General features: G+C 36.3%; 1 pseudogene; it reads right to left on the minus strand.

Moving 5' to 3' along the window:
- Positions 1-21054: 21054 nt before the first annotated feature.
- Positions 21055-21707, minus strand: LOC100611456 (translationally-controlled tumor protein-like; annotated as a pseudogene).
- Between the last annotated feature and the right edge of the window lie 50382 nt (positions 21708-72089).

Raw genomic sequence — 72089 nt, forward strand, 5'->3', positions numbered from 1 at the left:
ATGACACAAAAAGAGTTTCAGGGAATAACAACAGTAGCCTGCGTCAAACATCCCCACTCCTCAGCCCTGTTCTCTAAATATAACAATTTTAAATCGTTTAAGGTTTTTCTCCTAGTATCACTTCCACATTTAAAAGTAATATGCTTACACTATTTTCATTTCATAACTTTAGAAATTATATATACTTGTTTCCTTGTGATGGTATAGAAACATTTAACTCTATAACACCATTCAAATATTTTATTTTTCCATCTTCCAAATACAATTATAATTTTGAATAAAATTTGTGTTTATATTATTATGTCCATGTCAATATCATTAACTGCTAATCCAACCACTGTTATGTTATGAATTTCTTTTATACAACTTTTGAATTTTCATGCAACTAATAATTATCTTGTTTTCTCACTAATGAATTTTCACTAATTGTTCCAACAGGTATGTGAAATGCATATTAATATTATCTTCTAAAAAATCAAATGCATAGTTTAATGTGGCATTTCTATTTTTTCCCTGGAGACCGTTTTTCCTTCTTAAATTCTGCATTCTTCTACACTGTTCCACAATCATTTATCTCTGGGTATACTGAAGACCCATCATTCTAGCCGTACTTTCATTCACCTCCTATGTTGCACCTCAAGTTTTCTGAATCGCATGCCTATTCTGTTTTTAGTAACTATTTCCTCATTTTCATGGAGCAAATTTAACAGTAGATTTCTGTGAAAGGAAATGCAGACGGTAAAGTTTTGAGCCATTGCACATTTGAAAATCTCTTTACACTATTCTGAAACTTGAACTAGGGGAATGGTACTATCAGAATGTTAATGGCATTATTTAATTTTCTTCTGGTTTCTAGTATTACACTTGAGAACTTTGATGCTATTCTGCCTCTCGTTCCTTTTAGGATCATCTTTTTTTATATCCAGTGTTCCGAAATTTCACAATATTGAGATTTTGGTGTAGACCTTTTCCCAGTCCTTTTGTTAATACTCTGTTGGATATTTCCTTTACGTGACTAATGTCTTTTAAGTTTATGAAATATTTTCATTTTATTTATTTGGTAATTTTCAACCATTTTCTTAATTTTTAAAAAATGTGAGGTAATTCTACTAATAGGATATTATACTTCCTGTATTAATCTTTTAACTTAAAAGAATTTGATATTGCTCATTGTCCAATTTTTATTGTTTTTGTTTTCATTGGTATTTAAACTTCTAGGAAATATCCTTGACTTTTCTTCTAACATTTTTAACTTTTAGAATTGTGAGTTTATTTTTAAATTCCAGGAGCTCTATTTTTCCATGAGTTTTCTCCGTTTTGTAACAACCTGTTCTGATTTCAAAGACAAGTTCTTCAGCTTTTGGACTCTTGGACTTAAACCAGTGGTTTGTCCGGGGCTCTAGGGCCTTCTGCCACAGACTGAAGGCTGCACTATCTATCTGCTTTCCTACATTTTTTTTTTTATAATCTTTAAGTTCTAGGGTACATGTGCACAACGTGCAGGTTTGTTACATATGTATACGTGTGCCATGTTGGTGTGCTGCACCCATTAACTCGTCACGTACGTTAAGTATATCTCCTAATGTTATCCCTCCCCCCTCCCCCCACCCCACGAAAGGCCCCAGTATGTGATGTTCCCCTTCCTCTGTCCAAGTGTTCTCATTGTTCAATTCCCACCTATGAGTGTTTGGTTTTTTGCCCTTGCAATAGTTTGCTGAGAATGATGGTTTCCAGCTTCATCCATGTCCCTACAAAGGACATGAACTCATCCTTTTTTATGGCTGCATAGTATTCCATGGTGTATATGTGCCACATTTTCTTAATCCAGTCTATCATTGATGGACATTTGGCTTGGTTCCAAGTCTTTGCTGTTGTGAATAGTGTCACAGTAAACATACGTGTGCATGTGTCTTTATAGCAGCATGATTTATAAACCTTTGGGTATATACCCAATAATGAGATGGCTGGGTCAAATGGTATTTCTAGTTCTAGATCCTTGAGGAATTGCCACACTGTCTTCCACAATGGTTGAACTAGTGTACAGTCCCACCAACAGTGTAAAAGTGTTCCTATTTCTGCACATCCTCTCCAGCACCTGTTGTTTCCTGACTGTTTAATGATCACCATTCTAACTGGTGTGAGATGGTTTCTCATTGTGGTTTTGATTTGCATTTCTCTGATGGCCAGTGATGATGAGCATTTTTTCATGTGTCTGTTGGCTGTATAAATGTCTTCTTTTGAGAAGTGTCTTTCATATCCTTTGCCCACTTTTTGATGGGGTTGTTTGTTTTTTTCTTGTATATTTGTTTGAGTTCTCTGTAGATTCTGGATTTTAGCCTTTTGTCAGATGAGTAGATTGCAAAAATTTTCTCCCATTCTGTAGGTTGCCTGTTCACTCTGATGGTAGTTTCTTTTGCTGTGCAGAAGCTCTTTAGTTTAATTAGATCCAATTTGTCAATTTTGGCTTTTGTTGCCATTGCTTTTTGTGTTTTAGACATGAAGTCCTTGCCCATGCCTATGTCCTGAGGTTTTGGGACTCGGACTGGCTTCCTTGCTCTTCATCTTGTAGATGGCCTATTGTGGGACTTCACCTTGTGATTGTGTGAGTCAATACTCCTTAATAAACTCGCTTTCATATATACATCTATTCTATTAGTCCTGTCCCTCTAGAGAACCATGACTAGTACAGCTATTTAATGTCATTCTATGTAAAGAGGAATTAAAATCTTGAGTTATTAACATAAATATTAAAGCGCATCTTTATATTACAAAATGCCAATTTTAAGTGCAAATAGCATTTAAACCATATGTGAAATCACTAAAATTATACAATGTATATTTTTTAGCTCATACCTGCATACCCCAATAGTGAAAATGCTGCATAAACTGACTGAACTGTTTTTGTTTCAGTTTTTCCACATATGCACTTTCTACAGACACTCTCTACCCATGACTTACTGATTAGTAGGAAGCAATAAGTAAAAAATAATAGTACGTTGCTTTATCTTTTCCTTTCTTTCTTTCATAATTTTCAATGTATTTGGCTCACACAAAGAAGTAACAGGATCCTTTGGTTATTTTCTTTTCTCAGAATTCCATTATTTTTTCTGCATTTGGAGTAAGTTCTGGTTGACACCAAAATCCTGGCCTCTAGTGGTTATTAGCTCCCATGTTTACTTAGACACAGGTGTGACACACTTAGCTTACACTCACTTGGAGTCTTGCTGAAATGTCACACATCATGGATCCACTGGAATTTTGTACTCATAGATCAATCATTATAAATGCTATATGCAAATGAGGTGGCAGGGTAACAGTAGGGGAAATACGTATTGCATATCTCACGCACATGCTCCATTGTCCCACAGAGTTTCAGCTATAAAACCCAAGTTCACAGGTATAATTAAGAATATCCAGACAGCAGCAGCAGAAGCTTTACAGCAAATGTTTCGAGAACAAGACCGTGCAGTTGCATAAGTCACATACCCATGAAGCCTGTCCTGATTGCATGGGATCTTACACTTTTTGCTGTATTCTTTCTAACTTCAATTTAATGCCAGTTTAATTATTTTTATTATTGTTCATTTAAAAAAACATATTTCAGTCTATAGATTTTGAGTACAACGTTAGCTGTACCCTGTACATTTGGTGTCTAACGGTCACAATTTTTCTACCCTATAATTTTGATTTCCTGTTTAACCTAAGAGTTACTTAGCAGTATAACTTTTGGTTCTATAATGATATATCTTATTCTATAAATGTGTCTTTAGAAAATGTCACATAATTTATTCCCTTAAATAAAATTTAAATCCAAGTCTATTGTAGATTGAATTGTGTGCTCTAAAAATATATGTTCAAGTCTTAACTCCTAACATCTGTGATTGTAACCTTATTGGGAAATAAGGTCTTTCCATGTGTAATCAAATTAAGATGAGGTCATACTGAATTAGGACGGGTCCTCATCCAGTGATTGTTGTGTTATGAAATAAAGAAGAAGGAGATTTGGACACTGAGACACAGGAAGGAAGGGCATGGGAAGATGGAGGCAAAGACGGAATTTATGCTTCCACCAGCTGAGGAATGCCAAGGATTGCTAGCAACCACCAGAAGCTAGATGAGGCAAGGAAGGTATCTCCCGTAGGACCTTCAGAGGAAGTATGCCCTGAAAACAACTTGATGTCAGACTTCTAGCCTCTAGAACTAGGAAAGGATTGATTTCTGTTGTTTTAAGCAACCCTATTTTTGCTAATTTGTTATGGAAGCTCTAGGAAACTAACATAGATTTTGGTACCAAGAAATGGGATGCTGCTATGACAAATACTTAAAAAGGTAGAAATGGCTTTGGATTTGGGTAATGGGTAGAGACTGGAAAAAAATTGAGGTAGATGATAGAAATGCCTCTATATTTGTTGAAAATATGGAGGTTGAAATGCTTCTGGTAAGTTCTCAAATGGAAATGAGAAACATGCTATTAGACACTGGAAGAAAGGTAATCCTTGTTATAAAAAGTCGGAAAACATGACTGAATTGTCTTCTTCTGTTGGATGGAAAGTAAAACTTGTAATTGATAAACTTGAATATTTACCTGAGAAAATGTCCAAGTAGAAGGTGGAAGGAGGGGTCTGGTTTCTCCTTGCTGCTTGTGGTAAAATGTAAGAGGAAAGAGAAAATTGAGGAAAAAAGCAAGTAGAATTTGATGATTTAAACAATTTTCAGCCATTTATATTGCAAAAGCTGTTAAGACACGCTCTTTAGAGAACAACGGTGTGGTGGGATAACTTTCTACTGGAGAGATTAGGCGTGTGACACCTGGATCCAATTAACCACCTCTGCAGAAAGCCAAGAAAAGAAATAGGGTTATCCAGGAAAGATCTGTGGAAAATGCTCATGTCTAATGGCATGGGATCTTTTGACATACATGAAAGATGCACGTGGAATATTAGAATGTTATACCACTACATACACTGCCAGCTTGGACTGAAGGGAACAGAGATGGCATGAAATGAAGGAAGGCTGTGCAACCTCTGAAATACTGCATGAGGAAAACAGACCGATAAAGCTACTTGGCTGCAAACATCTCTCATCTTTCAAGAAAAGGGATGAATGACTCTGAGTGTGGTTTAGAGGTCAGTGGATCTTATTCCTCTCTGCTTAAGGGGATGGACACCCCATTCTCCGTGATGTGTTTATTTCACATAACATGCCTATATCAAAACTTCTCATGTACCCCATAAATATATGCACCTACTATGTACCCTCAAAAAATTTTTTAAATTAATAAAAAGAAACTTACTTAAAAAAAAGGTCATTGGGGACAATGGGGCATCTGTAGGCCCAGAGTCTGGAGTTTCAAACCACAGAGGATTATTCTCAGGTTGGGAAACTTATTGGAGTTTGCCTTACTCAGTTTTATATTTCATAGGACCCATAATCCCTTTATTCCTTTTGATTTCTCCCTTTTTTAGTGGGGAAATTTATCATATTTCTTTCCCACTATTGTATTTTGGAAGCAGTTAACTTGTTTACACAGCCCCACAGTAAAAGAGAAAATTTACCTCAGGATGGACCACACCAAGTGTATTACTAATACCTGATTTAGATGATTTAGAAAATTAGATTTAAGTCTTTCTGAGTTGATAATATTTAGATGAGATTTGGGACTTAGAGTTTATGCTGGAATGGTTTAAGGCATTAAAGAAAGATAAAAATGTGTGTGGGAGTTAAGGGTTGACTGCTATGTGTTGAATTTTGCCCCTCCCTAAAAGGGATATACTCAAAGTTCTATTTTCCAGTTTCTGTGAATGTGACCTTCTTTGGAAATAGGGTCTTTTGTAGATGTAATCCACTTATGATGAGGTCAAGCAGGCACTCATCCAGTGAATGGTATCTGTGTAAGATAATAGAGAGGAATATTGGACACTGAGACACAGAGGAGACACATGAGAAGGAAAGCAATGGGAAGATGGAGGGAGAGACTGGAGTTATACTACCACAAGCAAGGAATGCCAAGGATTGCCAGCAACCATCCAAAGCTGGAAGAGGCAATGAAGAAATCTTCCCTAGAGTTTTTAGAGGGAGGATGATTATGCCGATACCTTGATTTCAGATTCCTGGAATGGTGAAATAACACATTACTGTTGTTTTAAACTACCTAGTTTGTAGTACTTTGATATGACAGCCCTACGAAACTGATATAAAATCCAAACCTGAATTTTGTTGAATTTAAGACAGATTACAAATTCAGTCTTAATCAGGGCTAATACTCCCAAATCCATCCTGAGTTACAAAAGATGCCAGCAATATATCAAATGAGACATTTGTGAAGGCCCTTCTGGAGTTTGGCTGATGCTGCTGCTGCTGCTGCTTAATTGTTGAAATCTCTATTATTCCATGTATATTGGTGGCTTTCTTGATTCAGTGCACTTTTTAAAAACAGGGTCATTTTCCAAGTCTGAAAACCATGGCTTTAGATATCTTGCAATCTTTATAGTTGCCAATGATTCATAAAATCACAAACTTCCCAGTCCTCCTGAGTCTAGGAAAATCTTCACTCTTTCTAGCGCTTATCATGTCTTTTTTTCAGGCTTGTTCTCTCCCTCTCTCTTGCTGTCTCTGTCTCTCTCTTTCTCCTTCTCTTCCATCTCCTCCTCCTCTCCTTGCCCCCCACTACTACTACTTCTTCCTCCTCCTTCTTCTTCCTCCTTCTTCCTCCCCCTTCCTCCTCCTTTCTCCTCCTTCTTTCCTCCTCCTCCTCCTGCTCTTCTTCTTCTTCTTCTTCCTCTTCCTCTTCTTCTTCTTCTCTTTCTCATTCTCCCTAGTACCTCTTCCTAAAGGATATTTAGAAAATCTATAGGCTGGGCACAGTGGCTCACGCCTGTAATCCCAGCACTTTGGGAGGCTGAGGCGGGTGGATCACGACGTCAGGAGATTGAGACCATCCTGGCTAACACAGTGAAACTTGTCTCTACTAAAAATACAAAAAATTAGCCAGGCGTGGTGGCACGTGCCCAGCTACTTGGGAGGCTGAGGCAGGAGAATCACTTGCACCCTGGAGGCGGAGATTGCAGTGAGTCGACAGCCGAGATCATGCCACTGCACTCCAGCCTGGGCAACAGGGCAAGACTCCATTTCAAAAAAAAAAAAAAATCCATAATCTGTATTGTCTTTAAGCGACTTGTATTTTGGATACATCAAACATGTAAGAAAAGGGAGCCAAGGCCTTACTAACTAACTTCTTAAAATACAAGAAGGAAAAATCTACAGAGCAAGAATTCTTTCTTTCTTTTACTTTTTTAACAGCTACAAATATAAAACAGAGATTAACATAATAAATAATAGACTACCCTGTCATAGTTCCATTCATTTTTAAATTTTAAAATAATACCCCCACTTTCACAGTTTTATTGCACTGTAGTTGTTAAATAATATAACACATATGATTTTTTGCTTAATGAGAATTTATTTGTATTTCTCAACGTCTTTGTGTGTTTCCATGTCAGTGATGTGATTGACAGAAAAATGTTAACACACACTTTAATGGTTATAGAGCATATTTGAAGAAAAAGGGTCCACAAGCTTACCCAGACATTTACACAAGTAAGAAAATCCAACATTTTATGAAACAGAGCTAAAGGATTTTCATGTCCCTGAGTCACCATGAGAATTTAGAGCTGCAAATGATACAGTCACATCGAGTAGAATTTATTCCAAGTGCAAGAATCTTTTGCCTTAGCCCACTAACTTTCTAACTTGTTGGACTGTGTCCACTTTTGCTCCCTTCCAATTCATTTTCCATACTGGAGTTAGAGTTATCTTCTTAAAAGGAAAATATACTTATAGATCTTTTCCATTTTTTCCCATTACCCTTAGGATAAAGTCTGAAATCCTAAACATTGCTTACAAATACCTCAGCTTTCAAGATACTGCCTGCCTCTCCAGTTTCATTTCTTGCCAAAATTCCTCGAGAATTCTCTTATTTATTATACTGTAAACATCTTCCTTTGTGATGGAATACACAGTGTTTCTCTCTTTCAATATTTCACACTTGCTCATTCTTCTACTGGTGTTCTTTTCATAATCTACTATCTTGATAATTTTTACCTTTTTGCTTTTTGGGAAATTCTTCTGGATTCTTAGACTAGATTATATTATTTATATATTTAATTTCTGCCTATGCCTCTTAATTTCCCTCTTCCCCAATTTTACCTGTTATTAACAGCTTGCATTAGTGAGGTACATATGTCAAAACTGATGAGACAATATTGATAAATTATTATTAACTAAACTCCATAGGTTACATTAGGGTTTACTCTTTGAGTTGTACATTCTATAGGTTTTGATAAACATATGAGACATCATGTATTCACCATTATGGTATACAGAATAGTTTCACTATCCTAAAAGTCTCCTCTGTTCCACCTATTTATTCCTTCCTCCTTCCTTCCCTGCAAATGCCTGGTAACAACTGTTCTTTTTACTCTCTCTATAGTCTTGCGGTTTTCTGAGTATCATGTAGTTGAAATAATATAGTATATTTGCTTTTCAGGTTGGCTTATTTCCTTTCGTAATATCCATTAAATTTCCTCCATGTTTTTTTGTGGCTTGTTAGCTCTTGTCACTGAGTAATTATTTATTTTATGGATATACCACAGTTTATTTATCCATTCGACCATTGAAAGGCATCTTATTACTTCTAGGTTTTGGCAATTATGAATAAAGTGGCTATAAATATGCTAGTACAGAACTTTATGTGGACATGAGCTTTTCAACTCATTTGGATATATGCCAAGGAGCATGACTCATATGGTAAAGATATGTTTTCTTTTTAAAGAAACTTCCAAGCTGTCTTCCAAAATGACTTTACCATTTTGCATTCCCACCAGTAATAAATGCTACTTCATGTTGTTCCACATCATTGTCAGCATTTGGTGTTGCCAATGCATTTGATTGTAGCCATCGTAACAGGTATGTAATGATATCTCATTATTGTTTTAGTTTACAATTTACTAATGACTTATGATGCTTAGTGTTATTGTATATACTTATTTGCCATTTGTATATAGTCTTTGGTGACATGTCTGTTCAGATTTTGCCCATTTTAAAATTAGATATTTGTTTTCTTACTGTTAAATTTTAACTTATTTATATATTTTGTATAGCAGTCCTTTTTCAGTTATGTGTTTTACAAAGAATTTTTCCCAGTATGCAGGTAGTCTTTTCATTCTTTTTTTAAAATTATTTTTGAAACAGGGTCTCATTCTGTCCTCCAGGCTGGAATGCAGTGGTGTGATCTTGGCTCACTGCAGTCTCAACCTCCCAGGCTCAAGGGAATCCTCCCACCTCAGCCTCTCCAGTAACTGGGACTACAGGCACATGTCACCATGCCCAGCTAATTTTTTAAAATATATTATTTTTTAAATAGACACAAGGTCTCGCCATGTTGTCCAGGCTGGTCTCAAACTTCCAGACTCAAGCCATCTGCCCTCCTTGGCCTCCCAAAATGCTGAAATTACAGTAATAAGCCACCACGCTGGACCTAATTTTTAATTTTTGTGAGCACATAGTAGGTGTTGAACATACCTCAACATAATAAAAGCTATGTATGACAGACCTACAGCTATTATCATACTGAATTGGGAAAAACTGAAAGCCATTTCTGTAATATCTGGAACACAACAAGGATGCCACTTTCACCCACTATTATTCAACATAGCAGTGGAAGACCTAGCTAGGGAAATCAACAAGAGAAAAAAATAAAATACATCCAAATTGGAGTGGAAGAAGGCAAACTTTCTTTGTTTGCAGATGATATGATTTTATATTTGGAAAACCTAAAGACTATTAGAACTGATAAATTATTTTTATTATTTTAAGGTGGCTTTCACAGAGCAGAAGTTTGTAATTTTAACTGTAAGTTCAGCTTATCAATATTTTCTTTCATGGATCATGCTTTAGGTGTTATATCTAAAAGGTTATTGTCAAGATCACCTGGATTTTTTTCTGTGTTTTGTATTAGTCAGCTTTAGGTACCATGTAAAAATACCAAACACTGGTTGGCTTAAGCAAGAGAAATTTATTTTCTCACAGTCTGGAAGCTGGAAGTCTAAATTCAGGGTTCCAGCATGGTTGTGTTCCTTGTGATGGCTTTCTTCCTAGCTTGTAGATGCCACCTTCTTGCTGAGTCCTCACAAGACAGGGAAAGAGAGCAAGCTCTCTAGTGTCTCATCTTAGGACCCCATCATTATGTCCTCAATTAATTTTAATTACTTCCTTAACCCAAATATAGTCACATTGGATGTTAGGGCCATAACATATGAATTTTGGGAGAAACAGCTCATGTCATAACAATTATATACTAGAATTTTAAAAGTTTTTCATTTTACATTTAGGTTTATAATCCATTTGAGGTAATTTATTTAAAAAACTGTAAGGGCTGAAGGGGATGTGTCCTCTAGTTCTATGATTAGGTCTCAGTCTTTTAGTTAGCCTGTGCCACTGGGCTATGACCTTCACAAGTTCTTCTCAAAGATTTTACACCACTTAGGTGAAATAGGAAAGTTATTTGGGAACCTTCCTGTCCCACTTAAGAGGTGAAAAATACCCTGGACTTGGATATTTCCCTTCCCTTAGGTCAGTTAGAGTTCTGAACAATTCCAGTGAAATTGCTTAGTGTTTTTTTCTCCCTACCTTTGTTGACATGTAATTGACAAAAATTATATATATACACACACACACACACACACACAGTTTACAATGTGATTGATATACACATACATTATGAAATGACCACAATGAAATTAATTACACATTCATTACCACACATAGTTACTATTGTTTCGTGTGTGTGTGTGTATGCATAGTGTGATGGCAGATAAGACCTGCTCTCAGAGATAAGCAAGATGGCTGACTAGACACATCCAGGAGAAACATCTGCCTCCAAGGGACTGGGACATTGTGAAGACCTGCACACTCCTAGAAGATTTTCAGAGGGAAGGCATTGAGAGTGGATGGAGGGAAGACACAGATGCTGGGCTGAAGAGAAGGAAGCTGGGAATCCTACAAAGGGTTACCGCACACTGGGACTTAATCCTGGTCCCCAGAGACTCCTGTGTGAAGGGGTGAGTTAAACGGGTAAGGAGCAACCCACTCTCACCATGGCCTCTGGAATCCCAAGAGGAGGAGACCCCACAAGCACCATGGACACTTGAGTTGGCAGGGAGAGCTGCTTACAGAATTGGAACGGGCAGAACTCCAATCAATGTGGGGACCAGAGGGTTTGGTGTAGGAGGATCTATAGTGGAGCATGGCTGGGGATGCCCATGACCCTAGGCTCGGCTAACTCCCATAGGAGACCTTAGACATAGGGGAACTCTCAGACTTGAACTCTACAGGGTGGTGTTGCCGGTAAGATGGGCCCGGTCAGACCTGAGCACTCCTCAGTCGGCTGACCTCTCCAGGGTCCCCAGCGTGGCCACGCCTGCTTGGAGCACAGCCTCGGGTGTCAAGGGGTGATAACTCCTGGGGGCCCCACATCACAGCTCTTGCACTGGTGAACCACGCCTGACCAGCAGAGAGCTCCAGCAGAGCGTCCTCTGTAGGATACGCACCAGCCCACTCGTACCCTCCTCCAGCTACAGCTTTCCCAGTGCTGCTATGCCTGCGTGCACTCGCCCGGGGCCACCCACCATATCACTTTGCTGGTGCATGTGTGCGGGAACGGACCTTGGCTCCCCTTCTCCCCCAGCGTGTGTGTGCAGGTGGACCATGCTGTGCCACTGCTGCCAGCATGAGTGCACCCCATGCCCTCTCTCCCTGCCACACCACCATTGCCTTTGGAGCGTTGCTGGGAGGAAAGTCTGCCAGCCTCGTTCCCGCCTGCCCCTCTCCTGCGCCAGCCCTGCTGCCAGCACAAAATTAGCACAGGAACAGCTGCCCCAACTCCATCCTGATCAGCCACCGCCACCCACGTGAATGTGCACAGAGGACACACACAGTCCTGTACCCACCAGCACCGTTGCCTCCGTGCCAACAGCACGACAAGCACGAAGGCACACACAGTCTGTGGCAGGGGCACCTCGCCACCCTGAGCCATGCTGCCATCACCTGCAACAAATGCCCACACAGAGGCCAGCACCCTGGCACCCACTAGCACCCTGTCGCAGCCAAGAAGCATGGACCGCACTGTGCTGCCTCTGCTGCTGATCCTGGCATGCATAAATGAGGACGGAGCCCGCTGCCACTGCCCTTTGAAGAACTTTGGCTGGCACCACCCAAGTTGTGACCAGTGGTCCAGGAGCACCTCAGCCCCTCCAGTGCAGCAAATTCCTAATCTCCAGGAGCCAAATAACAAAGCCAGGGCCTGATACCTGCTCCTCAGAGTTATAGAACCCAGTCCAGGAGTCCTGAGCTGAGCCTTGGCCCCCTAAAATCTTCAGAAACAAAGCCAGTTGACTGAACCCACCTTATACTAAAATCAAACAGTCAAGGTCATCAAATACGATAAAAGAAAAAAAACCCAAAAGACAGCAACTTCAAAAATTGAAGGAATATCAGCCTGGAAAGAAAAGAAGAAACCAGCATATAACTCCAAAAGCCAGAGTATCTTCTTTCCTCTGAATTATCACACTACTTCTCCAGCAAGGGTTCTTAACCAGTTGGAGATGGATGAAATGAAAGGAATAAAAGTCAAAATATAGGTAGGAATGAAGATCATCAAGATTCATGAGAATGTTGGAACCCAATCCAAGGAAACTAAGAATCATAACAAAACAATATGGGAGCTGACAGACAAAATAGCCAGTATAGATAAGAACATAACTGACCTGATAGAGCCGAAACACACACTACAAGAGTTTCATAATGCAATTGCAAGTATTAGAAGCAGAACAAACCAAGCTGAGGAAAGGATATCAGAGCTTGAAGATGGGCTTTCTGAAATAAGACAGTCAGACAAGAATAATAATAATAATAATAATAATAAAGAATAAAAGGAATGAACAAAAACCTCTGAGAAATACAGGATTATATAGAGTCCAAATCTACAACTCATTGGTATCCATGAGAGAGATGACAGAAATGGAACCAACTTGGAAGACATATTTCAGGATATCATCCATGAGAACTTCCCCAACCTAGCTAGGGAGGCTGACATAAAAACAGATACGTAGACCGAAGAAACAGAACAGAGCCCAGAAATAAACCCATGCATATATGGTCAACTAATCTTCGACAATGGCACCAAGAAGACATAATGAGGAAAGGATAATCTCTTAAGTAAATGATGCTGTGAAAACTAGTTATCCATATGCAAAAAAATGAAATTGGTCCATTTTCTTACACATATACAAAATTAACTGAAAATGAATAAAAACTTAAATTTAAGATGTGAATCTGAAATAGTTTCTTTTGAGGGCAGGCCTTGGTAAGAACAGAATGCTCTAGGTGTATTACAAAATGGCTACCTATTATTTTTGCCCCTCCCTGCTGGAAGTGTGAGGATATTTTTCTCTGATCTTCACAGTGAGAACATGGTAGGGCTTCTGGAATTAAAACTCATGAAAATATGGGCCCCTTATTGTCAGACTGGGCCCCTTTACTGTTTTTAACCCTCACATTTGTCCACACGGTGCCTCCGGCATTTTATCAATTATGGTGTAAGATTTCCTGTCTTGGTTCTGGTTCCCATGGAGGTGTCTGCTCTTGGGCTTCTACTCCATTGAGTTGTGATTCTCATTATCTACCTGTCTGTTCCTCCAATTTGGGGAATAGCACTTTGCCTTGTGACCTCACTTCTAGGTTAGCTCTAAGAAGAATTGTTGATTTTGTTTGATAAGATTTTTTCTTGTTGTAGGATGGAAGTGATGAATTCCAAGCTCCTTACATGCCAAACTGAAAACTAAAGTCTCCATTGATTACTTTTTATTATGCGATTAATATGTAAACATATTTGTTATATTAAGCGTGAACATGTTACCAAATGGTAGTCTCCTTTGATAACCTCCCCTAAATCTTCATCCCCATGTTCACTTCAGAGATAAGCATATGGGTTTGGTCTATAACCTTTCAAATCATTGTCAATGCATTAATATATATATAACTGTACCCACGCAAAATATACAGGACTATTTACTGTCATTTTTGTTTATTTTTACCTTCTCTCTTCTTTTAATTAAACTTGTCAAAGTTTGTATTTTAATAGGTTTTTTTGAAATTACTAATTTTTTTTGTTCTATGGATGATATTTTTCTCTCCTTGTCTTCAGCTTCTATATGTATTAATTTTTCAGCTTGATACATGTTCATTTCTCTGTATTCTTTCTAGTTTTATATTCTAATACTTAATTCATTATTTTTAATATTCAAATACATTACTTTCTTAATAAAACATTCACTACATCAGACAGGTACTGTTTATATTGTTTACTTCTAAATACATTTTTAAAATTCTTCTTCAATTTATCTTTGATGAAAGAGTATTTTAGAAGTGCATTCTTTTAGCTTTTGTATAGAATTTGTGGATCACCTTTTTAAAAATGATTGCTAAATTTTTGAATTGTAGTGTGTGGATATGGTTGGTATGATGTGATTATTTCTAATTTGTCAGGACATCCATGTGAATTTCTGCAAGTGTTCCAACTATGTTTTTTACCTTACCTTCAAATCAAGAATATGTTTTATTTTAAATGTACTCATTCATGTGATTACTCAAATCCTCTATAAATTTATTTGATTTATTTAATTATTGGTTTCTAAGAAAGATCTGCTCATGTCTCTTACCATATTGCATACTTTTTCAAATTCACCTTGAGGGTAAATCAATATTTGCTTTCCTTTAGTAAAAATATTTTGAGAATGTAAATAAATGTTCATGACTTTTATATATTTTATTTGATTTTTCTTTACCAACACATAATATTAAACTTTGTTTCTCTTAATGCTTTCTATGATAAAAACTATTTTGTCTACATCTACTTTTATGTTTAACATTTACCTGGTACTTTAAAAAATTCATTTATTTTCCACATTTTTGTGTCATTTTAGTTAGGTGCCACACTTATGAAAAGCCATTCTTGAACTTTTTAGAAAACCAATTTGAAGATCTTCTTTGACTTTTAATAGATGAGATGAACCAATTAGCATTTATCTGAACACTGGCTTATTTGGCTTTATTTCTGCCATTGTATTTTGTGCTTCCCTTTAATAATTTTATTCCATATTTATGTTGGGTGATCAAATTTATTTATATTATTTATGCTTTAAGGAGGTTCTATTTTGGTGTATTTTGAGGATTTGTTTCAAGATTTGGAACTCCTCTTAGCAGTTCTTATAGTGCTGGCTTGGTAGTGGTGAATTCTCTCAGCATTTTTTTTTGTCTGGAAAAGACTGTATCTTTCTTTCGTTTATGAAGCTTAGTCTGGATAGAAAATTCTTGGCAGGTAATTGTTTTGTTTAAGGACGCTAAAAATAGGACCCCGATCCCTTCTAGCTTGTAGGGTTTCTGCCGAGAAATCTGTTAATCTGGTAGGTTTTACTTTATAGGTTACCTAATGCATTTGCTTCACAGCTCTTAAGATTCTTTCCTTCATCTTGACTTTGAATAACCTGATGACTATGTGCCTAGGTGATGATCTTTTTGCGATGAATTTCCTAGGTGTTCTTTGAGCTTCTTGTATTTTGATGTCTAAATCTCTAACAAGGCCAGGGAAGTTTTCTTCAGTTCTTCGCTCAAATATGTTTTCCAACCTTTTTGATTTCTCTTCTTCCTCAGGAACACCAATTATTCTCAAGTTTGAACATTTAACATAGTCCCAAACTTCTTGGAGGATTTGTTCATTTTTGAAAATTCTTTTTTCTTTGTCGTTGACAGATTTGGTTAATTCGAAAGCCTTGTCTTTGAGCTATGAAGTTCTTTGTTCTGTTTGTTCTATTTTGTTTCTTAGACTTTCCGGTGCATTTTGCATTTCGCTAAGTGCGTCCTTGATTTCCAGAAGTTGTAATTGTTTTTTTATTTATGCTTTCTATTTCACTGAAGAGTTTTCCTTTCATATCCTGTATCATGTTAACTTCACCTTTCTCTGGCCCCTCCTTGATTAGCTTAATAATTGACCACCTGAATTATTTTTCTGGCAATTCAGATATTTCATTTTGGTTTGGATCCATTGCCGGCGAGCTGGTATGATCTTTTGGGGGTGTTAACCTTGTTTTGTCATATTACCAGAATTGTTTTTCTAGTTTCTTTTCTTTTAAGTAGACTATGTCAGAAGGAAGATCTGGGATTTAAGGGCTGCCGTTCAGATTCTTTTATCCCACGGGGTGCTCCCTTGATGTGTGTTCTCCTTTTTCCCCTAGGAATGGGACTTTCTTGGAGCTGAACTGTAGTAATTGTTTTTGCTCTCTTGGGTCTAGCCACCCAGTGGAGCTACCGGGCTCCAGACCAGTACTGGGGAGTGTCTGCAAAGAGTCCTGTGATATGATCCATCTTCAGGTCTTGCAGCCGTGGATACCAGCACCTGCTCCAGTGGGGGTAGCAAGGGAGTGAAGTGGACTCTGTGAGGGTGCTTGGTTGTGTTTTTGTTTAGTGTGCTGGTTTTGTGTTGGTTGGCCTCCAGCCAGCAGATGGCACTTTCAAGAACACATCAGCTGCGGTCCTATAGGGAGGATGCAAGCTTGTCCAAGGGACACCTGGTTAAGTGTTCAGGTTTCTCAGGTGGTGGGCAGGGCCATAGAGCTCCCAAGAGATTATGACCTTCGTCTTCAGCTACCAGAGCAGTTAGAGAAAGACCACTGGGTGTGGGCAGGGGTGAGTGTGTCTGAACTCAGCCTCTTCTTGGGCGGGGTTCACTGCAGCTGCTGTGGGCATGGGAGTGTGGTTCCCAGTCCAGTGGAGTTATATTCCCAGGAGGATTATGGCTGCCTCTTCTGAGTCATACATGTCGCCATGGAAGTGGGGGAAAGCTCACAGTCACAGGCTTCACCCTACTCCCACACAGCCCACAGTCCCAAAGGCCTGTCTCACTCCCACCATGCCCCATCAACAGCACTAAGTCTATTTCCAGGCAGCCAGTGGCCAGGGCTGAGAACTTGCCCCAGACCATAAGCCTCCCAGTTGAGAAAGCAAACAGACTCAGAGTTTTTCGGCATCTCAGGGAGCCTGCAAGGGTTATCCAGGTCCTTCAAAGGGTCTGTGGATTCTCTCAGCTTTCCTGGTATGTTTTTGCTGTAGTTCTTGGGACAAAAGTCCACGATCTGAGTCTCCACATGCTGCTCTGTCAATCCAAGTGGGAGCTGCAAGCTAGTCCTGCCTCCTATCTGCCATCTTAATCTGTCTCTGAATCGTAAGCTTGAGAATAGTCTTTTATGACTTATGTCCTGATATTTGGATATGCTAGGGGTGGAAGTTGAGCTTCCAAGGCCCCAAGAAGCCCCAGGTTTTGCTGAGCGTAACCCATGCAATAGCTGTTATGCTTGGAGTTGTATACTATTGGCTCTACCAGGATGAAATTGCACACTGGTGACTTTACTGATTTGAGGCCTTGGAGGTGACTCTATCCTCATGGCTCCTCTAGACATTGCCCTGGTGGGGTCTCTCTGCAGTGACACAGCCCCAGTGGCCTGCGTTCCAAGGCCCTTTAAGGCATGCTTTGAAATGTAGGTGGAGGCAGTAATGTCCCCACAGCTCGTGCACTTTGTGCCCCCATGGAGATGGCACTGTACCAGTGCTGTCATGGTTTACCATGAGTGCCTTCTGCAGGGGCAGCATGAGCCACACCTGGCTTTCTCGAGCCACAGCTGGAATGGCCAAGGAGTGAGTGCTGTACTGGAATGAGAGGAACAGAGAGTTGAAATCATCCTGCTCCCAAGACCCTGACATTCTCAGCCTGTGATAGGTGGGGCAGTCCCAAAGATTCAGGGTTATTCTTTCATTGTCTTGATGAATAGTATCTGCTATCAATCTAATACTAATTTTCTTATCAAACTAATCTCCTTATTAAACAGTTGCTTAGCTATAGCCTTGGTAGGCTCTCCTGAACACACTTTTTAATTATATGGCCAGGCTGATAATTTTCTAAATTTTTATATTCTGCTTCTCTTTTGATTATAAAGTCTATCTTTAACTTTTTCTTCCTTCTCGCATTTTACTATAATCAGTTAAGAGAAGCCGCGCAGCACCCTCAACACTTTGCTTAGATATTTCTTCTGCCAAATACCCTAGTTCATCATTCTTAAATTCTACCTTACCCAAAAGTGGTAGGATAGCAACACAGTTCAGCCGAATTTTTTTTTTTCACTTCGTAACAAGGATGGCCTTTCCCACAGTTTCCAATAAGATATTCCTTATTTTCATCTAAGGCCTCATCAGAATGGCCTTTATTATCCATGTTTGTACCAACATTTTGTTCATAACCACTTTGATAATTTCTAAGATTGAGGCTTTTTGTATAGCTCTCCTCTTCTTATGAGCTTTCACCAGAATTGTCCTTAATTCTCCATGTATGGCAATACAAGCTTTTTCCAGCATTAATTTCACAACTGTTCCTGTCCCTATCCATTACCCACTTCCAAGGCTGCTTCCACATCTTTAGGTATTTGTTATAGCAGTGCCTCCACTTCTTAGGACCAATATCTGTCTTAGTGTCTTTGTGCTACTATAAGATAATAACACAAACTGGGTTATTTGTAAAACCATATGTCTATTTCTCACAGTTCTGGAGGCTAGGAAGTTCAAGATCAAGGTGCCAACAGGTTTGGTGTCTGGTGAGAGCCTGGTCTTTGCTTCCAAGATGGCATCTTATTGCTGCATCTTCCACTGGGGATGAACACTGTGTCCTTCCATGCTGAAAGGGGAGAAGAAAGTGAAACCACTCCCTCAAGTCCTTTTATAAGGGCCACAATCCATTCATAAGGGTGGAGCCTTCATGACTTAATCACTTTTCAATAGCTCCTGACTCTTAATACGATCACTTTAGGGGTCAGGTTTCAACATATGAATTTTGGGGCCACATACATTCAGAAAAACTTTTATAAAAGAAATACCAATTCTTCACAAACACTTAAAAAAACAAAGATAAAGGAACATTTCCCAGCTCATTCTATAAAGCCAGCATTGCCTTCGTATCAATCCAGATAATGAAATCAAAAGAAGATAAATCTATAGACCAATATCCCTTTTAAATATAGATGCAAAATCCTCAACAAAGTACTAACAAACTGAAACAAATAATATATGAAAAGAATTATTAAACACCATAGGCAAGTGGTATTTATCCCATAAATGCAAGATTTGCTCAACATCCACAAATAAATTAATAAAATATTCAGTATCATTATAATAAAGGAAGGAAAATTTGTTATCTCCATAGATGCAGAAAAGGCTTTTGAAAAGTTCAACATCCCTTAATGATTAAAAAACAAAACAAAACACCTTTAAACCTAGGAATGAGAAGGAGCTTCCTGTGCCTGATAACAGGCATCTGTAAAAGCACCCATTGCTACCATCATCATTATACTTGATAGTGGAAGTCTGGATCCTCTCCCTGTAATATCAGGAATAAGATGAATATTTTGGCTCTAACTACTTGTATTCATCATTGTACTGGAGGTGCCAGCCATGGCAATTAGGCAGGAAATGAATTGAAAGCATCCATATCAGAAAGGAAAAGGTAAAACTACCACTATTTAGCATTAATAAAATAGTTCATCAAGGTTGAAGGATACAAGACCAATATACAAAAATTCATTACATTTCTATACATTTGCAATGAACACCCAAAACTGTAGTTAAGAAAATCATTCCATTTACAATAGCAACAAAATAGATAAAATATCTAAGAATAAATTTAAACAACTTGTGGGTTCATTTTTTTAGTGGCATACTCTAGAAATTACAACATGTATTCTTAGTTTAGTAAACCTAATATAAATTAGAATTTTTCTACTTCCTGGACAATTAAAAAACTTTAGAATAGGTTAACTTCATTTAATACCCTTGCATTTTGTGTTGTCTTTGTCACATATCTTAATCATACATAACCTGCAAATATTTAATGTTCCACATGATATAATTATTATTTCCTTTAATGCTGGCCTGCTGATAATGAATTTCCTGGTTTTTACCTTAGAAAGTTATTATGTTGACATAATTTTAGAAATTGGCTGGGCATGGTGGCTCACACTTATAATCCCAGCACTTTGAGAGGCTGAGGAAGGAGGATTGCTTGAGCCCAGGAGTTTGAGACCAGCCTGGGCTACATAGTGAGACCCCATCTCTACAAAAAGTTTAGAAAGAGAAATTAGCTGAGCATGGTGGCTCACTCCTGTAGTCCCAGCTCCTCAGGAGGCTGAGGCAGGAGGATTGCTTGAGTCCAGGAGTTCCAGACTGCAGTGAGCCATGATCATACCACTGTACTCCAGACTGGGTGGCAGAGTGAGATTCTGTGTCCACAAAACAAAACAAAACAAAACAATTTGGTTTTAAAAATTACTATACATATGATAAAATGCAAAAAATTAAATGTACAGTTTGATGGGTTTTAACAAATACATACACCCATGTAACCACTACTAAATCAAGATGTGAAACATTTCTAGGACTCAAGAAAGTTATCTCATACCCCTTTGTAGCAATCACCCCAATCTTCCAGAGTAACCACCACTCTTTTTTTTTTCAGCTGAATTAGTCTCTTTTTATTCTCCTGATAATCTCTTCCAAAGTTAACTACTTCCATTGTAGGTGAGGAAATGTATAAGACTTCATTTCAAATGTTGGCACTGCCATAAGCATGGTCTTTCCTTTTACTGCAACTCAGAATTAAAACTTTAGATTCTTGGATTTTTTATATTCCAGTCCTAGAAGTAATTTCCACTGAAGAAGTTATCTGACGACAGTCTTATTTTTCTAGTAGTGCCTTATAACCCGGCTCTAGCTTCTCCAGGAACACTACAGATGTATTTAGCTTAAATATATATTAAACTAAAAGGTACTCTCTGAAATGAGTTTAAATGCATTTTATTTTTAGACAACCTACATGACATGTTTTTCCTAAAGACAATGCCTCCACTCCGAGTAAGTCACAGTCAAAGTAAATGAAGAGCTCAAGATGACATCAGTTCCATTTGTCATAAGTCCTGGTGTTATGTGGATGACAAAAAGCAGCTAGTTTTGATGACAGGTGATAAATTCAAAGTAATTGCCAAATTACTAGTTAATAATTTTTCATTTCCAAATCATCCTTAAAGAAAAGCATATGTAGGATCACAGTGTCCTCACGGTAGTCCAGTAGAGCAGCAACGCTGTCAAGATTCTTGTTTTCACCAATAAAGAACTGGTAGATTTTGAAATTGCAAGGATGTGCTTGATTTGTTCAGCAACCCCTTTCATGAAAGGTTTTACTCTTTCTGATCTCTGTTCTTCATGTTTGCCTTTGATTGATTTGATTTCATGTAATATGTTATGCATTTCTTACGGGCTTCTTTTGTGAAGCTTGTTTCCTGTAAGTGATAGTGCATGACATCAACACCAGTGATAACTGTGCTTTGGGTTTCTTCACCCTCGGGGACATCAGTAGAGGCGTTTCTACCAATGAGCGAGCCATCAATGTTATCCTCTGTCCTACTGACTATCTTCCCCTCCACCTCCAGGCACGGCCCTTTTGTGATCTCCTGGTTCTTGTAAATCTCACTGTGGCTGATGAGGTCTGGATAGATAATCATGATGGTGGCTGAAGAGAGACAATGGTGGTGCTAGGTTACCAGTGGCGTGGAGCTCAGAGCTAATGCAGAGCAGCTGGAGCAGTGCTGAGGTAAGTGGGAGAGCGGGGAGAAAAGTCCGGGTAACCATCATTTTGATGTGTATCACTGCAGCTAAATTTTGTCTTTTTTAGTCATTTATATGCACGGGAACATGCAGTTAGTAGTCTTTTGTGTCTGGCTTTCTTAACATAAAATATTTTTGTTATTCATCCATGTTGAATGTTCAAATAATTTGTAATTTTCGTTAATGTGTAGTCTTCCAGTGTATGAATGCATACAGTTCATACATTATCTTCTTAATGGGCATTTGTGTTAGTTTCAGATTTTAGCTACTGTGAATAGAGACGTATGCAATTTTTGTCTAAGTCTTTCTTTAGACATATGTTTTTATTTCTCTTGGAGAAACAACTAAGAGTGGAATTGCTGGGTGATAGGTTAGGTATTTGTTTAACTTATATGAGACTTGCTAGATCTGTTTTCCAAAGTGGTTTATACGTTTTACACTCACACCAGAAATGTATGTGACTTCAAGCTACATTGCATTTCACTCATACTTGGGATTGCCATTCATTTTAACTTTTGTTGTCCTTGTGTGAAGTGCTCTTTTGTGGTTTAATTTGCAATTCCCAGATGACAAGTGAGGCTGAGCCATTTTTATGTTTTAATTGGCCATCATTATCTATTCTGCTAGGTTTCTAATAAGATGTACTGTGGATTTTTAAATGAAGGATGTGTGTTTTTTTTGCTACTGAGTTGCAGTAATTCTTTATATATACTGGATGCAACTGCTTGGTCAGATTTATGTATTATAAATATCTCCAAGTCTATGGTCTGCCTTTTTGTTTTTATAATAATGCCTTCTGAAGAGCAAAATGTTTTAGCATTTATAGATATAGCATTTCAAGTTTTGCTTTTATGATTACTGCCTTTGTGTTCTGTTTAAGAAATCATTGCCTACTCCAAAATCATGATGGTATTGTCCTTTGCTTTCTTGTACAATGTTCATATTTTTAGTTTTTACATTTCTGTCCATGATCCCTCTCAATTTAATATTTGTGTATAGTGTGAAGCCTTGGGTTCAGTTTTTAAAAATAAAGCCAGCCAGATCACCTATCACCATTTCTTGAAAAAATACTCCTCTTTGCATTATTTTGGCATTATTCTCATTTCTGTTTAATGAACAGCTGCCAGTTTTATTATTACTATTTTTCTTTTCTTTTCTTTTTTAAAGATGGAGTCTCTCTCTGTCCCCCAGACTGGAGTGCAGTGGCACAATCTCAGCTCACTGCAACCTCCACCTCCCAGGTTCAAGCGATTCTCCTGCCTCAGCCTCCTGAGTAGCTGGGATTACAGGCATGTGCCACAATGCCAGGCTAATTTTTGTATTTTTAGTAGAGATGGGGTTGCACCATGTTGGCCAGGCTGGTCTCGACCTCCTGACCTCAAGTTATCCACCCACCTGGGTCTCCCAAAGTGCTAGGAATACAGGCATGTGTCACCGTGCCTGGCCGTATTATTACTATTTTTCTGATTGTGCCTTTTTATCCCTGATTGTTTTTGTTTTAGAAGTTTTACTGTGATCTTCTGAGATCTGAATTTCCTTGTACTTATTCTATTTTGGGTTCATAATACTCTTGAATTATGCTTTCTGTTTTTGGTTTATTGAGAAAGATTTTTGAGTATCATTTACTCAAATATTGCTTCCTCCGTATTATTTCTCACATAGCTTTGTAGGTTGCTAATTAAATATATGTCAGGAGGACATCCCCTGTTTCTCTAAAACTCTTTTCTAAATGTTCCACCTGCTTTTTTCCTCTTTGTCACTGCATACATTTTTTTCACCTATCAGTTTAATGGTCCTCACTTCAGCTGTGTTTAACATGCCATTTTCCACATCCATTGGGTTAACTTCAGTTGTATTCTTCTCTAATTCTATAGTTCTATGTGTTTTTATAAATTTAAAATGTATGCTCAATTTTGTCACATTTTTCTTATATTTTTGAACATGTTATATCAGTTATTTAATTAATATTATATTACAAAAACTCAAAATATAGAACAACTGCAAGTTTATTGCACAGAATGTTCTTATAACCTTCACATAAATCCATCAATAATTTACATTTGGCATTTGCTTTGGTGCTCTGTGTACGTGTGTGTGTGTGTGTGATTATTATTATTTATTTTGCTGAACCTTTTAAGAGTGCGTTGTGTGTATGACCCTCTATAGTGGATTGAATAGTGGATCTCCAAAATATATGTTCACCTAGAACCTCAGAATTATGACTTTATTTGGAGTTAGTTATTTGCAGATACAATTAAGATAAGGAGCTTGAAATGAGCCCTTAAAGTCAATGAAGGATGTGCTTATAAGAAACAGAAAAGGAGAAAATACAAAAACGCAGAAGGAAACCATATGCAGTGGAGGTAGAGACTGTAATTATGGTGCAACAAACCAAAAGACGCCAGGATACACCAGAAGCTGGAAGAGACAAGGAAGAAGTCTCCCATAGGGACACCAGGAGGATCATGGTCCTGCTGACATTTTGATTTCAGGCATCCGGCCTCCAAAACTGAGAGAATAAACTTGCATTGTTTTAAGCTGCCACCATATTTGTACAGTAGTCCTCCTTGCCTGTGGTTTCATTTTCTGTGGTGTCAGTTAGTTACCTCCTGCAGTCAATCATGGCTTGAAAATATTAGATGGGAAATTACAGAAATAACTCATAAGTTTTAAGTTGAATGTCATACTGAGTATTGTGATGAAATCTCGACATCCCACTATATGCTGCACTGGAATCATCCATTTGTCTAGTGTAACTATAGTGTATAAGCTGCCCACCTTTCAGTCATTTAATAGCCAACTCAGTTATCAGATTGACTGTGGCAATATTGCAGTGCTTGTTTTCAAGTAACCCTTATTTTACTTAACAATGCCCCCCAAATGCAAGGGTAGTGAGGCTGGCATATTATAACTGTTTAATTTTATTATTATAGTTGTTAATCTCTTACTGAGCCGAATTTATAAATTAAACTTTATTATAGGTATGTATATATAAGAGAAAACATTGTATATATAATATTTGATACTATCTGCGGTTTTGAGCATCCACTGGCTGTCTTGGAACATATACTTCATGGAGAAGAGGGGACTACTTTAATAATATCTTACAGCAGTCATAGTAAACTAATTCAACCCCAAAATATTTCACCATGTATATCCTGGAGCAAAGATATTCTTCAATATGTGTACAGTACAATTATCAAGTGAGAGCAGTTAACATTGTTATGGCACTATTATCTAATACACACTTCTTACCTAATTTCTCCATTTGCCTGACTAGTACTATTTGTAGAATTTAATTTATTCAATTCAGGATCTAATCCAGAATTAAACATTGCATTTACATGTCTTTAGGCTACTTGAATCTGAAATAGCACCTCAGTTTTTGTTTTTAAAACATTGATTTTTTTTAAGAATATAGGTCAGTTGTTTTGTAAATTGTCCCTCAATTCTTCTCTGATTGTATTCTCATTTGCAGTTTCAAAACGTGTTAGAAAAAATATTATATGAATGATGCTATTGTTTTCACTGAATCACATCAAGAAGCACATGATGTTAAGCTGTCTCATCATTGGTGGTGTTAACTTGGATCGCTTGATTAAGGTGATGCCTTTCATATTTATATACTACAAAGTTAGCCCTTTTTAATCAATAAGTAATCTATTCAGAGATAAATGAGAACTGCATAAATATCTTGGTAACAAACAAGTTTTACCCAATATTGTTTTCCTCCATTGATGATTCTTGCCTTAATCAATCAATTATTACCATGACAGTAGCAAAATAGTGATATTTTAATTATCATTTCTTGTACATGTATTAGTTTTACATAGTAAACAAAAGCGTTTCCTCCTCTCATTTTCTCTTTCTCTCCCTTCTTTCCATCCATTCTTCCTTCCTTTCTATTTCTGTCTCTGTGCCTCTCTGTCTCCTTTGCCCTTCTCATTGTCCGTTTTTATTTATATTTCTTAATGTGTGGATTCATAAACTATTCTTTTCAATTGCATTATAATCTGTTACTGTCATTTTTTATTGTACCAGATTTAGCCAGTATGAGCTAACAATTTCTAATTTTAATCCAACATTTTAAATCACATGGTCTTCTTCATCTTCTCTGTTTACATATTCGTATTTACTTCCTTTCACAATCATAATCTTGCCTCCCTCCCCCAAAGGAATATATTTTCTTCTATGGGACACCAAAGATAATAGATTTTAATTTAGTTTTAGAGTTTTCCAAAATGTTTGTTGATTTAATTTTATTTTTGATTATGTATTAATTGAACATGCTTCCAGTTTTCAAAATTATATGAAATGATATATACAGAGAATTGCCACTCAATCTTCTCTTCTTCCCATATTATTGTCACTTCTTGCCTGTGGTTAATCAATTTCACTGGATTCTGGTTATCCTTGCGTTTATTTTTTAAAATATGTAAGTTGTTATATGTTATTATATATGTTTTTCCCTTAAAATTTTTCCTGATAATCCATATCGGGCCATAGAGATCTCCTTTATTACTTCCTGCCATAGAGATCTCCTTTATTACTTCCTGCATAGTAATCCATTGTGTATATATATTAGGTTGGTGCAAAAGTCGTTGCAGTTTTTGCAATTACTTTTAATGGCAAAAACTGCAATGACTTTTGCACCAACATACATCGTTTAGCCTGGGAACTACTCACTCTGGGTCTCCTCTGCACTGAGGGCTGCACACATGCCGGGATGACCTGCCTGTGGAAAGGAGCTACAACTTCAGGTCTCCTGAGAGCTGTAGGTAGGTTAGTTTTGCATCGTTGATTTAAGCAATTTTCTATGTATGGGCGTTTACATGGTATCCAATAATTTGTTATATAACCCATAATATCCCAATGCATGAAGGCACAAATATGTATTTTCTTGCTGTTGGTGGTGTATGTTGGGGGTGAATTCCTAAAGTGATATTGTTTGGTCAAAAGTTAAATGTATATGTAGTTTTGGGTTACTATTGGTAACTTTCCTTCCATAGGATTTGTACCATTTTGCTTTCCCATTAGCAATGTGTAGGAATGCCTGTTTCCCTGTAGCCTCCCCAACAGCTTGTGTTATCAAGATTTTGGATATTTAACAAACTTGAAGGTGAGAAATTACATTTATTAATTTGTATCTTATTTTTATTAATGTTTAATAATTTATATGCTTCAGATTATTTTATATCTATCTGAGATTTATCTATTTAATATATCTGAGATTTATCTATTAATGATTCTTGCCCCATTTTCCATCAATTTTTGGTCTTTTCTTAATTTATTTTTCTTCTTTTCATAATGTGATTTTCCTTGATTATGTATTACAAATGTATTCTAGTTTGTCTTTTTATTGACACTGCTTACAGTTGGCATTGCTATTATTTTTGCTTTGGAAAGGTTTGCTAAATGAATTCATTTTTATTTTAGAGGAGTTAAAATTTTCAGTGTTTTCTTTTATTGTGTTGCAATTTTGGATCATTATTACAAAACATTGTTTTTTAGAGCCAGATTACAAATTACCCCACATTTTCTTCTAATGCATGTGATGGCAGCAGCGGCCATCTAGAGTAGCTGCTGCAAAGGTGCTAGCTGCAGTGGGGTATGCATGACTGGGACGGCTAACTCCGCAGAGCTGGCAGGAGCTGGGAACAGGCGGGAGCTCCACCCCCTTCCAAGTGGGTGGGGCATGAGCTTTGTGCTTCTGGGTGCAACTGCAGCTGCCCAGCCATGACTGCGGACCCAGGCATCCCTGTGGTCTTGGGGGCCCAGGAAGTCTCCCTGCCCCCGCAGGCTCAGAAGGGCCTCCTCCTGCTGCCTGGCCTCTCTCCACTCCCAGCATCCACTCTGATTTTGGAGGAGAGCTGTGGCTGAGCTCGGGCTCTGTCACGACCCGGCTGGGTGTGCGCACACTCAAGGCAGCACTGACATGCCAGCCCCTTGCCGCCTCGGCCCCACTCTGTAATTTGGGCACTGACAAACATGGGAGGGAGGTCAAGAGGGGGCTGAGGGCGGCTTTGTGTGAGCCTGCAGGCACCCCTTGGCACGAACAGCCTGGGCACCATGAATGGCAGCAGTAGGCAGACAGGCTCCTGGGCAGAAAGGGGCACGTCCCTGGTGAAACCCCACCTTCAAGCCAGGGAGGGCCTGAAGCCTGGGGGCTGGGCTGCCAGTTGCACAGACCAGAGTGAGAACTTATGGTGCTTTTTCTGGGCCCGCCCATGGCCACCCGTAGACCAATCAATCAGCACACTCTTCCTCCCCTGTGAAACCCATAAAAACCCTCAGAGTCACCCAGAATTGGACAGATGACAAGACAACCGGACTGCAGGGAGGAGCTACCCATTCAAGGTCTCCTCTCCAATGAGGGTTGCAGAGATGTTGGGGCAATTTGCCTGCAGATAGGAGCTACCCACTTGGGATCTCCTCTCTGCTGAGGACTACACACTTGATGGGATGACCTGCTTGTGGAGAAGAGCTACCCACTGTGGGTCTCCTCTCAGCTGAGGGTTGCACAGATGCCCGGACCACATGCCTGTGGAAAGGGGATACCCACTTTGGGTCTCCTGAGAGCTATACTGCCACTCAATAAAGCACTGCTTCACCTTGCTCACCCTCCAGTTGTCTGCATACCTCATTTTTCCTGGATATGGGACAAGAACTTGGGACCAGACAGACAAATGGCAGGACTAAAAGAGCTGTAACACAAACAGGGCTGTAACCCCCACCCCAACACCACTGGCCACATTGTGGGTGACGAGAAGGAAAGAAGTAGAGAAGAGCTGCAGTTCTTTGGGGATTACAAACCTAGGAGCTCCCTGAGCCAGGTCTGTGAAACCTTCTTTAGGGCTCTGCATTTCTGGGCATCTCCAATCTTCCAGGTGCCACCGCATTCCCCGGTTCCTGAGGCAGAAGCTACTTGTGATACACTTGGTCTAGCTACAGCCTTGCAGGGAGCTGGAGCCTGTGCCAGTGCCTGGAGCTGCCCACCCCACCACAGCCAGCGTGCCTGGCTGTGCGCGGTGGCCGGACCCCACTTTTGCTTATTCACACACCCCTCACTGCTCTGCGCTTGGCTCAACCTTGGCAGGCATGGGATCCGGGTGGTAGCAAAAGCCGAGTGCAGCCTATCAGGCTCAGCAGGCCCAAGCAAAACTTGGGCAAAGGTGCCACTGGCCATAGAGGTTGCTGGCTGGTGAAGCAACACCCTAAGGAACCTGGGAAACACGTATGGCTACATTTATATTTTACACTCAGAATTCTAATTCATTTGGATTTTTTTTTTCTGTGTAGAGGGAAAAGTGTGAATCCATTTTTATCATTATCTAAATGACTGTTCAGTTGTTCCAACATGCTTTGATAAAATGTCCATATTTGTCTCTGTGATTTGAAATGACTACCTTTATCGTGTAGTAAATTTTACTATGTTCTTGGCTGTTGTATTTTCTATTATATTCCACTGGTCTCACTGTTATTTCTTTACCAGTACCAGTATAACATGGATTCAATTGCAGAAACTTTATAGTATGTATGTTTTAAAATCTGGTGGCACTATTCCTTTCCTGTTGCTCTTATTTTTATGGGTTGTCCTACGTGTTCATGCATATTATTTTTCACATGAACAACTCCACAATAGTTGGAGAAAAAAAATCTTCCTGGTATTTTATTAGAGTTGCATTAAATTTATGCATAAACTAAGAGATAAGAGAGACATAACATCTTGTTGACATTGACACATCATAATCAAGAACAAGCAATGTCATTTCATTTTTGCACATCTTCCTTTTTGTCTTCCAGGAGATGCTAATCATTTTCCTTATATAGTTTTTTAAATCATCTTCCCTTAGTATTACATAGATTGTCATTATTTTAAAGGCTAATTCTGACAGCTTCATTATTTGGCTTCTTTGTAGGTATCTTTGTATTGTGCATATTTTTTCTTGATTTTAGATCATTTGATCTTGAGTCCTAGTATGTTGGTTAATTTTTTTACATTCAATGTAAGAAGTTACTATGTGTGATAAAATATAAAGAAAGATAACTTGAAGCTTTTGCATCTGACTTATAATCTAGGGAGAGATTCCTTTAATTCAGACACAGTTTGGGCTTATTAGAGGCTTAATTTCAGTCTTTCAGGTGGCTGGTCCATCTTTGATGCATTCCTACAATACTGTAGATTACACACCTGCAAAGTAGATTATTTTACCAAGGCCAAACATCTTGACTAGTCCTAAACTCCAATGTCTGTCTGTCTCCTTTGCTTCATAAGAAAGAATGCTGAAAGCTTTGCTCATATTCTTAGCTTTCTGGCCATCACTTGTGAACTTACAAATGCCTATGGAGGAATAATTAATAGTGCCAAATGTTGGACTCATTTCTTTGTGTTTCTCTTTTCTCTGGGATTTTGAGCCTTCAGATTCTAACTTTATTTATGACTTTCAGTTGCCTTCAAAAAGATTTTTTTCAAAACACCATTGCATTTTGAAATACGTGTAGTTTCACAGGATGTTACCAAAATAGTACAGAGAGGTACAGTATGCCCTTCACCCAATTTTCTGCAATATCTACATTTTACATAGTTAAATGACAAAGTCAAAATCAGGATATGAACGTTGGTAAAAGACGTGTGCATAGTTCTTATACCATTGTGTCCAGTGTGTATATGCATGAAATACCATTGCAATCAAAATACAGAGTTCCATATTTTAAAGAAACTACCTTATTTAGCTTTTCCATTGGTTCTTAGAAGTAAGGTTGATCTAATCCCAGCTGTATCATCATGGGCCAAAGCAGATCTTCTAAAATTAGCTTTATAATTTTTATTTTTTGTATTTTATATTAGGAAATTTTCTGACATTTTTCTAACTCTGAGATGATGTATATTGTGTAAAAGTTTAAGATGGAGTTTGAATAATTCTCTTTTGCTTCCCTATAGTGCCTAGTGGGGAGCCGGATAAGTAGTAGGAAGGAAAAACATAATTATTTAATGATATTTAACAGTAAGCTTCTTTCTGTAGTCATAGCTACAAAAAATGTCTTTATGGCACTGCATGTAAGCTGTAATCATCATTTCTAGTTTACCTACACAGCAGAAATGTAGTTTAACTTATTGTGTTGGTAGATTCAACCCAATGAATCATGATTGGCTTGTTCTTCAACAATTTTACATCTCCATATACACACACCTAAAGGGTTTCAAAATGTTTCTAAAACCACCAAATTTAAGTCACATTGTGGACTAAGCTCCTGTATCACTGTGAAAAAACTTAAATTTCATCATGTGAGCATTTACTGGTGAATACATATTAGTGGCTACTCAGCAGAGCAATGCTGCTTATTGAAACATACTTTAGGAAACACATGGTGTTATAAGTGCACATAATGGTTAAAATGTGAAAAGTAATATTTCAGGTGGAAAATGTTACCAATAGCCATGTGGTTAGTCCAGGGAACCAGTTTGTTAGAATTGTCTAGCTATAAGAATATTAGAGTTTAATTCCATGACTTTGTATAATGGAAGGGAAGATAGAAGGAGGGGGAAGGCAGAAAGAAATTAGAAAAAGCACAGGGTAAGAAAATCAGTTCAAAGGCGTATTATATAATGTACCAAGTCTTGGGCTTTCACATATTTTTAAATGGGATTATCAAATAAAGAGAAATCTGGACTTAGATAAGAAGAAGCTTTATTCAGAAGAAAGACTATTGCAATAGGAATAATACTCTGATGTTAGAAAGCTGCAAGTGTCCCAAAAGCAAATAATTAATAGAAAAGGATTTTATTTTATAGAGAGGGGTAAGCAATAATTATGGGGAAGTCAGGCAAATGAGAGGAAATAATCAGAGGGGTCTGACAGGGAGTGTGTTCTACTGTAGTCAACTGCTCTCGGGATAATCTGATTAAGGGAATATTTTCAGCCTTTTAGAGTTTTCTCAGGCTGAGAGCAAGCAGAGTTCAGGAGCCTGTAAGGAAAATAGAAGCCTGACTAAAGTTTGGTCAAGACAAAGCAGAAGGTAAGCAATTGAAAATTGTGGCCACCTGGTCAACAGCCAACAGTACACAAGGATGCTCTGTTACTAAAGGCTTTCTAGTGGACAATAAATGGCCTCTTGTTAGTTATGCTATGGAAGAAAGTTATTTATTTTTAATATAGTGATAATTTTACCTAGGTGACTTCAAAAATTTATTCTAACAACTTGAAGAACAATTTGTTTTATGATTCAGTAAGGGTTAGTATTTCTACAAAAAAAGACAGAGTTTGCCTTAATGTACATTCCTGGACAATAAGATTTGCTCCATCATCTAATCATTTTATATAGCACCTTTCAATAAAATTTAGTAAAATTCTTTAAAAGCAAGCTTTGCAACCATCATTTTATAGATTTTGTAAATGACTTATTCAGAATTAGGCATTTCAGAATATTTATTATTTCAGACTGAACAGAATTGCTGTCTGTAGGATATATACTTCTTCCCTAGGAATGCAATAATAATAGTGTGGAAAAGATGTGCAGTATTAACATTTAGATAGGTATCATGGGAAAAGTGAAGCTTAAAATTTACCCAGTGAAGAAAAAAAGAGAAAAGGTTTTGGTTAAATCTTATCAGACTCACCACTAGTCCATCAATTCAGTCAGCTTGGGAGTGATGTTACTTTTCAAGCTCTCATGAAAAGACTTCCTGATTTGTAAAGGAGGCAAATTTATTTATGTAAATTGACTATTTGGCAGTACTTCTGCTTCTTTTAGTGTTTAGTCTCACCTCTGATAAGACAGGTCTAATTTCATTTCCATTAAAATGCAATGAAAGCACATTTATGAATTTAATAATTTCTGCCTGAGTTTGATAGGAGCATTAAAGTTGTTAGCTATGGACTGTTGTTAATAAATATTGCTTTTTTAATTAAAGTAGACTAAGAGTTACTGGCCAATAATTTTTTTCTATAGATTATGAAAAAAAAAAAGAATTGGTAAAAGAAATAGCAATTTGCCCAAGGGTTTGTTTAATTGGACATTCCTGCTTATCTCATTGTCAAATTATTTTTAAACCTAAGCCTTTCTATATAATTTAAATGTTGCTTTACTTTGTTTTGCATAGCTTATTCATCTTCCTAAAAGGAACGTGAAGAAAATATGAATTTAGGCCTTGTAACACAGCTTGGAAAGAGAAAACTGACATTAAGAATTTTATTTTAATTTTTCTTTCAGAAGTCTTTCTTAAACACTTACTTTTTTTGCTCATAATTTTTTACACTTTTATATGAACTGCCTATGTAAATATCAATTTATATGAACTGCCTATGTAAATATCAATGTTTCTGATAACGTAGTATGCCTCCAGGGTCCATAGCCTTCCTGATGAAGTAGTATTTAGCTGAAGCTTTTTTGCATAATCTGCCTAGTAAACAAACAACTATTTGTTCTTTAACAAAAAAAAAAAGGAAAATATATGCGAAAATTAGAAAAAAAATAAAGAAATACAAAAGGATTTAAAGATTATGAGAATCACTGGTAACAGAACTGATTTTGATTTCCTGTTCCTGCCTAAATTAAGTTTCTGACTCATCGTTGTTCTGCAAAAAATGAATTTACCTTTTTTTATCACTTAAAATCACGATTAAATTGATAGATCAGATGAGATAAACAAGTTTTGTGGTATAAAGAGGTGTATCATTTGGAGCAAAATACTGAGAAAATTTATATACAAACCAGAAACAGTGGGTTGCATGAATTTAAAGTGCTAAAACAATATGTCTGCAACTTAGAGTTTCTTAGGCATAATTACTTAAAATATATAAATCCTGAATTTACAGTTTCTTAATTTCCTTGACAGAATACTGCCACACCTCTTAGTCAAGTCTAGCACATACCATATTTAATGGTCAACAATGAAGTGTGAATTGCATGTAACAAACCTGTACATGTACCCCTTGAATCCAAATTAGAATAAAATCGAGTTAAAAAAATACAATAAAAAATAATACAACTATTTACATAACATTTACATTTAATAGGTATTATAAGTAATTCTAGAGATGTTGTAAAGTAGTGTGTACAGGAGGATGTGGCTCAGTTATGTGAAATTAAATAATTCAGATTTAAAGTTGTTGGAATTTAAATTATTCTGAACCTTCAGAGGAATGTGGCAATGTAGCCTGAGTCACTTGGCATGCAGCTGCAACTTCTGTAAATAATTAGGAAGACCAAGTGGCCCAATCAAATCATTGTAACTGGTCTTGTATGGAAAATATAATCCTGCTAAACATTTCTGTCTCTGTATAACTAATAAATACCTTAACCTCTCTAACTTGTAACACTGACCTCATTCATTTGGAGTCTGTGTTTCCTGGGTGTCTGTCCTCAAGCTTTGCACTCAAATAAATAAGCTATATGCATAAAATGAAAAAAATAAAGGAATATGGATGCAAATGTAAAATATCATCTGGTATCAAACAATTCTGAATGCCTAAATATGACTGGAACTTCTTCCAGTTTAATTGAAATATTTTGGATCTATTAATAAATGTGTAAACTTGCTTCCCTTTTTTATTATTTGATTGATATATTCAACTTTAAGCTAAAGGGATATTCTAACCTATTTCTAAATACAATCTAAATTTACCATGCTTTTCAAAATTCCTATCAGTGTTATGTGCAGATCTTGGCAATATTTCGCATGTGGGATAGAAATCTATTTTTTTATCAAAATATATTTTTACTGTGATTACAGTCATGATATAAAATGAAATAAATTCAATAGCTAATAGAAAATATTTGAAACATACATGTGTATGTACGTTAACATTCATACCAAATTAAGAAAGAAGAAAACATTATTAATTTGATAAATGTATCAAAACCATAAACCCAGAAAAAAATTATACTTAATCGTAAATATTAATAATTTATCTAAAATCGGAAATAACACAGTGTTATTTTACTAGAAGATCTAACCATTGCATCAAGATAAGAAAGGAAGAGATATAAATATTGAAAAGATTGATACAAAACTGAGAATGCGAAGACTTTGAGGCAAGATGGCTGAATAGGAACAGCTCCGGTCTACAGCTCCCAGCGTGAGCGACGCAGAAGACAGGTGATTTCTGCATTTCCATCTGACGTACCGGGTTCATCTCACTAGGGAGTGCCAGACAGTGGGCACAGGACAGTGGGTGCAGCGCACCGTGCGCAAGCCGAAGCAGGGCAAGGCATTACCTCACGCGGGAAGCGCAAGGGGTCAGGGAGTTCCCTTTCCTAGTCAAAGAAAGGGGTGACAGATGGCACCTGGAAAATCAGGTCACTCCCACCCTAATACTGCGCTTTTCCGATGGCCTTAAAAAACGGCGCACCAGGAGAGTATATCCTGCACCTGGCTCAGAGGGTCCTACGCCCACGGAGTCTCGCTGATTGCTAGCACAGCAGTCTGAGATCAAACTGCAAGGTGGCAGTGAGGCTGGGGGATGGGCACCCGCCATTGCCCAGGCTTGCTTAGGTAAACAAAGCAGCCAGGAAGCTCGAACTGGGTGGAGCCCACCACAGCTCAAGGAGGCCTGCCTGCCTCTGTAGGCTCCACCTCTGGGGGCAGGGTACAGACAAACAAAAAGACAGCAGTAACCTCTGCAGACTTAAATGTCCCTAACTGACAGCTTTGAAGAGAGCAGTGGTTCTCCCAGCACGCAGCTGGAGATCTGAGAATGGGCAGACTGCCTCCTCAAGTGAGTCCCTGACCCCTGACCCCCAAGCAGCCTAACTAACTGGGAGGCACCCCCCAGTAGGGGCAGACTGACACATCACATGGCCGGGTACTCCTCTGAGACAAAACTTCCAGAGGAACGATCAGACAGCAGCATTCATGGTTCACAAAAATCCGCTATTCTGCAGCCACCGCTGCTGATACCCAGGCAAACAGGGTCTGTAGTGGACCTCCAGCAAACTCCAACAGACCTGCAGCTGAGGGTCCTGTCTGTTTGTTAGAAGGAAAACTAACAAACAGAAAGGACATCCACACCAAAAACCCATCTGTACATCACCATCATCAAAGACCAAAAGTAGATAAAACCACAAAGATGGGGAAAAAACAGAGCAGAAAAACTGGAAACTCTAAAAAGCAGAGCGCCTCTCCTCCTCCAAAGGAACATAGTTCCTCACCAGCAACAGAACAAAGCTAGACGGAGAATGACTTTAACGAGTTGAGAGAAGAAGGCTTCAGATGATGAAACTACTCCGAGCTACAGGAGGAAATTCAAACCAAAGGCAAAGAAGTTAAAAACTTCTTTGAAAAAAATTTAGGCGAATGTATAACTAGAATAACCAATACAGAGAAGTGCTTAAAGGAGCTGATGGAGCTGAAAGCCAAGGCTCGAGAACTACGTGAAGAATGCAGAAGCCTCAGTAGCCAATGCGATCAACTGGAAGAAAGGGTATCAGTGATGGAAGATGAATGAAATGAAGCGAGAAGGGAAGTTTAGAGAAAAAAGAATAAAAAGAAACGAACAAAGCCTCCAAGAAATATGGGACTATGTGAAAAGACCAAATCTACGTCTGAATGGTGTACCTGAAAGTGATGGGGAGAATGGAACCAAGTTGGAAAACACTCTGCAGGATATTATCCAGGAGAACTTCCCCAATCTAGCAAGGCAGGCCAACATTCAAATTCAGGAAATACACAGAACGCCACAAAGATGCACCTCAAGAAGAGCAACCCCAAGACACATAATTGTCAGATTCACCAAAGTTGAAATGAAGGAAAAAATGTTAAGGGCAGCCAGAGAGAAAGGTCGGTTTACCCACAAAGGGAAGCCCATCAGACTAACAGTGGATCTCTTGGCAGAAACTCTACAAGCCAGAAGAGAGTGGGGGCTGAAAGTCAACATTATTAAAGAAAAGAATTTTCAACCCAGAATTTCATATCCAGCCAAATTAAACTTCATAAGTGAAGGAGAAATAAAATGCTTTACAGACAAGCAAATGCTGAGAGATTTTCTCACCACCAGGCCTGCCCTAAAAGAGCTCCTGAAAGAAGCACTAAACATGGAAAGAAACAACTGGTACCAGCCACTGCAAAATTATGCCAAATTGTAAAGACCCTCAACAATATGAAGAAACTGCATCAACTAATGGGCAAAACAACCAGCTGACATCATAATGACAGGATCAAATTCACACATAACAATATTAACTTTAAATTTAAATGGATTAAATGCTCCAATTAAAAGTCACGGACTGGCAAATTGGATAAAGAGTCAAGACCCATCAGTGTGCTGTATTCAGGAAACCCATCTCACATACAGAGACACACATCAGCTCAAAATAAAAGGATGGAGGAAGATCTACCAAGCAAACGGAAAACAAAAAAAGGCAGGGGTTGCAATCCTAGTCTCTGATAAAACAGACTTTAAACCAACAAAGATCAAAAGAGACAAAGAAGGCCATTACATAATGGTAAAGGGATCAATTCAACAAGAAGAGCTAACTATCCTAAATATATATGCACCCAATACACGAGCACCCAGATTCATAAAGCAAGTCCTGAGTGACCTACAAAGAGACTTAGACTCCCATACAATAACAATGGGAGACTTTAACACCCCACTGTCAACATTAGACAGATCAACGAGACAGAAAGTTAACAAGGATACCCAGGAATTGAACTCAGCTCTGCACCAAGCAGACTTAATAGACATCTACAGAACTCTCCACCCCAAATCAACAGAATATACATTTTTTTCAGCACCACACCACACCTATTCCAAAATTGACCACATAGTTGGAAGTAAAGCTCTCCTCAGCAAATGTAAAAGAACAGAAATTATAACAAACTGTCTCTCAGACCACAGTGCAATCAAACTAGAACTCAGGATTAAGAAACTCACTGAAAACCACTCAACTACATGGAAACTGAACAACCTGCTCCTCAATGACTACTGGGTACATAACGAAATGAAGGCAGAAATAAAGATGTTCTTTGAAACCAACGAGAACAAAGACACAACATACCAGAATCTCTGGGACACATTCAAAGCAGTGTGTAGAGGGAAATTTATAGCACTAAATGCCCACAAAAGAAAGCAGGAAAGATCCAGAATTGTCACCCTAACATCACTATTAAAAGAACTAGAAAAGCCAGAGCAAACACATTCAAAAGCTAGCAGAAGGCAAGAAATAACTAAAATCAGAGCAGAACTGAAGGAAATAGAGACACAAAAAACCCTTCAAAAAATTAATGAATCCAGGAGCTGGTTTTTTGAAAGGATCAACAAAATTGATAGACTGCTAGCAAGACTAATAAAGAAGAAAAGAGAGAAGAATCAAATAGACGCAATAAAAAATGATAAAGGGGATATCACCACCGATCCCACAGAAATACAAACTACCATCAGAGAATAATATAAACACCTCTACGCAAATAAACTAGAAAATCTAGAAGACATGGATAAATTCCTGGACATATACACCCTCCCAAGACTAAACCAGGAAGAAGTTGACTCTCTGAATAGACCAATAACAGGCTCTGAAATTGTGGCAATAATCAATAGCTTACCAACCAAAAAGAGTCCAGGACCAGATGGATTCACAGCCGAATTCTACCAGAGGTACAAGGAGGAACTGGTACCATTCCTTCTGAAACTATTCCAATCAATAGAAAAGGAGGGAATCCTCCCTAACTCATTTTATGAGGCCAGCATCATCCTGATACCAAAGCTGGGCAGAGACACAACCAAAAAAGAGAATTTTAGACCAATATCCTTGATAAACATTGATGCAAAAATCCTCAATAAAATACTGGCAAACCGAATCCAGCAGAACATCAAAAAGCTTATCCACCATGATCAAGTGGGCTTCATCCCTGGGATGCAAGGCTGGTTCAATATACACAAATCAATGAATGTAATCCAGCATATAAACAGAACCAAAGACAAAAACCACATGATTATCTCAATAGATGCAGAAAAGGCCTTTGACAAAATTCAACAACACTTCATGCTAAAAACTCTCAATAAATTAGGCATTGATGGGACGTATCTCAAAATAATAAGAGCTATCTATGACAAACCCACAGCCAATATCATACTGAATGGGCAAAAACTAGAAGCATTCCCTTTGAAAACTGGTACAAGACAGGGATGCCCTCTCTCACCACTCCTATTCAACATAGTGTTGGAAGTTCTGGCCAGGGCAATTAGGCAGGAGAAGGAAATAAAGGGTATTCAATTAGGAAAAGAGGAAGTCAAATTGTCCCTGTTTGCAGATGACATGATTGTATATCTAGAATACCCCGTTGTCTCAGCCCAAAATCTCCTTAAGCTGATAAGCAACTTCAACAAAGTCTCAGGATACAGAATCAATGTACAAAAATCACAAGCATTCTTATACACCAATAACAGACAAACAGAGAGCCAAATCATGAGTGAACTCCCATTCACAATTTCTTCAAAGAGAATAAAATACCTAGGAATCCAACTTACAAGGGATGTGAAGGACCTCTTCAAGGAGAACTACAAACCACTGCTCAATGAAATAAAAGAGGATACAAACAAATGGAAGAACACTCCATGCTCATGGGTAGGAAGAATCAATATTGTGAAAATGGCCATACTGCCCAAGGTAATTTATAGATTCAGTGCCATCCCCATCAAGCTACCAATGACTTTCTTCACAGAATTGGAAAAAACTACTTTAAAGTTCATATGGAGCCAAAAAAGAGCCCGCATTGCCAAGTCAATCCTAAGCCAAAAGAACAAAGCTGGAGGCATCACGCTACCTGACTTCAAACTATACTACAAGTCTACAGTAACCAAAACAGCATGGTACTGGTACCAAAACAGAGATATAGATCAATGGAACAGAACAGAGCCCTCAGAAATAACGCCGCATATCTACAACTATCTGATCTTTGACAAACCTGACAAAAACAAGCAATGAGGAAAGGATTCCCTATTTAATAAATGGTGCTGGGAAAACTGGCTAGCCATATGTAGAAAGCTGAAACTGGATCCCTTCCTTACACCTTATACAAAAATCAATTCAAGATGGATTAAAGACTTAAACGTTAGACCTAAAACCATAAAAACCCTAGAAGAAAACCTAGGCATTACCATTCAAGACATAGGCATGGACAAGGACTTCATGTCTAAAACACCAAAAGCAATGGCAACAAAAGACAAAATTGACAAATGGGATCTAATTAAACTAAAGAGCTTCTGCACAGCAAAAGAAACTACCATCAGAGTGAACAGGCAACCTACAAAATGGGAGAAAATTTTCACAACCTACTCATCTGACAAAGGGCTAATATCCAGAATCTACAATGACCTCAAACAAATGTACAAGAAAAAAACAAACAACCCCGTCAAAAAGTGGGCAAAGGACATGAACAGACACTTCTCAAAAGAAGACATTTATGCAGCCAAAAAACACATGAAAAAATGCTCACCATCACTGGCCATCAGAGAAATGCAAATCAAAACCACAATGAGATACCATCTCACACCAGATAGAATGGCGATCATTAAAAAGTCAGGAAACGACAGGTGCTGGAGAGGATGTGGAGAAATAGGAACACTTTTACGCTGTTGGTGGGACTGTAAACTAGTTCAACCATTGTGGAAGTCAGTGTGGCAATTCCTCAGGGATCTAGAACTAGAAATACCATTTGACCCAGCCATCCCATTACTGGGTATATACCCAAAGGACTATAAATCATGCTGCTATAAAGACACATGCACACGTATGTTTATTGCGGCACTATTCACAATAGCAAAGACTTGGAACCAACCCAAATGTCCAACAATGATAGACTGGATTAAGAAAATGTGGCACATGTACACCATAGAATACTATGCAGCCATAAAAAATGATGAGTTCATGTCCTTTGTAGGGTCATGGATGAAATTGGAAATCATCATTCTCAGTAAACTATCGCAAGAACAAAAAACCAAACACTGCATATTCTCACTCATATGTGGGAATTGAACAATGAGAACACATGGACACAGGAAGGGGAACATCACACTCTGGGGACCGTTGTGGGGTTGGGGGAGGGGGGAGGGATAGCATTAGGAGATATACCTAATGCTAAATGATGAGTTAATGGGTGCAGTACACCAGCATGGCACATGTATACATATGTAACCTTCACATTGTGCACATGTACCCTAAAACTTAAAGTATAATAATAAATAATTAAAAAAAAGACAAAAAAAATGGATTACCCCTCCTAAAGTATATATCAAATATTGAGTCACAGTTACACCTGCTTTGGGTATAATTTGAAAGAAAATTAAAAACTTCATTTCCCATTTAAAAAAAAAAAGACTTTGAGGCCATTGTGATGAAATAAATGTATTTTACATGGGTGAAGAGCATGAATTTGGGGGGCCGGAGGTAGAATGTTGTGGTTTGAATGTGTCCCCCAAAAAGCATGTGTTGGAAACTTAATCATCTGTGCAACACTGTTGGGAGGTTGGGCCTAATGAAAAGTCATTAGGCAATGAATGTAGAGTGAATGGATTACAGCCATTATCACAAGTGTGAGTTTATTATCTCAGTTTTGGGTTGACTATAAAAGGGGGAGTTCACCTTGTTTTACTTTCTCTCTCTCTCTCACGCTCTCATTTCCTTCTAACTTCCACGCAAGAAGGTCCTCATTAGATGCTGGCACCTTGATCTTGAACTACCCAGCCTCCAGAACTGTGAGAAATAAATTTGTTCTTTATAACTAAAAAAAAAAAAAGAAAACTGAGAATGCTTTCCAATGATTTGATTGATCTGATGATAAAAATTTGCTATCATATTAGAAAGAATTTGCCAATGCAATCTGTAATACCTAAATAATATATTTTACTGAGAAAAATAAAGACGTATATCAAAACGTATTCAAGAACTATAATTTCATTTTGGAGTAAACTTAAACAAATTTGGGAAAACGCTACAAAGAAAGTTGTGAAATTTATTGACAGATTTAAACTACGTTCTGAAGACCATTTTCCTTTCAATCTAAAAGTTCACGAGTTTATTCAAGTTCTGAAAATTTATTTATATTATTCAATAATTTTGTCGTTTTCATTTTCTTTCTTCACTCTTCTTTAATTCCTGATAAACATTGTGCTTATAGAATTGAACCCCTATGTTACTTATTGTTGCTTTCATATTTTTCCTCTTTTTTTCCTCTCAAGGTAAATATATGTATTTCTTCAGTGTTATTTTCTAGCCATTCTACTGATTTACTTTTGTATGACGATTATGCTTTATTGTCTGGTGCTTTTAAATAACAATTTCATTTTCTTTTCTTTTCTTTTTTTTGAGACAGAGTTTCGCTCTGTCACCCAGGCTGGAGTGCAGTGGCACCATCTCGGCTCACTGCAACCTCTGCCTCTCGGGTTCAACCAATTCTCCTGCCTCAACCTCTTTAGCTGAGATTACAGGTGCCCGCCCCCAGGCCCCACTAGTTTTTGTATTTTTAGTAGAGATGGGGTTTCACCATGTAGGCCAGGCTGGTCTTGAACTCCTGACCTCAAGTGATCTGCCCGCCTCGGCCTCCCAAAGTGCTGGGATTACGGGCATAAGCCACCACGCCCGGCCACAATTTCACTTTCTAATTAAGGTTTTTATTTTGAGATAATTTTAGATTCCCATGGCAATTGTAAGAAATAAGAGAAATACCATGCACCTCTTATCAAATTATGCCAATGATAAAATCTTACAAAACTATAATATAAATTATAACTGAGATGTTGAAATTAATACAGTGAAGGTACAGAACATTTCCATCACCACAAAGATCCCTCATGTTATCCCTATTGAGTCATACTCACTTTCTTCCCACTCCACTTTTTCCCTAACCCCTGGTAACCATTAATCTGTTCTCCATGTCTACAATTTTATAATTTCAAGAATTTCATACAAGTGGAATTATACAGCTCCATGAAAGATATCTGAGTTGTTTCTAATTTGCGGCTACTATTATAAACACTTACGTACCAGTGTTTGTGTAAATATTTTTTCCCTCTGGTATAAATGCCTCTGGTATAAATGGAGGAAAATAGCTGAATTTTATTGTACTTGAATGCTTAATTTTTTGAGAAATGATCAAACTGTTTTCTAGAATGGCTGTACCATTTTATGTTCCCACCAGCAATATATTATGTTCTCATATTCCTCTGAGAATATTAATTATGTTATTTAAAATTTCTCTTTTCTAAACTATATTTATTCTGGGCTCAATATTCTGTTGTTTCAAAACTTACTGTTTTATTCTGCTGTTTTCTATCTTATGTGTTAAATCATGGTTGCTTCTTTTATACTTCAGAAGGAAATATTTGATTGATTATTGTTGATGTGTTAGAATTGATTTTCTCTGTAATTGTGTAGTCAGAGTTTTTTGATAAACTGCTTACCAGATGAGGAAGACTAAATGGAAGCTTTGTTTCTGAGGATGAAGCTAGACATTTAGAATGACAAGCTTTATTTTATAATGACTATATGAAGACTTAAAATATTAGGCCTGAGATCCCCAAAGGCCAGACTGGGGAATGCTTCACTTCAGATATCAAACTCAATATATGAAAGCATAACTCTACCCATGGAGATAATCATTGCAATTTTGGTGCATATCTCTGTATCTGTGTCGGTGACTGTGTGCCTGTGTTTTGATTATGTGGCAGAAGGCAGGAAAATGGTCTTCCCATCTCTCTGCGTACAGGGGAGGATAGGATAAGGGTGGAAACTGGGCCAGTTTTTCCATAGTCATTAAAATTAACACTCTCATAACCTCACTTCTCACCATATTACTGTGTGGTGGAGTTGGACAGAATGAGATGATAGTGAAAACTAGCACAGTTTTTAGATAGAAAGTCATTCATATTAGCTCCTCCATAGTCCCGTATTCGTGCTGACTTCAGAAATAGATATTCTCTGGGGTTTTCCCATGTGGATCAGCTCCTACTTCTACTCTAGGTAACACAGTCACCATGAACAGAGCAGGGTAAGAAAGAAACCAGCCCCATGCTGTGTGCTTTCGATGTTCCCATATCACAAACACACAAATAAATAGTTAAATTTATATAGCAACTTCTGTCACTTTGCTTCTGGCAACCCTAATCAAGATCTCTTGTGGCTAACATTTAGCTCCAAGGAAAACACTTTTCCACCTATATTATCCTATGCTCAAACATGTCCAAATGCCAAAGAGTTTTGTGTACTGAAGACAGACACTGCTACAGGGGGTGAGAAACATTTGAGTGCATTATGTAACAGGAAACATAAATTAACTTCTTTTTCCTCAAATAGTGTAAATTCAATAGATTCTTGCTTAAGGAAGTATTATTTCTCTGTAGCGTCACACATGCCTTTTCTTGCTTCTCTTTGTACTTCAAATCTTGTTTCGGGAAAGACAAACAAATCTACATGGTTTTGTAACCATTGCACAATGCAGATGAGAAAAATGTTGCTATATTAACCGTTTTTATTCCTTTTAAATTTGTGTATTTGTAGATGTGGCAAGCATTGTATTATGCTAGTTCTTTGCATTGGCAATTGGATGCACGTTAAAGGGTACAATTGCAAGTAGTTTTATATTTATAATATTATTTCATAAAATTTGTTTAAATTGTCAAAATATTCTAAAAATGTTAGCTTTGTTTAAATTTTTAACAAAAATTTTAATATTTATTAATATTTGTATTTGTCCTTTTAATTTTATAATTTTTAATATTATAGAAGAGAATAACTTTTGAAAGCATATATAAAATAACTTTTAATATAGTTTATTAATTTAATTTTATGAACATAAGTTCAAGATTTGCCCATTTTGAGAATGATTGTGTTTTATATTTTAATCTTTTGTAGCACACTATCAATAGCACAAGTCTTATGTGAATATATTAATTTTAACAACATGGAAGACGACAGGAAAATTAATATGGTAGGAATATTCATAAATTAAGAAATGAGTATATCTATATTTTATTATTCATCCAAATATCACTGACTAACCAATAGTAAGCCAAGAAGCATACATTAGTAATTAAATTTATTTTTAATATTTTCCAAAATTTAGTCATATAAAGACATAATTCAACCATGCTTTTAAACTTTTTTCAAGGTAGAACAATATATATGATGTTTTATATGACAAATTGTTAGCCCAGTGTGGAACTCTTATACTCTTGCCAGGCCCCAAAATTGTTAAGGGTGTGTCCAGGCTCCCGTTTGATTTCTGGTTCCAAAAATGTATTCAAATCTATTTGCTCTTTTTTTCTTCCTTAGTCTTTGTAGTACAAGTATTCACCTTGATATTTTCAGACATGGCTTATAAAAATAATTCTGCCCAGTCTTCAGTAAAATACTTATACCTCAAAATAAATGTTTTATAACCTTTGTTGAATTTTTGCCTGATCTTCAATTTCTTTATGATCTTCGGGACCAATGTGTCCTCTGTGTTAAACCTAGGGCTTAGGTTAAAGTAACAAAGCCATATTATTGAGGGATAGAAGCCAGAAGTAGAGATATCTGCTAAGGTATGGCAGGATGAGAAGTAGCCTGCCTGAGATATCAAGAAAGAATTAGCACAGTCAGGTAAGTGGTGAGTCTTTTTGTCAAAAGAATTTGATTGAGAGCTTGTCAAGGAGATGATTAATGAGAAAGAAATTTAAATGCTAGCTATAGTCATATTGGATAAAAACCAAGATGATGTATTGCCATAAAAAAACTCAAATTCCCAGTAAAGAACTCTCCAGTATTTATAGGAACCCATGAAATTAGTCCTTTTGAACCTGGGTACTGTTTTGACATGCCATTCAGAATAACAAGAGGGGGACTTGATACAGGAGGATATAATAACGCTTTTTACCTAATCGATGGAGCAATAACGTTATACCAACCAACAAACCTCCAAAACATAAACAAGCAAACAAGGCAAAACCCTACTTTATAAGACTTAACAGCATATAAGAAAAATGTCTCCTCTTATATTTGTATTTCATCTCTAGCTCCTCATAAACACTGAAGAGTAAAAGAGGATAGATAACTTGTATTTTATTTAAGCTCATCTGTGGAATGTTCTGCTAACCTGATTCAAATGCCAACATTACCAGCCAGTAATTCTCATTTCTCTTTGGTGTAGGCAACTCATGGGAAAGGTCCTCTTTAAGCCTTCTTAGCATTTGGGTTATGCTGATGTCACCATAGTTTTTGCTTTTTCTCTAATGGACTACAAGCTTCATGAAGGCCTGGACCATATCCACTTTGTTTTTTGTTTGTCATTATTTTCCCATATGTATATTTGCATAATTTTGAATGAATGAATGGTTATAAGGTCACTGACTATGTAGAATTGTAGCCCACAGCTATTTTAATAATTAATAAATATATTTAAAGGGACAGATAATTTAATGTTCAAAAGCATTTGTTAGAGCAACTTTATTTTGGGAGACTATTATAGGCACAGTGTTCTAGTAACAAACAATACGTAAGAACAGTGAAAAAATAAAGAAGATTTAACATCTGTAAGAACAGTAAAAAATATAGAAGATTTTAATATCTGTTAAGAGATGAAAAAACCATTCAATCCCAGTCACTGTAAGAAATGAAAAGCATATTTTTCATGATTTTTATTTACTAAATAAAACCACTTCTTAATTTGCTCTGAGTTTCTGAATCTTCAACTGCTGTAATTTGATTTAGGATCCAAAATTTTAATAGCAAAAGTGGTTCATCTGCACAGACATGTTTAGAGAATCACAGAGAAGGATCAGACACTTTGAAGTCATAGCATCCTTTTACACTTAATTGTACACTAGGGTGTACTAATCAACAACTTTTTCTCCTTCTTAAAGAACAAAGAAACTGACAGAAACAGCTCTCTATGATTAGTTCACAATTACCTTATTTCTCAGAAGGTTTTTAAAAAACAGAGAAAAACATACATTTCTAAAACACAGATGGCAAAAAAGAGAAATCTGTAGAAGTATAGAATAAGGACTTGGCATTTATTCCTGTCTTCCAAAGCATGATTTCAGGAAAAGCCAAGCAAATCATTGAAGGTCTCTTCAGGAGGCCATTATATTTTAAATAATAGATTAGGGCTAAGACTCACTGCTTTTAAGAATCATGAGATTCTCAAAATATTTTTTAAATGGGTGTGTATATCTAGTGAGAGATAATGTTAACATTATCCAGAGACCAGGCTGTACCAGCCAAGGTAGAGCATAGGGCTAGCAGGTCACTTCCAAGAGATAGGAGATTAATGATGGTTAATAACTGCAAGTTTTGATGGTGGAGTGAAAAGGCCAAGGTATCTGAAAAACACAATCAAGGCTGGGGTTCTGGGTTTTGGGTTGACTTTTAGAAACTAAAGTGGCAATGGGCAAAAGATTTAGAAGTAAATTAATTATGTATACAGAGGTTGTGTATGTATGTGTAAAACAGAGAGGGGGGTTGGAAGAAGGAATAGGATGGGGTGTGTGTGGCTGATACGTTTGGCTCTGTGTCCCCACCCAAATATCATCTTGAATTGTATTCCCATAATTCCCCCGTGTTGTGGGAGGGACTTGGTGGGAGATAATTTGAATCATGGGGACAGTTTCCCCCCTACTGTCCTCGTGGTAGTAAGTCTCATGAGGTCTGATGGTTTTATCAGGAGTTTCCACTTTTGCATCTTCCTCATTTTCTCTTGCCACCACCATGTAAGTAGTGCCTTTTCCCTCCAGCCATAATTCTGAGGCCTCCCCAGCCATGTGGAACTGTAAGTCCAATTAAACCTCTTTTTCTTCCCAGTCTTGGGTATGTCTTTATCAGCAGCATGAAAATGGACTAATACAGTGGCATTAGTCACAGAATATTGAGTTTGCAGCTAAGCAGAAATTCAGTTAAAATAAATCATAAGTGGTATCAGAATTCACAGTTGTTACCTGGGTGAGTATAGAGTTAAGATAGGAATTTTGGTTAAAATTGGGCATAAAGGAATATGTGGGAGCAGCTTTAGATCAAATGCCTCAAAGACCAAGGAAGGAGGCATGTTTCGTGGTCCTTAAATATCCACAAAGTGAATTCTTTCCAACCAGAACAGAGACCATACTGTACTTCACATTTTGGATAAAATAAGGTGACTGACAAAGGATTAAGGCTGCACATGAGACTTTTAAAGGAGGCTGGATATTATTCCTATAATCACACTGGAAATAACCTAATACTCTAAGTCATGAATTTTCCTGACAATTTTGGGATAATTGTTTTCATCACATAAAATACTTTTTTTTCTCATTTCTTAACAAAATTTATCAGAGAATTCATTTAATTATATATATGTATATATTTTTTCTTTAAAGTTTGATTAAACAACTTTTTAACAATAACCCATTGTTGTGAACCTTGATAGATCTTTGTGACTTTTTGGAATACTGGCATTATGACATGTAGTAAAGTTACTTATCATCAATTTGGTCTGTGAAAAACTGTTGTATGAGCTTCATTAGGACAGAAATTTGTTTCGCTATTATAATGAAAACTATGTTTATAAAAAGAAAAAATATCCATGTTTTAAAACATTTATAAAAATTTAGATAATATAATAACCACCAATAATTTCATCATCATTATAAACAACTATTTAAATGATAATTAAATTATTGCAGTCTCCTGTGTATATCTCCTATTTTATGTATCCTATTTCTTTCATTTCATAACATATCTTGAACACCTAAGAGTGGTATATAAGAAGAAGTAATGAGTTAAATCCTTAATGAAATACATATATAAATGTACAGCAATATATATAATCTATCATATATGTATATTTCAAATATATATATCTATGTGTAAACAGTAGTGTGATTATGTTTTTATAACTTCCCACAGAAAAGTCAAAAACAAAGGTGGAAACAACATTTATAGTGTAATTAGGGAAAGATCACAATCCCAAACCACAGATTCTGAAAACTTAAGATCAAGTTGAAGGACAATCCCATCATCTGTCACATATTTCTTCTAAATTACTTCCATGTAGAATTTTGGAAAAGTAAAAGCAATTTGAGTTGTCAGTGATCCTTAACTTTCGTGGATGATACCTTGGGTGGCAGAAATCAGAGAAAATAAAAGAGAACATCACTTTGAGGCCTACAAATGCACAAATGCAAAAAACAAAACAAAACAACAACAACGAAAAACCTGTGTGTCTAAATGAGCATTATTTTTTAACTACTCAGTGTTTATTCAAGAGAAATGACTTGGAAGCAAAACTAGGCAGGTAAGAGAATAGAAGGAGATACCTGAATTTTTCCTTTACAGCTGCTGAGCAATAGCAACAATAGCAAGTCAATCATAAAGCATCCAAGTGGCCTACTTGTGTTTCAGTGGTATTGAACGGATTCTAAAATTAAAAGAAAAAATTTTGCTTTTTCCCATTTTGGTTTACATTTATTGAATGTAGAATCAAAATATATCACTACAGAATGCTGTCGAAAACATAAAGGATGAAGTGTATGGAAGTTATAGACAATGTAGTTGTTCATAACTACACAGAGGAAAAACTAATCAGAAGAAGTTAGATATGAAAACCAAGAAGAACCAAAGCCCAAACAGTGGGATAATTGATATTTCTGATCGAACCAAAAGTTAAACAGGAAAAATATATGCATGTTATGGACTGAATAATTGTGTGTTGCCCAAATTAGTAAGCTGAAATCCTAACCTCCAATGTGATAGTATTAGGAAGTGGGGACTTTGATAGGTAATTAGGTCATGAGAGTGGAGCCCTCATACATGAAATAGTTCCCTTATAAGAATAAACACAAAATAGATTATTTCTTTCTCTGCCGTGTAAAGATATAAGAAGACAGTTATCCGTAAGCCAGTAAGAGTGCTCTAACCAGACGAGATGCCTGCCAGAATCTTGATTTTGGAATTTCCAGCCTCCAGAACTATGAGAAATAAATGTTTGTAGTTTAAGCCACCAAGTCTCTGGTAATCTGTTATAGCAGCTGAAACTGACAAGACAATGCATGTTTAATTTTATGATTGAATAAAACTTTCCTGAAATCAAGAGAATCTTCAGTCTGTAGACTGAAATGTCTCACCGTATATCAGAAAAGAATTAAACAAGAATGATCACTGTAAGTCTGAATTTGTTGGATGATGAGTATAAATAATTCCACAAACATCCAAAGAAGAGAAGAAAATAATTTACTAAGAGAAATAAGTCGATTTCAAGATTATCTTTAGCCACATTTGATGATGATATCAAAGGAAAATAGAAAAATGTCAACAGATGGGAAAACTTGATGACTCAAGAATTGTCTGCCCATTCAGAACGTGGTTCACTTGTAAAGTACAAAAAGGAGTACTTAAATATGTAAGAATAGCAATTACAATAATCACAAATATTTATTAAAAATGTCGCTTTTTAAGTGGAGCCTTAAAAATGTCCTTGAAAATGTGCTTTACCTACTAAAAATTGAATTAAAATGCATTTCAGTAATGGAGAAGTCCTGGTGAGAAAACAGTGGTGCAAAAATTTTATTCACAATGACAGAGAACAAAATGTGGTAATGATGGTTTCAAAGCACAACTTTGTAATTAAATGTAATTGAAATAAATTTTGAAAACAGCTCACAAGCGTATAGATAATAATGGCATAATAGTATTCAGAAAATTAGAATACTATAAGCATATTTCACTTTGGTAACCAATATATGAGTGAAAGGTGTATAAACATCACGACAGACATTGAAAAGACTTGATGAAATTCAACACCCATTCTGATATAAGGTTTATAGATATTTCTACTGGCTAATGCTCATTTCCTTAACACTGTTTTCTAAACAAAATCTAGCATCCATACATAACGAAAAGACCACAGAGACATTTTCAATAAAATAAAAGAAAAAAACAAAGATTTGTTTTTCCTCTACCTTTAACATCGTTTTGTGTATTCAAATATACAAGATAAAAATATAAGAAGTTTGAGAAGCAGACAGACAAGTTATTTTTACATAAGAATTATCCAAAAAGCCATGTTATAAACTAGTGGAAACAGTAAGCAATAACAGTTAGATGGTGATTATAAAATTAGTATAGTATAGAATTAATAGATTCCTTATAATGCATCAAGCACAATTAAAGTTTCAAAGTCTATTGCCCATGTTTATATTATGGTATTAATCTTCTAAAACATATATATGTGCATATGTATATGAACACAAATATGTATTTAGATAAATCTTATAGAAGTGATCTCTTTCATTTTTGACTACATAAAAGTAAAACATTATTTTCAGTTGGAACCAAATAATTTCTGGTATTGCTGTAATTATTGGAAAGTCTTCTGTATGCCAGAGTTATTGAAAGATTTCACTTGAATTCTATTTAAATATTTCCTGGTTTTATTTTAATTTTTTATTTATTAATAACATTTAAAATGTGTGCTAATGTATGATGTGAATGAGGGATTTAGATTTCTTTTACAAGTGACTCTCCAGTTAGTTTACTTAATCTACTAAATAATTGTTATTTTATCCACTGACTTGAAATCATGCCTTCATCATAGACTAAAATAAGTACAAAATAAGTTTAAGCTTATGCAGTTCTTCAATACAACAGAAGAAAAGGAAATATTACCTAACTTATTTTTTGAGGCTAGTGAAATCTTAATACTATAGAAGTGAAAACCATAGGCCACTCTCACTCTAGTGAAAACATTCTAAGTGAAATATTAATAAAATGAACCTGAGTGTTTAAAAACATATTGTATCATTATCAACTTGGGGTCACTATAAGAATACAATATTTATTCGAGATGAATTCTTCTATTAAAATAATTAAATACATTTGCAGATTAATGGAGAAAAAGCATGTGCTCACCTAAAAATGCAGAAAAATTTACAATTATTAATAATTCAGTATACATTCATGCAAAAACTATTGACAAACTAGGAATATAAAAGAATAAAAATGATAATAGGTATTTCCGTACTCAATTCTGAAATGTTAAAAACATTCTCTGAAATCAGAGATAATTAAACTGAGAGCCCTAGCCAACAAAATAAGAAAAAGAAACAACGTATATTAGTATTACAAAGGAAACAATACTTATTTGCAGATGATAAGATTGTCTATAGTGAAAACCCAAATGAATTTACAAATAATATTATATTTAATGAAAAATATAATCAGTTTCTTAAATTCAAGATCTATATAAAAAAGTCAATTGCATGTCTCTATAGGCATACCTTGAAGATATTGCAGGTCCTGTTCCAGACCACAATATTTAAGTGAATATCACAATAAAGTAAATCACAGAAACTTTTGGTTTCCCAGTGCATATAAAAGTTACGTTTACACTATCCTGTAGTCTATAGCATTGTAGTATGTTTACACTATCTTATAGTCTGCAATAGCATTGTGTCTAAAAAATACCTTAATACCTTAATTAAAAGACACTTTATTTCTAAAAAAATGCTGACACAGAGATACCAAGTAAGCACATGCTGTTGGAAAAAATGGTGCTGATAGATTTGCTCCATGCAACGTTGCCACAAACCTTCAAGTTGTAAAAACTGCAAGATCTGCAAAGTGCACTAGAGCGAAGCACAATAAAATGAGGTATGCCTGCATATCTGTAACCTCTTTAATGTAACCTCTTTGGAAAACTGCCAATATTCACTGGAGCTAAAGAGATATGAGTGTGTGTGATGGTTGATACTGAGTGTCAACTTGATTGGATTAAAAGATGCAAAGTATTGTTCCTAGGTGTGTCTGTAAGGGTGTTGCCAAGGAAGATTAACATTTGATTCAGTGGACTGGGAAAAGCAGACCTACCCTTAATCTTGGTGGGCACAATCTAATCAGCTGCCAGTGCAGCCAGAATAAAAAGCAGGAAAAAGAAGGTGAAAACACTAGACTGGCTTCACTTCCGGGCCTGCATCTTTCTCCCATGCTGGATGCTTCCTGCCCTCAAACATCAGACTCTAAGTTCTGCAGCCTTGGGAATCAGCTTTCTTGCTCCCCGGCTTGCAGATGGTCTATTATGGGACCTTGTGATCATGTGAGTTAATACTCCTTAATAAACTCTCCTTCATATATACATCTATCTTATTAGTTATGTCCCTCTAGGGAACCCTGATTAATACAGTGTGTGTGTATACATATCATATAAATACATATATTTTACACACACACACACACACACACACGCTTGATTGTTGAAAAACACAGCATGGGTTTGAACTGTGTAGGTCCACTTATACATGGATTTTCTCCTGCTGCTGCCACCCCTGAGGCAGGAGGACCAACCATTCTTCCTCCTCAGCCTACTCAATGTGAAGGCAATGAGGATAAAGACATTTATGATGATTCACTTCTATCTAATGAATAGAAAATATATTGTCCTTATAGTTTTCTTCTTTACTTTTTTCTTTTTATTTTCTTAATAACAATTTTTCTCTCTAGGGTACTTATTGAAAAATCACACTATATAAAATATATAAAATTTGTGTTAATTTACTTTATGTTACCAGTAAGGCTCCCAGTCAACAGTACACAATTAATAGTTAAGTTTGAGCGGAGTCAATAGTTTTACACAGATTTTTGACAGTGCAAGGGATCAGAGCCTCTAACATCTGCATTGTTTAAGGGTCGAATGTATGAGTGTGTATCTGATACACACGCACTCCATATACATGTTTGTGTGTATGCGTGTGTGTGTATCTTTTCTATGACCCAGCAATACCCCACTTAAAAATCTATGCAACAGAAATGCGTACATATATCCACCAAAGGACATGTATAAGAAAGTTCATAGTCTAAAACTAGAAACAATTCAAATATTTATCAACAAAATGGATAAAGTATATTCACACAATTAAATACTATACAACAATGATGATGAACAAGTATTCTATGCAAAAATGAATACATTCACAAACATGATGTTGAGCAAGGAAGCCAGGTGTAAAGAGTACATAGTTTTTACTCTATTTATGTAAAATTTAAAATAAAATAGGCAGAATAATCTTTTATCATAAGAGTCATAATCACAGTTACTTTTGGGGAAAGTTACGGGTAATGAATGAAAGAGGCCCAGACAATTAATTCTTAGATTCAAAGTCCTGATTTAATTCAGTAGTCCTGTTCATTTTGTGAATATTTATCCAGTTATACACTTAAGATTTATGCATTTATCTGTATATGTATATGTTTATTGTTTATATGTTTACTTATAAACATGTATATAAATATGTGTATTTATATATTATTCATGTTTAAGTGAAACTTAAAATATAATTATATAATTAATTTATTAATTAAATAAATTATATAATAATTTAATTATATTTTAATTAAAGAGTTTCACTTAAACATTGCTATGGTTTGAATATGTCTCTTCCAAAATTCAGGTGTTACCAATGTGATAATGCTAAAATGTGGAGCCCTTAAGAGGTGATTAAGCCATGAAAACTTTCTTTGAATGGGATTAAGGACTTAGAGTCTTCTGGCAGCTTTAACCTCACTTGACCTTCAGCCTTCCACCATGTAAAGACACAGCATTCTTCCCTTCTGGAATATGCAGCAACAAGGTGCCATATTGGAAGCAGAGAGTAGCTCTCACAAGACAACCAAATCTGTGGGTGTCTTGACCTTGAACATCCCAGCCTCCAGAACTATGACAAATAAATTTCTGTTCTTTATATACTGTACAGTCTGTGGTATTCTGCTACAGCAACACAAAATTGAGTAGAACAGAAATAGTTCAAATGTATTTTTAAAATTGAATGAATTACTTAAGAATATGTTTGGTTTTGCATCTTTTTGAGCACAATGTTGTCACATGTGTATGTAAAAATGCAGTTTGTAATTCCTCATAATCTTCTTTCATGTGTCAATATAAAAGATGTATTTATTTTCCTTTTGATAGACATTTAAATTGATGCTATGACAGCTCTTGTTAATTTTTACTGGTGAATTTAAAAATGGGTTAATTGGAATGTCATTTCAGGTTCTCCAGTCAGCAGACACTGAAATGACTACATGACTAAGAGATTTTTGTGGGGGTAATAAGGGTGCCTGTTGAAAGCAAAGGGGAGAAAGCAGAATTGGGCAGGAAAAGCCTTCAGACTTCCAGGTATATCTATGAAAGTCTAGGCCAACCCAGTGGGGAGATTTGAAGCTGGGATTTACCATTTGAGAGACCCTGTGTTGGGCAGAAATAGTTAAGGTGCTGTAAATGGAAGTTGTCAGCTACTGCACTCCTTGCAACTGAAATGCAAGTTATTTTGAAGTGCAAGTGATAAAGTGTACCCATATGGCTGCCAAAATGTGCCAGCAGGATAATCAAAAAAATTTTTATTTTTTTTTATTTTTTTATTTTTTTGAGACGGAGTCTCACTCTGTGGCCCAAGCTGGAGTGCAGTGGTGTGATCTCGGCTCACTGGAAGCTCCGCCTCCCAGGTTCACACCATTCTCCCGCCTCAGCCTCCCTGAGTAGCTGGGGACTACAGGTGCATGCCATCACACCTGGCTAATTTTTTTCTGTATTTTTAGTAGAGGCGGGGTTTCACCGTGTTAACCAGGATCATCTGGGTCTCCTGACCTCGTGATCCACCCGCCTTGGCCTCCAAAAGTGCTGGGATTAAAGGCTTAAACCACTGTGCCTGGCCTTAGGATAATCAAATTTTTAATTTTATAAGGTAATACTAATTACTTTCTAAATTAGTTGTACCAATTTATGTACTTACAAGCAGAATGTAAGATTTTCCACTGGCCCACACCTTTTCCAATATTATAGAAATTTAGACTTCCTAAGTTTAGAAACATGTACAAAACTTTTTATATTATTGTGTTAATAATAGCAAAAATCTAAACATAACCTAAATGTCTATCAACAATAAAATGAATAAGTTGCAGTTATGATCATACAATAGGCTCTTATGCAGCTCCACCTATCAATTTAGATAAACCTCAGAAAACATAATGTGTGAAAGAAGCAAGTCACAAAAATGTATACAGTATGATTCCAATGTTATAAAGGTCATAAAAAGACAAAATGAAACAATATTTTGTTTAGGAACGCATACATAGGTGTTAAAGCTAAAATGAAAAGAAAATGAATGATTAATTTTACATTCAGAATGTATCTGTTGAGAAGGAAAGAACACATAGGGTATTTATGGAGATAAATATATTCTATTCATATTACTTAGATTGAGTGTTTGCTTCATGATTGTATATGGGCTCATATGTTCATTTGTACATATTCTTCCAAACAATTGTTTAAATAATGTTGTATCTCACAACTGAAAATATTTTCAACAAAAGAAAAAGTGGTCCATACTCGCTGCTTCCTAAATATTAATGTAGCAGGAAATAGTTCACATTAAGAACTAGTGTTTCCAAAGATTACAAAAGGCTTGGAAGGACTTGGATAGCAGATTTTATGAGCACACAAGCCCTAAGATTCAAGCAGGCCTTTCAGGCAGTGCTTCCCTAAATTTTATTTGTTTACAGATCACATAGAGATTTTGTTAAAATGTAGATTCAGCGACTCTGCCTCCTCTCACCCTCCATCCTCCACCTTCTGGTAGCCCCCAGTGTCTGTTGTTCCCCTTTTTGTGTCCACCTCTTCTTGTCATTTATTTCCCACTTTAAGTGAGAACATGCAGTATTTGGTTTTCTGTTACTGCATTAGTTTGCTAAAGATAATGGCCTCCTATTGGGTACTAGGCTTAGTACCTGAGTGATAAAATAATCTGTACATCAAACCCCCAGGACATGAGTTTCCCTATATAACAAACAAACCTGCACGTGTATCCCTGAACCTAAAATAAAAGTTTAAAAAAATGTAGATTCTGATTCAGCAGGTCTGAGGTGAAGCCTGAGACATTTCATTTCTAGCATGCTCCCAGGTGATGCAGATGGATCCTAGTTTTTGAACCACATTTTGTGTTGCAGTGATTTAGAGCACTTGCTATAGAAACAGTACACAGGTGGGTTGAAGAGCGAAATCAATGTTTATCCTTTACTAAGGAAATCACAATGGTAATCGAGATGAAAGGACAGAAATAAAAACAAATCAATTAGGAATTCGAATAAACTACAATAATGACAGAATTAAAGGAACGTGCTTTAATCCACTGGGAAACATTTAGGGAAACATTTATAGTAGTTCCTTGAAGCAAGTTGTCAAAGGGAGGCAGAAAGCAATCTAATCTGGGCATTTGGAGAGTTGGTTAGTTTCCTTAATGTTAAATCTCTTTGGGTTTTTCCCCAAGCCCTGCAATACTAATATCTGTGAGCTCACCAATGAAAAACATGATTGGAGGGGCATTTTAATAGCAATATGCTCATTGGAAAAGATTATTCAAATAAAAGGAAAAGAAGCCTGTCTGAAATAAAGAGTTTACCATACAAAATAAGTTTGAAAGAAAAAAAATCAACATATGTACAAAAATTAACAAACAAAATATCTGAAAAACACTATTAAAATTATTAGTGAGGCCTTCTCCTATGCCACTATAAAACATAAAACAATAAACTTCAGTTGATATTCTAATCATCTCAGATTTCGAATTCGTGAGGACTGCATTAATACAATTTAAGCAGTGACGTGCTAGTAAATGCTTAACAATCAGGTCTCCCAAGAAAAGTAGATAGATGATGGTAGATAGATAGGTAGATAAGTAGATAGATAGATAGATAGATAGATAGATAAGGTAGATGATAGAGAAATAAATGTTAGAGTGATAAACAGAAATTTAGATATAGAAATATAGATATGTAAACATTATGAATGTTACATGTAAACATTTATTATGAATGCTACTAAAGATTTATAAAGGATGTATAATACATAATTTAAAAATAATCAGGTGTACATTACTCTGTATTGTAAATTCCTTTTATTAAATTCATTTTCCAGCAATGCTTTTTTTTTTTTTAATTTTTGCTAGATCCTTGTATTTATTGCCCTATTTTGGTTGCAAGTGACTAACGAGTATAGCTCTGGCATGAATGTTGATGGATGTTTCAGTTTCACTTTATTAAAGAAAAATAACAAAAATATTTTGGAGTTCACTTATTTGTTGATTGTTTTGCTGAATCAAATAATAGTTTTAGAAATCTAGAAGAATATTCCTCATATTTGTGCTATTCATCCAAAAATAAGCTACAAGCACAACACATTCCTAAGTTTAATCTGCATTATTAACTTTTCTCCTTCACTTTCTTAAATCTAAACAATTAGCAAGTTCTGATCTATAGTGTTTCTGGTTTCCATGATGCAGGTACTCCTACCATGACCAAATCTCAGCTAACAGTGTGATGTCATTAATAAGGGAGTTGGGAAAAGATTTGTATTATGTAGAATTTTCACTCTACAGACAAAATAGAAATAAAAGATTTCAGGGCCTAGATGATAATAAAAGGTAGTACAATAATTAAAAAGCGATGTTTTGAGTATTTAACTTTTCAAACATTACATATATTTTGCTATAACTACATAAAATACATATAAAAACAATGAAATGTAATTTGACAAAATAATGGTAGTTATATTAGCATGGCATTTTTTCTTCCTTTTTAAGTTTTCTGTAATATGGTTTGTTGCCTTTTTAAAAATAAACTTAGAATTTTATAACAATTTTAGATTTACCAAAAAATTGTGAAGATAATAAAGAAAACTGCTACATACCCAACACCAAGTTTCCCTTATCATTATTTTACATTAGTATACAATAGATAAACCAATATTGATGCAATGTTATTAACTAAAATCTATACTATATTTATGTTTTATTAGTATGTATCTTATGTCCTTTTTCTACCTATAGATCTTCATTTGTGAGGGGTCTGGTTTTATGTTTTGCACACATTTTATTTTTTTTTAATTGTTCAGTTTCAAGAGTCTTTTGTATAATTTGGATGCCAGTTAATCAGGTATGTGTTTTATAAATATATTCTCCATGTTTGTGGCTAATCTTTTCATTTTCTTAATAGGTCTTTTGAAGAGCAGAAATTTTAGATTTTAATAAAATCCAAATTTGCAATGTTTTTGTTTTTCATGGCTCATGTTGTATCTAAAAATTCATCAATAAATGCAACGTAATTGAGAATTTTTATATATTTTCTTGTGCAAATTTTATAATTTTGCATTTTATTTTAGGTCAATAATTTATGTGAGTTAATCTTAGTAAAATTAACGATAATTTATGTGTCTAAATTCATTATTTTGCATATAGATGACCAGTCTTCCTAGCACCATTATTAAAAGGAGTATCTTTTCTTCATTGTCTTCCCTTCATTGTCAAAGATCAAGTAACTGTAGGTGTGTGCGTTGATTTCTAGGCTCTCTGTGCTATTCCACTGATCAAGTTGTTTATTATTTTGCCAATAACACACTGTCTTGATTATTGTCTTAACTTATGGTAAGTCTTGAAATTAGATAAGTTTAGTCTTCCAACTTTGCTTCTCTTTAATAGTGTCATCTATTCTAGGAATTTTGCCTTTCCATATAAACTTTAGAGTCAATTTGCTAATATTTACAAAATAGTTTTCTGGAATTTTGAATGTGAATTCATTGAACCTATAAATCAAGTTAGGGATAATTGGCATTTTAGTAATTACTGAAATAGAGATGTTGAAGTCTCCAACAATATTGAGAATTTGTGTATTTCTGCTTTTAATACTGTCATTTTTTGTCTCACTTACTTTGTGTCTTTCAATTCTTTATAATTTATTATTCTTATATTTAAGCCCTTTTGGTGTGGTGGTAAGTTGTGAGGGGAGGGAAGTCTTCTGTAATCTGATTAAATCTGTCTCTTATGGGCCTGTGTATCTGGGCTGTAACTTTCACAAGTAATTTCTCCACTGATACTGGTCTTTTTCCTAATAGCTACCCTGGAAAGCTAGAGAGGGCTGAAGTAGTAGAATATCTATTCCTCACCTGGGATAAGGTTCTGGTGTAGACTTTTCCCCTGATTGTAGGCATTTGTTATGGACAAAGCTCTGGGAGTATTTCACAATGATTACATTTCTCCTCCTCCTGACAGAACTACCAGGGTATCTTTCTGGTATTTTTCTGGGATTTCCCCGTGAGAATGTGGTGGGATTGCTGAAAGTAAAACTAATGAAAGTTTGGGGCACCAACTCATACTGAGGCCACCAGGAGTTTCTCACTCCCACACTGGTTGGCATTCAACCTCAAACACTTTGCCAAAATTACTATATAAGTGTTCCAACTAATACAGTTTGGGCTTCAGCAGCTTCTGTGTCATGTAAGTGTATTTTGGTTGTGACTCTCTGGTTTTGTATGATTCTCCAGATTTCAGGGTAGAGGTTTCTCATACCTTTTCAGTTTTATGATAGGTACAAGAACAGTTGATTTTAAGATTTTCAGCCTGTTATTTATTATAAGAATGGGAAGACAGCTTCCAAGGCCTGCATATGTTTGAGTTGAAACTAGGGTTTACATTTCATTTTTAATATAAACTAAATTGTATTTTACATAATTTCTGGCTTTTATTTTTACTGCTTATGAGTTTTATTAATTCATTGAATTGTGGATATATGTATGTATACATGTTGCATAATCTTTACCTTTTTAACTATTTTATGTGTGCAATTTGGTGACATTAATTACATTCACGGTGTTGTGCAAACACTTGGGAAATGTTTCCAAAACGTTTGCATCAACTCACAGAGAAACCTTTTTACTCATTAAGCAAAAACTCCACCTTCCCACTTCTCCCAGCTTCTGATAACTTTTATTATAACGTCTTATCACTGTAATTTGCCTATTCTAAATATTTCATATAGGTAGAATCATACGTTTGTCCTTTTGCATCTGATGATATATTTTATTTAGCATAATGTTTTCAAGAATCATTTATGGTGTGGCACATTCTGATAGAGACAGGAGGCAGCCAAGGGTTCCCCAGCAAAACTCTGCCTTCAAGCCTAAAACAGCCTGAAGGCTGAAAAACCAGATTGCTGGTCCCGGATGAAGCCTGCCCTTTCCCAGCTGACTCTTTCTGAATAATGTCCACCTGCCCACTAGGAGGATGGGGTGGAGGCATGAGAAGTTCATGCCTTTTGCAGCAGGGAGGAGTCTGGCCTCTCCTGTTCCTGTGTGGTAACCTGGGACTCAATCGGTGAGATGGGGGTCTGTTAACAGAAACTTCTCTTGCTTTGCTGAGAGATTTTTTTCCTTTTTGCCCAATAAATTCCACTCCCCTTATCTTTCAAAGTGTCTGCATGCCTAACTTTCCTTGGTCATGTGACAAGAATCCACCCGTTTTTCCCTAAAACATTGTTGGTGCCCAACATGGGACTTGAGAAAGGGCGAGTACCATACAAACCAATAAATCCTTTTTTTTAATTTCACTTCTAAGCCTTTTTCTTTTGGGGCCTCTTCTGACGTAGAGAAAACTGTGTACCACCCTATGCCAATGGCGGCAGGAGCATGCAGAATGGTCTGGCAAATGGCGACTTCCCTTCTCCCCTCCCGGCCAGGGCTGGGATGCATGGCCCGAGGGTGCCCAATGGCAGAATGGCCAGTGATTCATGCCCTGCATCTATGGAGACTTCTTCCCCAGACAAGGGATCCCACTTGGTTGGACAGCAATTAAGTTTATCTCCCTGGTGGAGGAACCATTTGCATAAGAATAAGAGATTTTTCCCCAGGCATCCTTTTCTTTTCTCCACCCTGTAAGCAGTTAACACAGCCCTGCATTTAAGCTGTCTTTTCCTTTTCTCCACTGGGTCAAGAGTTAACTTTTACGTGAGTTTTCTTACCAGGACCCCAACTATCACTGTTTGTATTCTCTCTAAAGCTTTATTTATGAGAAAGGATTTGTGAAGTTGGTCTTAAACTGTAGCCAGTCTGGTATGCTTTGCATGACTTTCTGTATGGCCAGTAGCAAACTTTGTTGCAGGTCTCCATCTTGTTTTATGTCCTTGGGAGCATGACCTGTAACCATGTGGCAATGTTTTATTTAGCCTCTGCCATTTCACAATGGTGGCTGGATTCAATCTTGGCTCAGGGAATGAGTTTTTGTCTGGCTTAATATCCGCGTGACCTTTACTATTTGTTGATTCTCTTCCCCTCCACAAACTGTCATGGATTTTTCTTTCTCTGAGCCTTTAGTAAAGTTTGAAAGCCGGAAATATTCGCTGCTTGTTGTGGCTAAAGTTGGGTAATAGGGGATTTAAAAGGATTTTCTTAAAGAGTGATCAGCTTAATTAAAAGTGGTTATTCAAGTTACAGGTATATTTAAAAGGCCTTTATAGTTTTCTTTTCTTGGACCTTGTTTTGCTGGAAGAAGAGTTTCTTTTTCCTTTTTTTTTTTCTCAGTTGACTGAATTACTTTTTTCCATTTTGCTTTGCTATTTTTAATGCACACATGAGAGGGGAGAGACCTCTTATGGTACCCCAGGAATTAAAAATGAATGGGTCCCTCTCAAAATTTGTTTTTGCCTCCCAGTTATGCCTGTTTATTAGGCCTTAAAAGTTGCATGTTTTCCTAGACTTGTCTCTTAAAGGGCTCCCCTGCGAGGCCAATAATCCAAATAGGAGATTGGCAAATGAAAGGTCTTATGGTGACTGGGTTTTCTTCTGCCTGTCTGTGTAGTTATATATGTGTTGTATATGTGATGTTTATAAAAAGAGCTCTAATTAATTGGCCTAAAGGAAGACAAGCCATTGGATCAAATTTTTTTAAGAGAAGATAAAAGCTGTGGTACTTTCAGTTCATATGACTGTAATCATTGAGAAATAAAAACAATATTAAAGATTATTGGTAAAATGCAGATGTTATCAAAATGTAAATAGGTGAACTAAATTATGCAGGTCAGATATTAGGTTTGCTAAGTGTTTTAAGGTTATAAAATGATTTTGGGGTTTTGAGAACCATTTGACTTGCCAGCTCTACAGTTGTTAAGGCCTGGGGACACGAATTAACCATGCCCTTAATTATGCTAGAAGGAGTCGAACCTTGGCTACAACTAACATATAATTAAAACAACTTCCCAGATCTTACATTAAAGTTAAAATTGCCAGGAGTCACCATTATAACATGTGATTGAAACCACTGGAAATACTTTTACATGCAAGGTGTGTGAGAAGAGTAAGATGTGTTTTTAGTAAAAGATTATAAGAAGGCATGGAAATGTAAATTATTCTTTATGGGTTAAATGATTTTTTAATTAGATAAGATAAAGCTGAAGGTTTGAACAATAATGGAAGGGCTGCAAAAATTAATCTTGCAAAAGAAATTCCATGGTGTGCATATTGACTAAATTCAAATGGGTATTATTATATGGTTTTTCTGTAAATTGAGCATTTGAAATGAAAGCACAACAAGATACTCTTAAGGCACTAATCTGCTCTTTAGCAAAATTTATAAAAGTTATAATAGATTTTTGCTTTTTTACATTTCTAAGTCATCATTTTGACAAAATAAATAAGTTATGGTAATCTGGAATTCTATTTCATAACACCAAGTGTTTTAAGCCTAACATGTGTAACAGGCTTCCCAAAAATCAAACTTCGGTTTCAAAATTGTCTTTCATGATGCCCAGCTTTTGGATGCTACAGAGGGCCCCTGGAGTATCTAATAGAGAGGTAAACAGGATTATTTAACATGTTTAGTTACATGGGATTGCCAAAATGGTGTTCAATATTCATTAGGTTCTATTTTGCCAAATAATACTAATATATGTTTCAAAATTGTGTGGGATTTCTAAAATCCTAATGTCTGAAGTATATGTTATTAATTATAATTAATGTTGCTATGTTATGATAAACAACAGAGATAACCGAACTTCTTTGTCAATTGTGTTTCTAACTGTAACTACCCTAGACATTTTGTTATTAACAGGTAATTGTCTTGTTTTGATCCTTTTCAACACATGGTTTATAATAAGCTATGGGACTCTGACCGGTGCTCTCAAATACAGATTTCTGGTAACTTTTGAGATTGTAACATTGGAATAAAGGAAAAACGTACAGGACTCATAAAGTGATAAAATGTTCATGAATATCAAGCAAAATAAGAGTTATCTAAATGGATTGAACCCATAGAAAACTGAAGCAATCTTTTTGACTTTTGCTTGGAATATTGTTGATCCTTGTTTTGTTTTTCAGAGTCAAGGAAACTTATTTTGAACTATTTACAGCCTTTAATAACTGAGTATGTTATACGCCTGTGAACAAAATTTGGAGCATATTTGTCTCTCTCTCTGCCTGGCTTCTCCAGAATTTTGAAACTAGTTGTGAGTATTCTTACCTTATGGCAATACAGTTGTTTGCATCAATGCAATATGAATCCAATTTCCTTTGCAATAGGATGCAATTGGAGAAACTGCTGGTTTATCAAGGCTTTGACTGGAAGGTGTATGCTTCCCTTTAAGCGGTCAAGCTTGACTTGCAGGGCCAATAAAAGCCCCTTGGGAAAACTGGCCTCATAACCTTGTCTATGCAGTAACTGTACAGGGTTTCTGAGCTATGGTAAGTAAAGAATGTTACTTTCTGACAGGCCCTGGAGCCCCATGTTTATCTTCTGACCGTAAGAAGAGAGGATTACCCATCTCTCAGGTATTTGAGGATACAAGCCCATGACTGGGCTCAGCTTTAAATGGTCTTATCTGAGATTCCTTGTGGAAGTGAGTTCCATCAAAGCCAATCTAAAAGGCCTATGTAGAAATAGTTATTCTTGCTGTACTTCATGCAAATAATCAGGCCAAGTATAAGCCTGAAATCTATTTTGCAAACAACTCATTCATATCATGATTTTTTTTTAACAAAAATGAGGACTGGAGAAAGACAAATTATGTTTCAAAACATTTCATACATGTGTCATTAAATTCTAGACTAATTCATTGTTTTTTAAGTTTTTGCCTACATTTTAAACTAACACTGCTTGTCCCTGTGAACCAACCAGCAATCTCTGACTGAAGCTCAGAAAGAACAAAAGGGAGGCGTGATGTAAAAATCTGGATCGATATTCTAGTTCTGGGCAATTATCCTGCAAATCCTGCTGGGTGATGGGAATAAATAGGATGCCCATAACCCAGAGGTTTCCTTTTTGTGAAAGTAAGACCAAGGGAGCTAACCAAAGCCAAGCCCCATTCACCCAGATCTGAGCAAGCATAACTGTAGCCACCAGTTATCTTGGCATGTCACAAGCCATCCTTTTCTCTCCCTTGTTGAAGGAGGACTCAATTCCACAGCTTCACCTTAGCATTTGGCTTATGATGAGGAGCCCATGCAACCCCCTTGAGACACATATTTGTTCCAAACTCAATTCCAAGCTTCAGGTCAAAGCCATAGGAAAGAAAACTGGATCTGGAGGATTCAGAGGCAGATGATAACTGAAGTTAAAAAGCAAACTGCAGGTGAGCATGACTGATTCCTGCCAATTAAGCCAAGATTCCTGTTTCATGGATAAAGACCATACTAGCATCTATGGCATAAATGAGGTCTAGGGCTACTATGGACAGGGGAGATAGGGCATATGAGACTAAGCATGGATACTCCCATCCCCTATGCCCCTCTATTAATATGGGTAAAGGCACTGTGACACCCTTGGGTGGCACCTTTTCACAGTAACCAGGACTCGGGGATACAAGGACAAGGAAAGAAAGGGCAACACCTTGCTTTCTCTCCCTCACGTACCCTTGGTATTTGCTAGAAAGAGAAGAGAACTGGGGATGCCTCACTCCCCTCTTTCTCAATGTGTAGCCACTTATTTTCAGTCTGTACCTTTTTCAAATACATCCTGAACCTCTTGGACTCCTTTGAAAAAAAATCCTTTTTTCTTCTTTCTCCTCATCTGTCCTCTCTTCACTGATAGGTAATTGTGTCTCCGTACTATCAGATACTCCCTTCAGATGCATCCTCCAAACCAGGAGAAGTTAATTTTCCCAACCTTAAACTGGTTGGCTTAGGATTGGGCTCAGGGGAAGGGAATCCAGAAGCCTGACATGCTGGCAAAAGGGTAAAAGGTTTTTTACCAGTTGGGCCTTTGGCCCCCCTCTCCCTGTACAAACTGGTAAAAGGCCTCACAATTTTTGAGCTGTTCCCTCTCCTGCCTTTTTTTCATTTTGATGTATGTTTTCTAATAATCTGAGTTGTCTCTTCTCACCTTCAGGCCATCAAACTCCAAATGGTCATGCAACTGGGGTCTCAGACAATGGCCCCTTTTGCTGGGAACCCTTAGTTTGGCCTCTGAGGGAGATTGGACTGCCATTTTCCCAAAACAGCACCCCTTGTCAACAGGAAGCAGTTAAAATCAGTGTTCATCCTTATCCTTATCCTTATTCTAATGGCAGTTAGATGTACTTCTTTAGAGGGGAAAATGATAGAGACAGGAGGCAGCCAAGGGACCCAGGTGAAACCCTGCCTTCAAGCCTAAAACAGCATGAAGGCTGAAAAATTGGACTGCAGGTTCCGGATTAAGCCTGCCCTTTCCCAACTGATTTTTTTCTCAATCATGCCCACCTACACACTGGGAGGACGGGGTGGAGCCTTGGGAAGTTCGCATCATTTGCAGCGAGAAGGAGCCTGGCCTCTCCTGTTACTGTATGGTAACTTGAGATTCAGTCAGTGAGATGGGGGCCTGTGAATAGGAGCCCCTCTTGCTTTGCTGAGAGGTGTTTTCTTTTTTCCTAGTAGCTCAATAAATTCCATTCTCCCTCACCCTTCAAAGTTTCTGCATGCCTAACTTTTCCTGGTCGTATGACAAGAACCCGTTTTTTTCTACAATACCAGAAGTTCATTCCTTTATATGACTGAACAATATTCCATTGTATGTATATATAATTGTTTATTCTTCCATTGATGGATACGGCTGATTTCCACCTTTTAGCCATTGTAAACTGTGCTGCAATGAACATTGCTGTATCTGGGTCTCTGTATTTTATTATTTGGGGTATATAACTAGGAGTAGAATTGATAGGCTATATGGTAAGTATATGTTTACATTTTGGAAAAACTGCCAAATTGTTTCCACAGTTGTTGAACCATTTTGTATTCCAACCAGCAACACAAGAGGATTCCAATTTCTATGCATCCTCATGAATACTTGTTATTTCCTGTTTTATCATATTCATCTTAATGTGCTAAGTGATGTCTCCTTGTGCTTTTGTTTTGCATTGCTCTAGTGCAATAATAAATGGAACTAATGATGTTTAGAATCTTTCCATATGCTTATCACCATTTTCATATGCTCATCTCCAAAAGGGGTGGCATATCTTTTTTGGACAAATATCTGTTCAAGTCTTTTGCTTGTATTATATGTGTTGTTTTTATTTTTGTCACTGAGTTTGTAGTCCTTTATATATTCTGAATATTTAATCCTTATAAGATATGTGATTTGAAAATATTTTCTTCTATTTTATAGGTTTCCCTTTTACCGTCTTGATAATATACTTTGATGCACACACTTTTTTTTAGATTTCATTGAAGTACAACTTACCTATTTTTTCTTACATTGTTCATGCTTTTTGGTCTCATATCTAATAATCCATTGTCAAATACAAGGTCATGAAGATTTATTCTATTTTTATTTTTCATTTTCCAGTTTTAACTTTTACATTTACATTGTTGATTGACTTGTGTTAAATTTTTATATTATTTGAAATAGAATTCCAACTCCTTTCTTTTACTTATAGATATTTAGTTGTCCCAGCAACATTTATTAATGAGATAATTCTTTTCCCATTGAATTAACTTGGAACCCTTTGATGATGGAAAAAACAAATTTAGCCAAAATATTTAGAGGGGTTTATTCTAAGCCAGTATGACTGACTGTGGCCTGGGGATACACAGTCTGAAGAGGTCCTGATAAAATGCACCCTAGGTAGTCAGGTTACAGTTTGGTTTTATATATTTGAGGGAGACAGAAATTGCAGGCAAAATCATAAATCACATAAGAGGTATATATTAGTTTGGCCTAAAAAGGCAAGACATGTTGAAGTGAGGGCTTACAAGTCATAGGTGGGTTTAGGGATTCTTTAGTTTGAGATTGGTTGAAAGAGTTAAGCTTTGTTTAAGTACTTGGAGTTAGTAGAAATGAATGCTTAAGATAAGATAAGAGGGTCTGTTATCTGTCATGTGATGCCATGCTAAACCGAGGTTGGAAAGTAAGCCACAATATACTGGGTCAAAAAAGACCTGTTTAATAAAATATTTATGATTCATAAGGTGAGACTTCCCAAGCCTCTTAAAAAGGAATTTGAGAAAGAAAATAAAAGGTCACAGTTTGGTCCTCACCCTGTTAAAAATCAATTGGCTTCAGATGCATGAATTATTTTTAGATCTCAATTATGTCACATTGGTCTACATAACTATCCTTATGCTGGTATTTTGGTATTTTGAATAGTGTAGCTTTCTAGTAAGTTTAAAACTGGGAAGTGTTTGTCCTCCAACCTTGTTCCTTTTCAAGATTTTCTTGGCTATTTGGGGCCCCTTGAAATTCCATATGAATGTGAGGATCAGCTTCACTGTTATGGCCAAAAAAAAAGAAGTGTGTTGGAATTTTTATAGCAATGCTCATCTCAGATTGTTTATTACTGGTGTATAGAAAAAAAACCTGAATTATGCAAATTGATTTTGTACCCTTCAACTTTGTTGCATTAACTTCCAGCTCTAGTAGCTTTCTTACGGATTTGTTGGCATTTCATATACGTAGTGACAAAGACTCTCTTTGACCAAACTTGAATCTGATAGATATAAATTGAAGTCTCCAACTGTTACTGTATAGCTCTATTTCTCCAGTTTTGGCAATGTTTCCTTCATATATTTTGGGGTAGTGTTGGTTGGTACATAGATGCTTATAATTGTTATATCTTCTTAGTGAATGAACACTTTTATCAATATATAATGTTCTTCTTTGTCTTCTGTAAAAGTTTTTTATTTAAAGTCTATTTATTCTGATATAAGTGTAAGAATTACTCTTCTCTTTTGATTGCTATTTGCTTGGAATATCTTTTTCCATCCTTTTAATTTCAATCTATTTTTATCTTTGTATCTAAGGGGAGTTTCTTGTGGATAGTACATAGTTAGATAATGTTTTCTTTTATCTGTTTTTTCATTCTCTGCCTCTTATTTGGCGAGTTTTATCAATTTACATTTAAAATAATTACTGACAAGGAATAAATTATTTCTACCAATCCAATGTATGTTTTCTGTTTGTCTTATACCAATTTTTTTGTCCCTCATTTCCTCCATTAAAGCCTTTTTTGTATATGATTTTTCTGGTGAGTGATTTTGATTCCATTCTCATTTCTATTTCTGTGTATATATTTTTAGATATTTTCTTTGTTGTTGCCTCTCTTAGGATATTTAACATCATCTTAATTTTTCAACAATCTAGTTTTAGTTAATACAAGCTTAACTTCAAGAGCATACACAATGTCTACTCTTATACATTTCTGTCCCCTTCCTATATGTTGTTTATGTAAATTACATGTTTATATAAGTGTTCAATAACATAGGTATATAATAATTTTTATGAATTTGTCTTTAAATCCTGTACAAATTAAAAAGTACAATTAAAACACAAAATACAATAATATCGGCTTTAATTTTTCTCATGTATTCACCTTTATTGGAGATCTTTATATTTCATGCAGTTTAGAGTTACTGTCCAGCATCCTTTCATTTCAACTTGAAATATTATCTTTTGGATTTCTTGTAGGGCAGCTCTCATGATAACTAACAAACTACCATAACTTTTGTTTATATGTGAATGTCTTAATATTTCCCATTTTCTGGAAGTCTCATTTTTCAAATATAAAATTCTTTCTTGACATTTTTTTCTTTCAACACTTTAAATATTTCATTACACTTTCTATTGCCTTCCAGGTTTCTAATGAAAATACAACTGTTTCTCTTATTGAAGTTCTTCCATACATAATGAGTTGGTTCTCTCCTGCTGCTTTCAATATTCTCTTTTGGTTTTTGTTTGGTATTTATGCCAATTTGATGGTGTTTCTCACTATGGATCTCTGAGCTTATCTTAAAGTTTCCTGAGCTTCTTGAATATGCAGATTTATATCTATCAAATTTGGGAAGTTTTAACCCATTATATTTTAAGAAATATTCTCTTTCCCCTTTCTCTGTCTTTTCTTTTTCTGGAACTCCTAAAATGTATATGATATTCCACTGGCTGGTATTCCACAGTTCTCTTAAGCTCTTTTAACTTTTCTTCACTTTCTTTTCTCTTTCTTCTCCTCAGACTAAATAATTTCAATGGGCCTATATTCAAAGTTGCTTATTTTTTTCTTCTGACTACTGAAATCTGCTGTTGAATTCCTCTAATAATTTTGAAAATTTTAATCATTTTACTTTTATTCTCCAGAATTTCTGTTTGGTTAATTTTTATAATTTAAATGTGTTTGTGGATACTCTCATTTCTCATACTTATTTTTCTGATTTCCTTGATTGTTGTCTTTGTTTTCATTTAGCTATTTGAGCATATTTTTAAAAGTTGTCATGAAATCTTTATCTATTAATATCAATATGTGGGCTTCCTCTGGATGGTTTCTCTCAGTTTATTTTGTTCCCTTAAATGGTCCATACTTTCCTGATACTTTGTATGCCTTGTTATTTTTTGTTGCAAACTGGATATTTGAATATTATAGTAACTCTGGAAATAAAATTCCTGCCAATTTCCCAGGTTTGCTGGGTTCATTAAGTGTTGCAGGCTGTAGTAGTCTTTTGATTAATGAGTTTTTTTTAAGTATTTTGAAAAGTATGTATTTTTTCGTGTGTGGTTACTGAAATGTCTATTCATTTAGCTGTGTTCAGCTAATGTTTACAGAGACTTTCCTGAATGCCACAGACTAAAAAATAAAATAAAATAAACACCTCTCTCAATCATTGCAGATTGTCATTTGGTTAGAGTTCTCTAACATTTATCCAGGTTTGGGCTTGTACTGAGCCTATCACTCAGCTCAAATTAAGTTTAGGGTCTTGTCAAGTCTTCGAGCATGTGTCTTGTCCTGGACTTGCATATGGCTTTATAAATTCTCCCATAAACATGTTTGCTTTTGAACAACCTAATTTCCCAAAGAACAACTCTCCCTAGATTTTTCCCCAAGAATTTACATGGCCTATTCTGTGTCTTAATTTTACTCTTTTGTCCCAGGATTCTGCAGTTGTTTATTTACCTTACAATGTTGTCAAGTGATGACCACCACTTTTGTGGCCTGAGTTCTGAGTTAGTGACAAGCACCTTTTGTCCGTACTTTAGGTAATTCCCAGAGAAGTTAAAGCAGACACACAATAATTTGTGAGTAAGGCACACTTTGCTTCTTTTGTAACTTGGTAGAGGGTCGCACACTAGAAGGCAGGTTGCTGTATTCCAGCCTCTTGCTGAGCTGGGGAGCATATGGGGAAAGGGCAAGTGAAATGCAACCAATGTTTTATACCATTTTTAAGTAAGTTATCTTTTTCTTGATTTAGTGTTTGACTCCTATAAAACTTTTATTTTTCTAGAGTTATGACGAAGTTGGTTCTGACAGCTTTTCCTTGCCTTTTGGTATTGCTGTGAGGACGATGGCAACTTGGAGTAATTGGTGCCATTTTGCTGATGTCACTCCTACATAATTTAATTTTAAATAATGAGAACAGTGAGTTCACACATTTTATGAAAATTTACATTCAACTCCCATGAGCTGACTTGAACCAGTTTCAGCACACCTCTGAGTATAAACTTATTTAAACACGCATTAGCTATACTTTGAACTGGAGCATACTATCCAAGCGAAACCATGACAATTGCCCTCAAAGAATCTTTATTGTTAAAAAAAATTTACTCTACATAGGGCATTGTGACATATACATTAAAAAGAATAAAATGTAAAATTTCTAGGAACTTTAATCTGTTATTGATATTTTCATAAATCATCCTAAATATTCTCCTGATTATAGCATTCTGGTCCTTGGTTCCATCTTAATTTCTTTCTTTCTTTTTAGTGTGTAATAGTTCTATCATCTTTTCCTAATCAGAACTTTTTTTCTCCACATGATAAATTCAACCACACCCTGGGTTTCACATCTTATAGCTAGATGCCCCTAATCCTCTGCTTAAATCACAAAACTATTTGGGAATAGTATGCTGTCTTTCTCTCAATTTTTTGTGTTCTTGACTGGAATCCAGTAGTACTGCTTTTATATCAATTCTAAAATTAGCCATTTTTAAATGGCTGAAATATACCCTAGTGCAATTTTCAGTCAACAAGAGGGTTTAAGCAGCTTTGTTATGTATTTTAGGAATTGGTGGCTGACC

The sequence above is a fragment of the Pan troglodytes genome, chromosome X (assembly GCF_028858775.2).
Source record: "Pan troglodytes isolate AG18354 chromosome X, NHGRI_mPanTro3-v2.0_pri, whole genome shotgun sequence".
Classification (NCBI taxonomy): Eukaryota; Metazoa; Chordata; class Mammalia; order Primates; family Hominidae; genus Pan; species Pan troglodytes.